Source organism: Opisthocomus hoazin, chromosome 3, assembly GCF_030867145.1.
Source record: "Opisthocomus hoazin isolate bOpiHoa1 chromosome 3, bOpiHoa1.hap1, whole genome shotgun sequence".
Classification (NCBI taxonomy): Eukaryota; Metazoa; Chordata; class Aves; order Opisthocomiformes; family Opisthocomidae; genus Opisthocomus; species Opisthocomus hoazin.
The window spans coordinates 30,153,429-30,225,517 of NC_134416.1; the positions used below are offsets into that span (position 1 = coordinate 30,153,429).

General features: G+C 43.0%; 1 protein-coding gene across 1 annotated transcript; it reads left to right on the top strand.

Annotated features, from left to right (window-relative positions):
• Positions 1-20,824: 20,824 nt before the first annotated feature.
• On the top strand, positions 20,825-33,473 carry TMEM64 (transmembrane protein 64). Its single transcript, XM_075415887.1, has 3 exons — positions 20,825-21,595; positions 27,128-27,283; positions 30,909-33,473. The coding sequence occupies exons 1-3, from the start codon at positions 20,840-20,842 to the stop codon at positions 31,101-31,103; spliced, it is 1,107 nt and encodes a 368-aa protein (XP_075272002.1). The 5' UTR covers positions 20,825-20,839; the 3' UTR covers positions 31,104-33,473.
• Positions 33,474-72,089: the final 38,616 nt, after the last annotated feature.

The following is a 72,089-nucleotide window of genomic DNA, read 5'->3' on the forward strand; positions in this document are numbered from 1 at the left end:
CTAGTCTCCTATTCCCATCTCCATGACATTCAGTAATTTTGTTTAGGCTTTAGAAAGGTGTGGTGCATGGAAAGAGGTTTGCCAGTCATGTCTGGTTTCTATCTTAGATTCTTTTCTTTCCCTCCATTTTGCATTTAAATCTCTACAACTGAAAGGATATAAACAGGTTAGATCAGAGCAGCAGAAATAAAATGCATACATGAACAAACTCCATCTGCACAGAGCATGGCCCACACTAAGCCTTTCTCACAGACAAGAATTTGCGGGTTAACAAGGGTCAGTAGTATTTGTGGTGTATTTGATTAAGCCGTGAAAGCAGTTAACAGGATGATATGATAACCTAAGATACCCACTAACTGACTATCAAGCAATTTCTACAAACCACAAATTAAAGCAGGGAAAGTGGTTGCACTGAGAGCAGTCCCCCCATTGGCCATATGAAGACAAGCATGGGCGCTGTTTGCCAAAGCTGGCACGGGCTGTTGGATGCTCCTCTCTCCTTAGTAGCACTGTGTGTTTAACTGGATCATCCTTGATAACTCAGAGCTGTTGGCTTCTGACTCTGTTTCTCAAGGTAGAAGGTGACTGAATGATCAGAAAAGATTACGATGAGGAAGCTTTAATTCTGGTGAATATAAGGAGAAAGCCTGTGATGGATACAATGCACAAAAATTACAGAAGTGTCAGATTTAATACTTCCTCCATCTGTCTTTAGTCAACACTTAATCTGTCAATGTGAATATTCTTAGGCATTTCCAGTTTCTTGGCTGAGAGGGGATTTAATGTCTGAAACCCTTCTATGGATGAGAAAGTTTATGGAAATGTATGACAGATGTATTTTTGCCCTTTTTTAAAAAAAAAACACCCACATTTACAGGATCCCAGCTGATGTCTCTTGTTTATAACAGCCAAGATCCTCATAGCCCCAGGGCCTTGGTCCAGAGGAGTCTCTTCCTTCAGTTGCCTCTGCAGTCATGTTATCCCCATGCCAGCTTCCTTCCCACAAATCTTGCTTCATACTATGCAAAGCATTGTATGGACCATCCCGGTACTCACCATCCTGCCTGCCAGCTCAGCAGGCGGGTGTGGAAAACAGGAGTCTGCCTGGGAGGTGGCACACACCAGAGGAACATCTATACTGAATTTAAGGATAGTTGGAGGATGAGTTATATAAACTATCTTTTCACATTTTGTAGCTCACACTAAAGCTGTCTGCGCTGTGCTCCTTGGTTCTTGTGTGTGGCAATGAAATGGCCATTTATGTCAGAGACCTTAACTCTCAGCATAGCCTTAATTAACAGCTAAGATTTATTATCCCTTCTTGCTTTATGTTGCCAACAATGAGGAGTGTATGGGCAGTTGAACGGTAAACACAAGTACTCATCAGGTGGATCTCACTTGAAAAGGAAGCAAATTGTATCTAAGACATTTTTAAGCCACTAAAGCAGCCCTTAGTAAAAGAACACCACCACTGTCCGTGGGAGCCTGGGAATAACTCCTCTGCTAACTCTGCACTATCTAAAGGGCAAAGATGCCTCGGCAGAAGATTAAAATCCTGGGCTTGCTGGAGAGACTGTGTCTGGGTCTTACGCATCTCATCAACTTGGTGAGGTGCCAGTGCTGCACAGAGGGTCTGCACCCTCTCCTCCTCCTGAGGACAAGGGGCATGGCTTGCTACGCAGGTGACACGTGTGCAGAATGTGTCAGTCACCACATTGTAATGCCCATGTATTTCAGCCACTGCTTCTTCTGGCGTCCTCCTTTGGTGGGAAAGCCGCGCTGTCTGCAGTGTGCGTGCTCTGTCTAATCATATCTTCTTCCCAAAGGTCAGATTTCCATTTGTGTGCTCGGTAACAAATGTCCGTAATCTCTGGCAAATAAGCCTTGATTCTTGTGCTGGTGTATATTTGTTTCCTTTCTGTCCTTCAGAACAGATGTTGGGTCCGAATGTACCAAAACCAGCCTGGCAAATATTCCCCAATGCTTACCCCTGACAGTTTCCCACCCACAAATCTGCTCCTTTGACCCCCTTGGGCTCCACTGCGTCCTGCCTGCACCTACAGCCAAGCATTATTTCTTAGTTCTTTTCCCTGCCTTTGGGAAAATGGACGTCCAGCTAAAGAAAATCTTCATCCACTTCATTTGTAAGAGCAGACAGGGAAATTACACAACAGGTCTGCAATGCGACTCCATTCTCTCTCTAATTCCCTATTACCCTAAAGAGAATCAAGTAATTTTTTCACCATGCTCCAAGTACATCTGTTCTTTGGAAAGCTTTTTCCTGTTAATTGAGATACTGTCTGTGTATTTTGCAACTTCAAGTCTTATTCCTCCCTCCTAATTTGTTTAGTTAAGCTTCTTTTCCTAATCTACCCATTTCTTTCTGATCACCTCTTGGAAAGCAGAAGGGCCTCATTTAGCTAGCACTCACTTCAAACATACAAAACTAGATTTAAAGCTGGGGTATACTGTAGATTTTCAGCATTTACTGATATAGTTTGCTATCAATATTTAACCCTTACACAATCTCCAAACACATGCTATATACATGGAGCTGTAATGTCTGTGCTGTAATACACTTTTGAACTGGCAGATGGAGTAAGAGACTCATACCTTGAAAAAGTGGTAGTGGTGGTGATACAAGTGTCTGTCTGCAGCATTTGTGTAATTGATTTTCAGATGATCAGAGTATAAAAAAAAAAGGATAAAATTAAAAAACTAAGAAATTTACTGTAGGAAAATTTCTCTCATGGGAAATGAAGCTTCATTAAAAACTGAACCATCTGAAAAATCCATTGCTTTTCATGAAATTCCATGATGAAAGAATTGAAAAGCATTTTAACAATGTCAGTGTGGTTAATTTTGATCCTTTCCAGAATAAATTGTCATATTTGAAACTCAAAGCTCTTTACTAGTTAATTATCTTAGGGTAATGCATTTCAAATCTCCTGAAACAGCATCTCCTCCAGAAAACTATGTTTTAAGAAACTGTAAAAAGTTTATTTTGTTCCCATTCAGAATGAGGACAGTTTTTAATGAATCAGAATTTTCCTACAAATTCTGATTTCTGGGCAGCTGAAAATAATTGGAATGATGCTATAGCAAAAACAATTTGTGACACTCATAATAAAGTTCAGAAATTAATTCTAAAGCTGGTGAATTAGTAGCCACATTCTTCCATCACTTCTGCCAATGTAAAATCTTGTGGGAAAAGTAATATTAATGTTTTTTGTTCTAGGCCTTTCCAGAAAAGACCAAGTGCTCTTGGTCTCTCATTCTCTCGCTGAGGTGAATTTAATACTGATGTTGATCTAGATGTTTACTGTTGTAATTTATAACTGAACTTGACTATGCTGTCTTAATTTGAGTGCTGGCGACCTTCAGGGCATCCCACAGAAATGTGCTGGTTTCAAATGATAAATCTCCACCCGTGGAATACATCATTGGGACATACATCAGAGCTGGTTATTTCATTGTTAATCTTGCAATCCACAAGTCACTTCTGTCCCTTGCATTTGCACCAGTTAAAACTTCTGCACCTGGAAATCTGCTGACTCTGGGAACTTTACTACCAGGTCATGAGGCAGTGTAAAACAGTGGCCAGTTCTGCTGCCTATACAGTTTTAACACATGAAGTTAAAGCTTTGCTTTGTTTCCAGAGTAAGCAAACCTATAGAGAAGAAGGGTGTGATTAGTCTCTGATGATACTTGCACAAATTTCAGTCAGGTTAGCAGATCTCCATTTACGTTACAGCCATAGGGTTAGACAATGAAGTTTTAATTATCAAGATGGTAACCGATTATTCGTTATCACATTTTATATGGCATTTACTAGCATGAGTGGTAACTGCGTTCTCCCTGTTGTTGGAGACTTTCTCCTTCACTCAGTGACCCTTTCCTTCTGCCCATTTTGTCGAATAACTCACTGTCCTGTCCCACTCGGTGGGTAAGGGGAGGTGATCTATTTCAAGTACACTCACGTGAGAAAACATCAGTATAATGGAGAGTACTGCTTAGTGAAAGAGTTTCCCAAGATGGCCTAATTATTTGGCAGCTGTACTGGTTTCAGCCAGTCTTATGGGTCTAAATGCAAGTCTTCGCTTTGGTTTTGTACTTCAGAAATAGCAACCAGAGGTGTCCTTGGTGCTTATGAAGTGGTTTCCACAAATAAACTCTCTCTTCTCTTACCTCCTCTTCCTTCTCCAGGTTCGACCGCTAAGTCTTTTGTGTAACTATAACATCTGTATTAATCTAACTAGTACTAATTAACATCTCCATCTTTAGTTTGAAGGATAGAAGTGGTTCTTTATCAGATAAGGAAGAGAATATGAGGAAGGATCACTACATGCAGAAGATGGGGTCTGAGGTTGGGGCTGGGAGAATTTCTACACCCACACACAAAATGGGCTGCATATACTACTTTGGAAAAGCCAGCTTCAGAACTAGAGGGATGGGACTCCAATTCATCGGCAAAATCCCCTTCAGTTAAGTTGTCGTATTTTTGAAATACCGCAGTTTAGCAGAGTGTGAGTTTGGCAGCTATTGAAACTTAAAAGGCTAGAATAAAAAAAATTATACTTCCTTGTCGTACAGACAATTTTGCCATCAAAGCATGCAAGAGATTTTTATTCCTCTCTTTCCTTTGCTTTTGTGTGTATAATGCAGGAACTACAGATTATAGACTCTCAAACTGTCTGTAAACACTGAAAAAAACATCAGTTGTGTGGTTTGGCAGAGGTTCTGAGAAAAAAGCAGCAGTGGAAAGGCATTTGATGCACATTTGTTGGCACGGCAGTAAATATGAACAGGGCTATGCATGGAAACATCTTCTGTGAGCAGGGAAAGAGCATCAAGACTTCCTATTTCACTTAGAATTTCATGCTTTATGAGTGGCAAAATTACAGCTATATTCATTTTCTCCCTTGCTAAGGATATGACAAGGGGTCAGGCGTCCCCGCCATTTGGCACTCCTGTGAGAGACCTGGTCTGCCCGTCACTTCCAGCTGAGCAGCTCCTGAAGTCTCTCGTGTTGGTCGGTCAGAAATCCTGGTCTCTCGTAGGCTTCAGGTGGATTTAGAAATGCTTACAAATCCATTGCTGAATATTCTGAGTATTTCTCAAAGCCTACTCTCCTGACTTTTTATCCATGGCTTTCCTTTCCAGTGTCCTTTATCACAAAGAATAATGCTTAATTTATTTCTGGCAAGCTGTAAGGAGAACATTCCAGGTGCTGCATGACCTGAACTAATCAGATTTCAAACATAAATGGCAACAGAATCTAAATAAAACACAAGCACGTCTTTTATTGGATGGGCTGTATTTGCACTTCTCTTTCGCTCAGGCTCTCCAGCTCTGAGTATTCTTATTTTCTTTTTCATCAGTCCCCAGAACTAAAGCTGGCTGTATAAAGCTATATAGCCTATACAAAGCTATAATTCTGCTAAATTATGGCTACTTAGAATGGGTAAGCTTTCTAAAAAGTGTCTAGAGATGGGGAAGAGACTAGGGATTTGTATCAAAGTCCCATTCATGATTGTTTTTGCTCACCATGGCCAAAATCTCTCTGGATAATGCAATTAGAGCTGCTAATTCCTGGGGACTTTTCCCAAGAGGGAACGTGGTCTAATTCAGGGAGTGACTGAGCTCCAGAGAGAGAAGTGTGAGCGTGCAGTGTATGCATCCGATTGCATGGCTGAAACTGGCTCAGAGGTGGTCATACAAAAGCCACTGTAATTGGTGTAATTTACTCTTCTTTCTGTACAGTTAATAGCATTTTCTCTCTCCTCCCTCACATATGATAAAGGAAATCACAAAGGACATTTTTTTCAGTCTCAGAAGACCCCACGTTGCTGGGCTGTGGGAGATCCATAGAAGATGAGTCCTTGACAGGATCCTGGGTTCATACTGTACACAATACAGCTAAAAACAACACTTTACAAAGTGAAAAGATTAATAATATGCTGTCTGGGAAAATCTGATTGGCATGCTGATATTCTGAGCATTAGATGATAATTTATTTTTATTGTTAGGCTCTTCTGTTTTAAAATCAGGTTTGTTATTTTACTTTTTAATCACCCTGTTGTAGAAGTATAGGAATAAAAGCAGAACTGCTGCAGTAGTACCACTAATTGTGCTAGCACAGTGTATGTTTACATTTAATTCCAAAAAAACTGAAAATGGAGAATCCTGTTTGTGTGGAAATCTATACCTTAAAGGGTAGGACTTAGCGTGGTACCACCTGTATATGTCAGCAGTGAGAAAGAACCAGAAAGTTTACCCATTTCCCGAGTTTCCCCAAAAGCAAAGGTCTACTAGAGACAGGTTGGTTGGCTTCCCTCCAGCGTGGCTTTCTTCTAACGCTCATGCGTTCTTGTCCTCTTCTCTCTGAGATCTTGATGTGGAGTGTCTTCAACATCCCTTGAGCTCTGAGAAAGAAGAAATCCATTGGCTCTGTAGTGTGTCCCCTCGGTTGACCAGATTTTCCTTCTTTTCCCCTCATGGTAAAGCAGAGATGCTGTTCCAGACCACACAGTGGAGATCTTTGCCACAGAGGCACTGAATCTGCAAGCGTCTCATAACGGCAGGGCAACCTTCTTGCTCTTCTGCAGGGCAGCCGGCACAGCAGACCCTCTTGACACACTGAACACTTCCCTCTTGTTGCGCTGCTTGGAAATCACAGCTTCCCTCTTTGGTTCTGCTTCCGAACCGCAGAGGCTGCTACAGTCTGCGCAAGGGCAGCAAACAGCTGGGGAAATATTTGGGGGCTTTTTACACGCGCTTTGCTCTGAACTAAATGCTGCCATGTAGAGGAGGAGTTTATGGTCCAGTCATTCATAGTACACATCCACCTTCTCCTACTGTGGGTGGCTTGCTCCAGACTTTTCTTAACAGCTTAAAACCAGCTGGTTTTACCTCGTCAGAAGGAAATACAGGCAGAAAATACACACAATACATATGTGATTCTACTTTCTTAGGGTGAACTGTGAAGCCCACAGCTGTTTCCAGGGGTGGCAAGCACAGCCTTTTCACATTCACACAGAATGAAGGGCCTTCTGCTCTCTGAAAATGACCTAGTCAAAGTTGTGCAGATTGAAGTGTATCATGAAGATGTTTGGTGCTTTTGGAAAAAAAAAAAAAAAAAGGAAAAATAGAATGGTTCTTTTTAAAACTCTCCTTTTTCTGGAGTTTTTCTCTGCTATGTGCTTCCCTGGACTTATTATTATTTTCCCACCATCAATCAATCACACTCCCCAGTGAAGCAGCTCATCCACTCTTCTTCAGCTCCCTGCAAATTTCCAACAAGGTTAGCAACAGCAAATTGCTGTAATGTTAAGTAATAAAACCCAACCTTTTTATGACTTGGATGTTATTTATTTTTCTCTAGTGGATACCAATAAAATAGCAAGAGCTCCCTTGAGCAGCACATCTGAGAAGCTGGAATGCTTTTAAGTGTGACAGGTTGGAAGAGGTTTTCAGAGACAATATCCACTACTTTTAAAAAAAACTCCTTGGGGGAAATCCTAAATTATTCTTCATAATTAGCAACTTCATAATTGGTTGCAGCAGAGTTACAAGTACTTTATTGCCTCTGTTGTTGAAGCAGCCCTCTGTTACACTGAAGATTAGGTAAGCCTGACTGCTTTTGTGTTTTCCTGCTTTTCTGCTCATGCAGAACCACTGACGTCAAGGAGGATAACTTGTCCTAGAGCTATTGCAATGCTCTGTTGAATCAGATCAAGTTTTCAGCTGTGTAACTACTCCTTGTGTAGAGCTTTTATTGATCTCCCTCCTCCAGTTTGTTATCTGTTTAGAGAAATAGTTCCTAATGAGAGGACAATACTCTGCAGGTAGGGTTTACTGGAACAGGCAGGGTGGCAGGGAGCGAGGGAAAACCAGTGACAAGGTTCTTAACCTTCTCCTTCTCCCTGTCCATCCTTTAGCCCCTTTCTCTGTGGCAAAGGGACTCAGACACGCGGTGCACAGGCTCACACCCAGCTCAGTCCCCAGATCTGGATCAGGGTTGGATCCAGTCCTGCTTGTGTTTGCTATGCATTGATGTCATTCAGTGCTCATAGTATACATACCGTACCATAAAATAAGTGGTGAGAAATGTGTATCAGCAATAAAAATATATTCTGATTAAATATTTTCTGCATGTGATCTAAAAGATACACAGTGCAAATAAAGTCTTCTGAGAACTTGAAAGAGAAGGTGGTGATTGGGAGCCGTCAGTGTGTGTTGACCAAGGGAAAATCATGCCTGAGTAGCTTGATTACCTTTGATGGACTCCATTTGTGGTTTCTGATATAAAGGAGTAACAACAAAGCTGGGAAAGGGCTACTCAAACTTAGCTAAGCAAAATGCTAATTAAAAATCAGGACTATAAAAAGTAAATAAATGCTTCATGGATTCCAAATGCCAGTGCAATGAGCTGTTCCTGTGTTTGGTATGTCTGTAAAGGATAACTTTGCAAAAAGCTTACTGTATCTCTTGGGAAGCTACTGGGATTGACCTTATCACTACACACCAAGTTTATGATCAGTTGTCTTCATTCTGAAGCCATCTCCAAAGGTATTTCCTAAGAAAAGTAGTCTGATTTCTGCCCAGCAACTTTTGGCCAAACGGGCAAGCAGAGGAGACGTGGATATTGAAGTAACATGAAGCATCTGAAGGGTTGAAAGTTTAAAGTGCTTGACAAATTTTAAAGAAAAGGGCAACGAGGTAAGCAAGAGGGAGAAACCATAAAGATTGAAGATCTCACACAGACCGAAAATACTTGATTTCTACTCTCAGCAGAGGCTCAATACCTCACAAGAAGTTTGCTCGACATTTTTCTGATTTCTTCAAGGATCTGCTTCATGTTACTTCATTTCTACCTCCATGCAAGAAAGAAAAAAAATCCAGGAAAAATAATAAGAGCTACCACACAACAAAGCAAACAAAGAGATAAGCAAACAAAAACTCAAAACTTTTTTAATGCCATGTGTGCAAATAAGACATGATCCTCCTCTGTACTTGTCAACCTCTATCAGCACATTAACCATGCATAAACCAGACAAGTAGTTTGCATTCATAACACAAATTTCCTTGGAATTAAGGAAAATTAAGTGCAAAATAAACAATATTACCCGTATTGAACTTCATAGTTTGGGATACCTGCACATTTGATGTCAGTGCTCCTAAGGATACTACAGTTTCTGAGGGATAGCAAGTACAGTTTGTCCAGGAATTCAGACTAGAGGTAATTTATGTCTTTGTCGTTCCTGGAGTGCTTGTCTATGATGCAATCGATGAAGGCGATCTAGAAGGAAGCAGCTTACAACATCTGATTTGTGAGGAAGTAAAGGCTTTTGCAGGAATCCAGCAGTTCTCTTTTGGCACCTTGGATCAAGGTATGTTGTTATATGTCTGTGTACATACATATATACACACTATATATTTTTTATATATATCTATATATCTGTGTTACAGAAAAAGTCATAGGCCAAGAAAAAAGGCAACACAGCCTCTCTCTTATGATTGCAACAAGCTGTTGTGGAATGGAGAGGCCCATAATAGAATGGAGAGGCCCATAATGGTCTTATTCCAGCCGTAAGTAGCAACCAGCACATTACTTCCTCTAAACCCTGTAGCGTGTTTGAGAGTATCATGAAAGTACATAAACTGGGTTTAGCAGTGTAACTTGGTCTGCTTTTTATACTGAAGGGTAATGTTGCTACCTCACACTGTAACTATTTGCTCAACTTATTAGATATCAAAGTCAACTCCAGAAATATTTTAATGATTTTTGTCTTTTATTCCTTGTCAAATAATTATTTTATAGAAATTTTTGTGCACTTCAGAGAACGTGAGGTAGCCTTAAAATGTAACTATTCCATAGCAAAACATTTTTAATATTCTTGTATATCTTGCTAGATGTCAGACTAATCTGGAAGACCTTGATGCATGAAGAAGAAAATTAGGAATACTTCAGATTCAGGTAAATTTTGTGCTGGAGTGGTGTGGAGCTGCATTCAGAACCCATGAAAGAATCATGCGTACATGTCCACATAATAGCTCTTCAGTATTCCCTTTAGCACAAAACTAGTCCTGCCTTATTGACAATTATTAATACCACACATAAAGAAGAATGAAGCTAGATTCCAATGGAAAATATAGCTGATTATGTTCTCCAGTTTCCAGTGAGGAATTTAACAGCGCTGCTGCTCTAAGGTTGGAATGGCATCTTGGCTGGTCCTGGCTCAGGACTGGTGCCTGCTGCCCATCTAGCAGTGAGGCAACAAAGCAGCAACAGCTGCTAAGGGGCACAGAGAAGTTAATTTGGAGAGATATGCATGCCTGAAGTAACTGGTGTAACTGCTTGAAGAAATAATATGTGCCTGCTGCCCCACGGCCATAGGCAGAATGCCAGGAAGGAGACAGAGGAAGAAGGAAAACAGAGGTGAACCTCCCTCCATTATTGACTGGAAAGAGAAAATGAAGGATGACGTTAAGTGTTACCACGGGGACTGTACATAATGATGGAAGCTAACGTTTTCCTAAAGATAGAGCAGTTTGAGGTGCCTGTATGTTAATAAAGCATGATATTTCATGAAGGAATACCAACTGTTGAAATGGTGATTTCAGACTGAAGGAACTCTGGAAAACATGAAGAAATTTTTGGGAACATTTTCTGCTGCACAAACTTACTTTTCAAGAGAAAATACAATCCCCTTCAAATTTTTAAGAGAAAAATAACTCACAAATTCTGAATTTGTATAGTAGAAACAAAGAACTTCTGATTTCAAATCTCAGATTTGGTACTAATTTTCTTTCTGTCTTACTTAACGCTTATGCTTTATTTCTGATCACCACAAGTAAATAAGCAAGCAAACACACTCCTCCTACATAGAGCTTTTATAAAGACAGGTGGTTCAATGTTGGAGAAAGCTTTTAAGGTGGTCTTCCAATAAAGCAGAAATTCTCTACCTAAGTTAGGACTTGCTACAATGGTTCACATAATCATCTGTGTTGCTTTGGGAGTAATAACGGGGAAAGACTGTATTTTGTGGCTGAGAACATCTTCCTGGGAGATCTTTGATATGCTGCTGATGTGTTTATTTTCTAAGGGGATGGCTGGGTTTGGAGACTGCCTGTTTTGCCTGATGACTTGGAAAGCACTTTACAGCAGATTCATTCAAATGCACAATGTGTTTGATTTAATGTATACATATTTTATAAAGGCAATTTTAAGTGCTTCAAGGGACAGATGAAGGAAATAAATCCAACACAAAATGCTTATATAGTGTTTTGAGGATGCAAAATACAGGAGAGCGTAACAGTTGAAAAAAATTGTTGTAGCCCAGCAAAAACTGTTGAAATCGAAACTGTTGTAATAAAGACCAAGGAGCAACGGCTCAGTGATGGCTCAAAACCCAAGCCAACCACCTTCACAAACTCTAACCCCAAGTGAAGAGGTGAGCTAAAGAAGAGATGAGCTGTAGAGCATAGCAATTGAAACCTCTGGATGCTTTCAGATTTTGTGGATTTCTCTGCCCCAACATGTCTACCAGTGTCATGCATAACTTCTCTGTGTGTTTAATAATGCTGTATGCAACCGTTTACAATGTTCCTTTGGGTTTTATTGGCTGCAGAAAGCACAATTTTGCCCAGCATACAGTCAAAAGAGGGCAGACCAAAGTATCTACTTATATGATTAAAACCCACGTGCTGCTATGTCTTTGCAAGATCAGGTTTGGAAACCTTTTTCTGGTTTTATCTAACAATATCATTGAAACTAGGTTTAATAAATAACTTCAGTTTAAACACATGCTTTTGGGTATCAATGTATGAGCCGTTTAAGTCAGTCTCAAAGTCAATAAATAGTTTCAACAAGTCTAAATGTTTTTTTAACACAGCCATTCTGGCTCTGTTGAACCTGGTGAGAGGTGCAATTTGGGAATGTTTGTTTTCAAAAGTCCAAATTGCCATGCACCTGGATTCCTACTTGCCTAAGCTGTGTGCCCTAGAAAGATCTGCTCCGTACACAGGTTTCATATTTAGCAAACACACTAATCTTAATTACTGTGCACAAGGTTGTCTCTGACAGTGTTAGAGGTTCCTCCTTGTTATGGAAAAGCTACCCTCAAGTGCAGAACAGGGTACATGGAGGTTGCCTTGGACAGAGTGGTTTTAGGGCTGGAGAGAGAGGGCTATTTTATGAACAGACCCTGCCCATCTACCCTGGTTCTTGTAGCCTCTGCTGTCTAAGTCCATTTAAGTAATACTGCAGGGAATTTCTATGTTTATAGAATCTCTTGTGACTTGAGAGACTCGTGACTTTTCACCATCTGAAAAGAACACACAATCCTTTTTCACGTGATTTCCCATCAACACCTGAAGTCCCATCAGCCCTCACTGTCTCTGTCTCTGATCAATCATATGTTTGCCCCTTGTGTCTATCTTTTAAACTGTTGATGTGGAGCACCTCTTAAAGAGTTCCTGAGTGCCTGCTAAGCCTTCTGAAGAGTACCAAATGCTTCAAAAGAAAGAGAGGAACTCCAAGCCCTTGGCGAAGCCGTTATTGCAAACCTAATGGATTGCTGCTCTTGCCACTACATTGTGTCCCTGATCTCAGCTGCTGGACTAGTGGTGCAGACACCAGAGCCTAGAAAAAGCAGGCAAAAAGTGGAGTTTCCATTTTGCAGTCTTAGCACATAAGAGGTGAACATTAAGAAGAGACTGGGAACCGTTTTCCAAACTCGGTCATAATCTGCCTCTCCTTTAAACTACACAGCAGAGGAGTTCCAGGCTGCCTACCGTACTCTGACTTCTGGGTCTTCTAGTTAAGATGCTGATTTGCATGGAGCTAGGGCCATAACAATTAAAATGGGAGGCAAATTAGGCTTCAAATCTTGTTTTCACTGGTGTTTAATGTAAAAAGTGAATGTTCCCTTGGAGGAGGTTTGTAACTCATCAGCTAGTCTGGCTGGAAACTAATAAAAATAAATCATTTAACAGATATACTATAACAAGGATTGTAAACATGTAGACTGATATACTTGGGCTTTGCTGCAGCAACAGTACCTGATATAATGTAGCATTCAGACAAGGGTTCTGCCATCAGTTTTAGAAACTGGGATTTTTTCAAACCTCATCCTTCTTCAGAGGCATAAAATCCTGCTGTGTTGAATGCCTGCCAGCATTTGTCACATTGTGGTTTCTCAGATAAAGGAATAACAACAAGGATGGGAAAGGGCTGCTCAAACTTTGCTAAGTAAAAGCTAATTACCAATCAAGACAACATAGAGAAAATAAATCCATGAGCTTCTTTCTGATCTTAGATTGCTGTAATTGAGATCAGTGGCCTGCTTTACACCTTCAAACTTGAATACATGTTTGTTTATCCAACCTACAAACACATTCAATGTTCTGCTGCAGTGCTGACTTGAAGCTAACCTTAAAGCTGCTTGATAAAGCTTAATAGGAAAACTCTGTGAAATATTACTGTGGTGTTAAAACAGAATCTTTCTATCTTGGGTTAACCTTTAATGTTCAGTACTCTTACAAAAATCACTGATCCAAAAATATTAGGAGAAGCTGACCTCTAATCCACAGCCTGCTAGGACTATACCCTTATTGTGGATAAAACACAGTGAAAATGCAGTCTACTTTGCTCTACAACTTAGTCTCTTGTACTTTAAAAGTATATATATAAAAGGAGATAGATACAGCTTTCACATATGGGATTGGATAAAAAGCGTTGCAGATATATCAAAAGGAACAAGATAGCTTGTTGAAGAACATCAAAGTATATTGCTGGAAAGCCACAGATGTGTGGGAACTGATGAAAACATGACGCTAAGGATTCGCAAGCATTTCCATTTTCCTAAACTCCTCCCACTAGAAGTGCCCTGAGCATGGTATATATTTAGATATACTTCTTCTTTTAGTCACTTTTAAGTGGAGAAGAATCTGTATGTAAACAACCTCACTAAATTACTTTACTAAGGGAGTTTTCTTCAGAAATGCTTAGCTCACTGTACCTTATTTTGTAATACTCCAAATTCATTTTGAAAGCACACCTTCTAAATGCTAGTGCTCTGAAGAACTGCCTTGAGTATTCTGCTGCGTGAAAATGTAGATTCCCAGTTTGCGGCCCTGGTAGAAGCAAGTAATTATACAGTTCACATTCTGAGGTTCATCCAATCCACTGTGCAATTCAGGAGGATGCTACAAATAAACTTGGTCTTTCTTCTACAGCTTACCATTTCCTAGGGCTGCCAATGCTAGTCCAGTCCTTACGAGCAATTCCGTGACTTCCAACCTCTAGCATAACTAGTCTGCATTACACCAACAGCCCCTGACTAATGTGGTCTTTTGGCAACAAAGCACTCATTTCACAGAATGACAAATTGGCGGAAGTTTCTTCTATCGACCTAAGGATATCCTTTTGCAAGGAAGAATCCCATGTGAGTCCTTAAGATGAATTAGCTTAAGTTTTCCATTACCGCGACAGCTGAAAGCAGCTATAGATGTACCAAGTATATAGCTGTATTTTGCCTTATGTATAATGATGCTTAAGGTTTCTCATTTGCTGTTTCTGGGCTAGGACACTCTAAGGAATATCATGCAAGTAATTATAAATCCTCAGTTCTACCGAAACGGACTTGCATTAGGTGTGTCACTATTTATATAATAACTAATACCAGAGCGATGTCTCAGAATCTTCCCTTCAATGTAAATATTTCAACACATTGCTTACTGTATTTAATTTTGCTTCATGCCTTACATATAGTTGTAATAAAATCTGCTGGAAATGTTTTTTGTAAAATCATTGCATTAACTATATTTTTTTATGTACGAACATGTATGAAAATAAACATATTCATTTTCTGAATTACGTGAGTTTATGATAGTACATATATCATTCAATACCTTTAACATGATTGTATGGCTCTTATCTGGGAGACTGGGATTATAAATAAAGTAATAAAATTTCTATTCCTATGTGTAGATGCCTAATCCATCAAGCTGCAAACTAACACAATTGGATTCCCACCCTAAGACTTAAAAAGTCATACTCTTTAATGGATACATTTATTGAGTTTTATAGACATTTCATTTTTTTATGTTTGCAACTTTTTCTAACAATCTTTTCTGATCTATATAGCTCCAGGTGAAAGCAAAGCAAGCTTTTTTACATCTTGATCAATATTTGTTTAAAAAATCAAAACCCTGGGGGATCCTAAGATGCTAATAGTGCCATTTCTGCTCTTACACCTTGTGTTCCTGATGCAGCAACTTTGGAAATATCACCTTTCACTGAGAAGTTAACCAGCCTCTCATAAAGCTACATGTTCCTGGGAACTACAGGCCTGTCAGCCTGACCTTGGTGCCGGGCAAGATTGTGGAGTGATTCATCCTGAGTGCACTCACCGGGCATGTGCAGGACAACCAGGGGATCCTGCCCAGCCAGCATGGGGTCATGAAAGGCAGGTCCTGCTTGACCAACCTGACCTCCTTCTATGGCCAGGTGACCCTCCTAGTGGATGAGGGAAGGGCTGTGGATGTTGTCTACCTGGACTTTAGTAAGGCCTTTGACACTGTTCCCCACAGCATCGTCCTGAAGAAACTGGCTGCCCATGGTTTGGGTGGGTCTACTCTTTGCTGGATAAAGAACTGGCTGAATGGCCAAGCCCAGAGAGTGGTGGCAAATGGAGCTAAATCCAGCTGCCAGTCGGTCACAAGTGGTGTCCCCCAGGGCTCAGTTTTGGGTCTGGTCTTGTTTAACATCTTTACCAATGATCTGGATGAGGGGATTGAATGCTCCCTCAGTAAGTTTGCAGATGACACCAAGGTGGGTGGTAGGGTCAATCAGCTTGAGGGTAGGAAGGCTTTGCAGAGGGATCTGGACTGACTGGATCAATGGGCCGAGGCCAACTGTATGATGTTCAACAAGGCCAAGTGCCGGTTCCTGCACTTCAGTTACAACAACCCCATGCAACGCTACAGGCTTGGGGAGGAGTGGCTGGAAAGCTGCCCAGCGGAAAAGGACCTGGGGGTGTTGGCTGACAGCCAGCTGAACATGAGCCAGGTGGCCAAGAAGGCCAACAGCATCCTGGCTTGTATCAGGAACAGGGTGGCCAGCAGGAGCAGGGAGGTGATTCTCCTCCTGTACTCAGCACTGGTGAGGCCGCACCTGGAGTACTGTGTTCATTTTGGGCCCCTCACTACAAGAAGGACATTGAGGTGCTGGAGCATGTCCAGAGAAGGACAACAAGGCTGGTGAGGGGTCTAGAGAACAAGCCTTATAAGGAGTAGCTGAGGGAGCTGGGGCTGTTTAGTCTGGAGAAGAGGAGGCTGAGGGGGGACCTTATGGCTCTCTACAACTACCTGAAAGGAGGTTGTAAGTGAGGCAGCTGTTGGTCTCTTCTCTCAAGTAACTAGCAATAGGACGCGATAGGACTTGAAATGGCCTCAGGTTCTGTCAGTGGAGGTTTAGATTGGATATTAGGAGAAATTTCTTTACTGAAAGAGTGGTCAGGCATTGGAACAGGCTGTCCAGGGAAGTGATGGAGTCATCATCCCTGGAGGTGTTCAAAAAAAGTGTAGATGTTGCACTTTGGGACATAGTTTAGCAGGCATGATGGTGTTGGATTGATGGTTGGACTTGATAATCTTAGAAGTCTTTTCCAACCTTACTGATTCTATGATTCTACGATTCTCTTTTGTAGCTTGTTTTCCTTCAGCATACTTCTCATTCGCTTTGACAAAACTGTGAATGCACATGTATTTAAAACATAACTACCCAAATCAGTGGTGCCCAGGCTATGGCCTGCAGATGTAATTTGGTCTACCAGAATAATTTCTCTGGTCATGGCTTGCTCCTTGCTAGTATCTTCCCCCAAATTCTTGCAACTCGTCCTCTGTTAAACAGCAAAAAGTGCATTCCCTGCATGAGCAAAGCGTATGCACCTTCCTTCACGTGGGTGAAAAGGAATGTATGAGCATGAAGACTGCAGACAAGATGGAGGGACTTCTAGTGACAGCCTGCTGTGCCCTAAGAATGGTTACTCCTCACATAAATTAGTCCCAGCCAAAGGACATTCAGATTAATGCTGGCAGAATTAAACAGCACAGGCATTTAGAAGTACACTGGAGTTACGGCGTCCCTAACGTCATCTTCTCAAAAACAGTCCCGCTTCTCCCTCTAAAAGAGCAATTCAGAAATAACTATGGCAAGATTTCAGGAGCTTGCAACTCAAAATTAATTTCTTTCCTGACTCGTGGCTTAATGTACCCTACTCTCCAGCTTCAGGACCCCTATTCAGTGTGGACCAGTCGTATGGGCCTAAATGAGTCATGTCTTCCATTTCAGTAAGAGGACTCACATGCTTAGCTGGGTGTGTTTGCATGCTTATATTCCTTGAAACAAAAAATGAGACAGGAGAAGGAGAGTTTCAAAATGCAACACAACATTTCTCAGTTGCTCGTGTCCGATCAGGAAATATCCTGGACCTAAAAACTGGGCCTGGAAAAAACACCCACATGGCAAAAATTCTTCTGTATCTACTACAATCCATGTCATCATGAGAACTTTCTATAGAAACAACTCATCTTGAAGCAGAACAGTCCTCTGGCTGTTACCTTGTGCTTCTCAGATTTAAATTCATTTGCTGACAAATACCGAAAAAATATAAAGAGAGGTAAAAAATCAGCTCAAATGACAGAGGAGTTTAACAAGAATCTCATTAGAAGTAACTCAGCCTGAGGAAGTACAGGAGCAGTTTTCGTTGGTGTAATGTAATCATTTAAACCCATGTGTGCTAAGCCTGAAATTTTAATTCCTGTTACTTCAAATAATTTCTGGAGCTAACCAGGCCAGCAGGGCTTTTTTTAAAGAACAGGTTAGACAACATTTCGTGGAAATTATTCACTAAATCAACTAACTTACTCGGGGGGGGGGGGGGGGGGGGGGCGCTATCTTTTGGAGCACTAAGTGTTTGTCCAGGAGCTGTGTGCTCAAGAGCTTGTCTGTTTTTCTAAGTGTAGTAACTGGTCTGTTAAAAGATAACTGCTTTCCCTTACAGATCCGGCCTTGCTCATACCATCAGACCATTGCAACTGCATCATCCGTAGTATGGGAGTATCTCGGTTCGCTGACTAGCAAGTCTGAAAAGCGGATCATTTCATTCAGCAGTTGGCAAATCTTCAAGGGTGTGTGAGGTTGGCTTTTTTCCCCCTTGAGATGGCAAGAGCACGCCAGGAAACCTCACAGCAGCCAGCTGACGCTGCCTCTCAGCTCTGGAGCTGTATGTGCCCTGCGTGCTGGAGCCGCTCCCAGCTCCGCCGGAGTCCTGCTGAATTCCTGCGGCCAGCTTGGATGTTTATCCAGAGATGCTTCAGCTCCCGCTCCAGGACCGTGCTCTGCGTCACTCAAAATCTGACGGAGTGTTGTCTTTCCTTCCTGAGCTATTGCTCCAAAGATCTGTACAATGCCAGGATTAGCTATTTCGGGGGGGGGGGGGCAGGCAATGAATGAGGTCAAGGAGTTTCAGCCTGTATACTCCTAGAGGCTGGGAAGCAACTCCACTAACCAACCAGTTAAAATATTTTTATAGGCTGGAGTCTAACGTCAGGACTGTCATTTACACCATTATCTTCCTCGTACCCTTTCGTAGTTCCTTTTCAAGTACATTTTCTGTGATTATAAGTACAGAACCCTGTAGCTTTTAGGAGTGGCAGCAGCAGATTGATTCCAGCTCTGAGCACAAGGTTATGCACTTTAGACGCAGAAATGCAGGGGCAGCGTAAAGCGTGTAACTGATAGACATTTTCACTCAGGCTTTTTCATATTCTGTGAATGCAACTGTACTGAACAGAAACATACACAAGCTGGATCTGCATCAAAGACATATGTATGAAACCAGAAATTAATATTTTGTCTTCTTGTTTTTCTACTGAACTTCCAGCCCTTCCCAGTTTGCTGAAATGCCTTACTGAACGTACAAGTATGCCCACCATCCTTCACAGGCCGTAATGCAGGGCTTTCTTGCCATTATGATGATGATGGTGATGATGGATGTATGCCCTGCCTGTGTTTGCACTGGAAGTAAAGAGCACACGCAAAACCAAATGCTCACGTTTGGCAGGAAGGCAGATTATGCTGGAGACACTTCTCTGCAACTTCCCCGTTGTAAATTCTCCCAGGATTGTTTTATTCTGTCGTGGTGCTCCAAGACCTCTGTCATTTTCTTAGGCTGATTTGCTGGATTGCCCAGGTTGTATCATTTCTCACAGCGTATTTTGTGAGTGAACATATTTGCGGTACATTCTTCAAGATACATTCTTCATTTTGAGATTCAGAGGGTTTGGGGTTTTTTTTCCAATCATTCTTTAACCTTCACGACTCCCACACAGTCGTTTTATACACGCTTGCAAATTTCCCAGCAGAGGAATACAACTCCACTGGAGCACACTGTGTATGTTTAAGCACGGTAAAGAAAACATGAGGAGCTACTGGAAAAGAGTCCAGAGGAGGGCTATGAGGATGATGAGGGGCCCGGAGCATCTCTCCTATGAGGAAAGGCTGAAGGAGCTGGGCTTGTTTAGCCTGGAGAAGGCTGAGTGGGGACCTTATAAACGCTTACAAATATCTTAAGGGTGGGTGTCAGGAGGATGGGGCCAGACTCTTTCCAGTGGTGCCCAGTGACAGGAAAAGGGGCAATGGGCACAAACTGAAGCACAGGAAGTTCCATCTGAACATGAGGAAGAACTTCTTCACTCTGAGGGTGACGGAGCACTGGAACAGGCTGCCCAGGGAGGTTGTGGAGTCTCGTTCTCTGGAGATATTCAAGACCCACCTGGACAAGGTCCTGTGCAGCCTGCTCTAGGTGACCCTGCTTCAGCAGGGGGGTTGGACTAGATGACCCAGAGGTCCTTTCCAACCCCGACCATTCTGTGAAAACCCTTTCTGCACTGTATGGCTGGAGAGGAGACGAGAGGAGAGGAGAGGAGAGGGCCGGTGTGTTGGTGACACAGAGCCTCCACCTCCGGGAGGGAGTGCGGCCAACGGGCCCCGGGAGGAGCCGCCGGAGCCAGCGACGCCTCAGCCCCGCGCCGCTCCGCCCGCAAACCGCCGGCGCTGCGGCGCGGCCGCCCCGCACCCCGCCCGGTCACGGCTCCGCCGCAGGTGGGCAGGAAAACGGCCGGGGGCTGCCGGCGGGGAGCCTGCCGGCGGGGAGCCTGCCGGCGGGGAAGAGGCGAGCGGCGGCGGGCGGGCCGCGGCGCTCCCGGGGCGGAGCAGAGCAGCGCGGGGGGCGGGCCTGGCCGCGGCGGTGCCGCCGAGCCCGGCAGCGGGGCCGGGCTCTGCCGCCGCCGGAGCCTCCCCCCGCGCTGCCACATCGGCGCCACGGCTCCGAGAAGGCGCGTCCCGGAGCGGAGCGGGAGCCCAGCGCGCCGGGAGATGGATCCTCGCTGCCGCGGTTGCTGCCGCCGCTGCCGCCCCCCGGGACTCTCGCTGCGCCAGGGCCGCCGCTGCCACCGCCGGGACGGAGAGCGCGGCGCCGCCGCCGCCGCCTAACGCCGCAGCCCCGGCGGCGCGGCCGAAGCGGGGAGGCAGCGCGGAGGCCGCCGCGGCCCCTCCGCCCGCCGGGCCCCCCCCGCCCCCTCCTCCCCGCCCTCCCCGCTGCCTCTTCCCCGCCCCCGCCCGGCCCTCGGCCGGGCTCCGCCGCCGGCAGCCGGGCCATGGCGGGGCGATGAGGGAGCGGCCGCCCCTGCCCGCAGGCTGCGTGGGGAGGCGGGGAGCGACGGGGCCGGGCGGCCGGGTGGCGGCAGAGCCGGGCGGCGGGGCGGGGGGATGCGGGGCGCGGGCGCCGCGGCGCTGCAGCTGCTCTCCCGAGCCGTGAAGCAGGCGGCGGCGCAGGGGGCCCGGCAGGACCTGGGCCGCTGGCTGTCCCGGGCCGCCGGCTCGGAGGCGGGAGGCGGCGGCGGGGACCCCGTCGGCTTCGTCCCGGCGGGGGCCGGCGGGCTGCTGCTGGGGCCGTACGCGCAGCAGGGCGGGCTGCCGGCGGCGGAGCTGCTGCTCTGCCAGCTGCCCGAGGCGGGCGGCGGCGGGCCCGGGCCGGCCGAGGCGCGGGGCTGGCGCTGCTCCTGCTGCCTCCTGGGCACCTGCTGGTGCAGGAGCTGCCTCAGCGTCTGCGTGCTGGCGGCCCTCTGCTTCGCCTCGCTGGCCCTGGTGCGCCAGTACCTGCGGGACCTGCTGCTCTGGGCCGAGAGCCTGGACAGCCTGGCCGGCGTGCTGCTCTTCACCCTGGGCTTCATCGTCGTCTCCTTCCCCTGCGGCTGGGGCTACATCCTGCTCAACGTGGCCGCCGGCTACCTCTACGGCTTCGTGCTGGGCATGGGGCTGATGGTGCTTGGCGTCCTGGTCGGCACCTTCGTCGCCCACGCAGCCTGCAAGCGGCTGCTGGGCCGCTGGGCGCGGGCCAGGGTGCAGGGCAGCGAGGCGCTCAGCGCCGTCGTCCGCGTCGTGGAGGGCGGCAGCGGGCTCAAGGTGGTGGCCCTGGCGCGGCTGACGCCGATCCCCTTCGGGCTGCAGAACGCCGTCTTCGCGGTGAGTCCCGGCCCGGGCCAGGGAAGGAGCTCTGGCTGGAGGGATGTCTGGGGCAGCACAGCGGCCGGCGTCGCTGGTGGTGGTTGCCTCCTTTCCCGGGAAGAAACCTTGGTTTCTCGCTGTTCCGACAGCAGTAAAAGCAACCCAACCTGCTGTTGCTGGTGGCTCTTGGTGCTGGTGGCGGGACGGCAGGCAGGTTCTCGAGGTGCCTTCTTCAGTGGCATTGCGGCAGCATTGCTCTCTGGCTTTTGAGACTATGTTCTGGTGTCAGAAAGAAGCAGCAAGGAGCTGTGTAGCAAAATCTGCCGAAAACTCAGCAGTTTTAAAGTGCTTGTGTTTTTGAAGCCATGAGTGGGAAGAAAGGTATTTTTAAACAGTCTTGCCACATCTCCCTCAGCTACTTAATATAAATAACCATATTGGAAAGACAGAAGTGGACAGATTCAATTCTTGCTCAGTTGGGTTGGTGTGTGTAGCGTACATCTAGCAAATCCGTAGAGGGTGTGAAGTCTGTGCACACCAGAGAGGCCGCGCGCATTTTGGGCAAAGCATCAAGATGTAGGCTCAGCTGGCAGGGGGCTTGGTACAGACTGGAGTGGTACTGAAAGCTAATTTAAACTTGAGTTTGGAGAAGGGTTGGACTTGCTTTTCTTTCTACTTTTAGATGACGATCGGTACATTCTTTAAGAATAATTATTTGAAACTTACAGTCTTACTGTTCTCTGTGATCATCTTAGAAAGCAAAGAAGAACGTAGAGGCTACCGCTTTTGAGTACCGTCATGCTGGTGATGACAATTTCAGACACTTTCTGAGTGCCTTGTCTGAAGGATCTGGTTTTGGCTGTGTGTTATGCCTCAGTTGTGTCTGCTAACGTGGTGAAATCAAAACAAACAAGACTGTGAAATATTTTAAATGTTTAACAGTAACTCGTGTGTTCTTTAATGTAAGAGACCCTGTAAACAAGTGTTTTAGTCTGCCACTTACCTGTAGCATGCTTTCCACTCCCCATCAGCAGTCCTGATCCTGTCCCCTTCTGAAGTGCTTGCTTACTTTTGACAGAATCTTGTAGTTGAAATGAGTAGGTCATTGAATACCAAATTTGTTGTTTAGGAAAAAATTAATCTGCGCAATTTGTAGGGGTTAACACCCACGTCAAATATTTAAAATTGCGGTGTATAAAACTGCGTGCTGGAGTGTTCGTCTCGGGAGATGCAGTCTGTGCCCATAAAAGCTGTAGCAACTTGTTTGATCCTTTGACCGTTTCCTTATTAAGAATGAGAGGAACCTCAGCTGTTTCATTTGTTTGTCTATATTACCACAGGACTGAGGAAGCTTAGACCTGTGCTGCCGGGAGCAGAGTCCTCCCGGAGCCCAAGGTCCCAGTGCAGCAGTTGAAGCTTTTGCTGTATGTGACCCTCCTGAAGTGGGGAGACCTGTGGTGCTTCGATTGTTTGCAGCTTCTGGGTGTCACTTCAAGGAGTCAGCAGATGCTGTAGAGCAGTATTGGATCTGAAAAACTGACCAGAAAATTACCGAGTTAAAACGATTTCCTCCCTGGCATGACTGTTCTGTTGGAAACACGATTCAGCAGAGTATGCAGGCCAGTGCAATATTAAAATGGTGCCGTAAATCAGTGTTTTGTATTCTCTAAGTACTGCAAGCTAAATAATTTTCTTTCCAAGTGGAAGGTTTTGGTGTTAAAATAACAGACAGGAGATGAGATGAAACCAGATTCTGGAGTATGCCTAGTAACTTGGATGTTGACTGCTAAAATTAGTTTGGGTTGCATTTGTTGCTCTGCATATATTTCTTTGCAGCATAGGCATAGGTGTGTTCAATTTTTAACTGAGAACATTTAATATGAACTGCTAGATTACTGAAAAATAAAAATGTTGTGTGCAAATCTGGGAATTCAAGACAGTTTCTCACTGTGAGTCAAGTTTAAGTTACATATAGAATACAGAATTATACGTACACAGACCGAGCTGTTATTTCTTTGAAATCTGACTTATTTGAAAACTTGATGCTCTGCTTACATTTAAACTGCAAGGGGATTTGGGGTGCCCTAACCATCTACCCATTCCCCGTACTGGCAACTTCAGCAAGAATTTGAAAAGTAGAGGCAAGAACAGTGAACTGAAGAAAACCTGTGCATCTTTGTTTTTCCAGCGGTCTGGTCTATGCGTGATTTCTGTGTGCGTACTTATAAGTAAACCGGACATGCTGAGAATACTTAAATGAGAGGGAAGGGAGGAAGTGACACATGAGGTCCAGGACAAGGCGTAACCTTGATGTGAGAGGGGTCATCTGCAAGGCTGGGGCTAATGGGTTTCTACAAGCACTTGTTCAGTGCCGTGTGCCATCTGCTGAGGGTTTTGGGGAGGTGGAATTACAGGCAAAGGTGCAGAAGGAAGGAAGAGCTTCCTAGCATTTGATTAGCGATGGGATCATGCCATTTGAAATGGCACAAGAAGAAAATTGACACAAATTTCTTGGTTTCTCATCAGCCAGACATGAACATCTTGCTTCTTAAGGTCATGCTGCTGCTCTTTGGGTAAGCGCCCATAGTAGGAGCACTGGGCTGAGGCATTTACTTGCTTTTCTGGAAGACCTTCTGGAAGAACTTCTTCACTGAAAGCATGGCTGTATTTCTCTTTGAGTGGATTTGGCTTGATTGACACTCCTGTGGTGCCAGGGTGGTCTGGGCTGCTGGGGTGGGCTGTAGCTCTCGGTGAAGCGTTTGCCCAGCCCCAGACCTCTTCCTGTGGCAGCTCCGAGCATTCTGAAGGCAAGTCTGTAAGGGGGTCTGCTACACAGGGCATCACCTCCTTCCCACTGCTGGGCGCTGGAGTGAGGTTTGTACAAACTGATTGTTTCTAGCGCCCAGTGTAGCTTAGATCAGAAATCATATTTTTTCTTTCTCCTCTGAGAGGAGTGTTGCATGGAAGGAATAATGCGTCCAAGTGTGCACCTCTGGTTCGAGAAACGCACGCGGTGAAATGAAAGTTCAAGAAATGGTACCTGCTTGGCAGGAACGTGCGGGCCGCTTACTCTGCTTGTTGGAAAGTTGCGAGTTGCTTTTTGTTTTGTTTTTTATACTCTACCTGTTTGGGGGTATTTTTTGGAGAAAGAGCATCAGAATAGTCCTTTGCTCTCGGTCGCTAAGCCTAGCTGATCTGAAACACGGGATTTCGTAAGTTGAGGGGAGAGAAATCTGCTGCAATCCCCAAAGGCATGTGAGCCCCCAATGAAGTCCTGACACAAGCGTTTGTTCTTTGACAGGGGCGAACCAAAGGTGTCAGCTGCAGAGTACACAAAAGTTTTACTGGACAAAGCCTGTCCAAGGCTTAGTGGGAGAATTTCTGGGTAATACTCTTGTTACCAGAACAGTTAGGTAGATCTCAATTTTATTTTAATACATCGCTATGGCCTATAACAATTGCATCCATGTTTGCATTGGGATTTCACCATTAGTTTTTGCTGGCTTGAGCTTTCCGTAGAAGCAGAGTCCTGGTAGCCTGTTTGGCAGCTTGGCCACACAGATCCCAGTCTGGCAGGTTACTAGAACAAGTAAAGTTCATAGAAGGAAAGATATGGAAAGCTGGAAGTTTTATGGAAATTTTGTAGAGGTGCTGTCTGCTTGCTGTGATAGCACTGCAGGTCTAAACCTTGCAAACCACGAGTTAAAAAGGCACCTGCAAAATTCCGCCCCCCCCCCCCCCCGCCTCCACTTAGCTTACCTTTTAGTGGGAAGCACAAGTTGCAGTCCAGCATATCCACTGGCAGCCTCCCCTTCTCTTGGAAACAGTCTCTCTCATGGCTTAGGAGGTCCAGTTGCTTCAGGGCAGACCCAGACATGCAGACGTGTTGTTCTGCAACCAAAGTGTCCTTAATACATATACACAAATGAAAGAGGTGCCCAGGAGTGTTAAAACAATCTTTGGGAAGTTTCCCAGCTCCATTAGATTTAATGGCAGTGTCCTACTTAGCAAATCATGCCTCAGCGTTAGTATTTCAGAGATTTTTAATAGCAGCTCCTTCATTCCCTTGGCAATATGGGAAGTTTTGGTTGTGCATTCTTATTACATGGCCCAGATTACGGTAATGTTTAGGGGGAAAAAAAAAAAAAGTCTTTTCAAAGCATCAGTCAAAAGTGAAGTTCTGACATAATTATGTAGTGCTTTTTCATTACAAGTCTAAATTAATCTTGTATGGAGAGGGCCATGTATTATTTGTGTTGCTGGTATGTATTTCAGTCTACAGGAAGTATGATTTGCAGTGTGAAGTTTGGAACTGGCTTATTGGATCTTGTTCCAGTGAATTAATCTTTATGCTTTATTGCATTCTCCTCCTCCATTGGCCTTACTTCCTCCCAAAAACTTTCCACTGATGGTGCGTAGAGCTCTGAGAATCCAGCACTGTGACTTTCGTAGTAACCAAAGTTTATTTTAAGAATAGCATGATGAAATGAGTAACTTTGCTGCTATTCTCTTGTCTTCGACACTGTACAAAACTGTCAAGGACAATAATTTCCGTGTAGGCTCCCAGTGTTAGGGGCTATTCTTAGTTAAAACTTGTTTTATTACCATGTGATCAACAGAATTGTCTGGAAAATTCCTTATACTGCTTGTTTCAAAATAACCCTTTTCATACTCATTTTTAACCCATAGTTTCCTCTCGTTTTCATTTTTCTTGTGTAAATATCTTTTGGCCTTTTGGCTCTTGCATTTAATATTTCCCAGTGGCTGCTGATACTAATTTAGCTAGTACTGTGTACTTTGTTCCCATGTAAACTGTCCACATATTGACTCAGAACAGAAATTTCATAGCACAGAGGGGAAGATATCTTGAAATATTATTAGTGTTTTTTTCCAGAGAAACTAGCAAAAGCTGTGGCCGTGTGCACTGTTTTGTTCGCTAATAAAGGTGGGATGTAAAATTTCGTAAAGATACCCATGCATATCAGTATAAATATAGATAGGTATCACTGATAGAGATCATTGATAGGTATATGTGCCTTAATGACCTATATAACTTCCCTTGCAGAGGCAAATTGTGTCTGCCGTTCTGTTTACCTAGATGATATCTAACACAGTGACATTTTGAAGAATTACCTTTTATTAGTTGCCATACATGTAAAATGCAAATCAAATAGACTTTTGCTTTAGATCTTCACATTTCTTCCTGCGAGCAAATTCTCATAAATTGTAGGACGCCGCTCACCGTGAAGAAATAAACATCTTCGATGAACGGTGTAATTGCATCCTTAGTTAATGACTTTTTTGCAGAGATGTTGCATAATGTAAGATGAAATGAAATAAAACCTAGTAAATTTAAAAAGGCCAGATGAAAACTAGCCACATACTGGTTTATTGTGTTATCTTATGTTCACACACAGTGGAAAGTTTCAGTGAAGGAATGTAAGGAATTCTTTCATTATTTTGCACGGATGGTTGTGGGAGCAGCAGTCTGGTTGCACAAGTAGATTGTATTGGAGCTATGCGCGATTTCTTATGCTGTTTTTTACTCAGATTACAGATTTGTCGCTACCCAACTACCTGATGGCTTCTTCAGTTGGACTGCTTCCCACTCAGCTCCTGAACTCATACTTGGGCACTACCTTGCGCACCATGGAGGATGTGATTGCAGAACAAAGCGTTAGTGGCTATTTTATATTCAGTTTACAGGTAAGTTGAAATAATTGCTTTCGTAGACCTTGGTAACAGTAATGTCAGTCTCTTTATGATTGCCCAAGCAATTACTCTTGGAAACAGTCATCTTGTATTTGAGTTTATTTCTGTATCCCCCTACTTTCTTGCTCATCTACTGTATCAGTGGGATTCAAGACAGAATTTTTCTTCTGGAGACAGTAGACAAATTTCCTTCCAGTAGCTTTGTCTCCTCAAGTCATTGAGTCTTTGCTTTGGAAACTGCGTGCCCGTAGGAATGTGTGTGAGACAGAGGTTCAGTATTGCGGGTTTGTCTTTCAGGCTGTGCAGCCTCGTGTGTAAAAGGGGTGGGCTGCGGGAGGTTTGCAGGAGCGTGCGTCTCGGGGGAGTTAAGAGCTGCTCTCTGTTGGCATAACAGCTCCCTAGTCTGAGGCTGCTGACCTCGTACAGACCGAGAGCCGAGCAAGTGTGGCATGTGCTATTGAAAAGTAGCAGGATTTGAAAAGTGTTTAATTGGTATTTTCAGTAGATTGTATAAAACTGAGCTGATGTTTCTTTTTCACAGGCTTATTGACTGCTAGATACCCAGCGAAATGGGTTTCCAGCGTACTGTTTTCTCTTGATTTTGTTTTCTTCTGTTAGAAAAGTTTAATTCTCTCAAACCTCACAGGACTTACTCAGTGTTCTCTTTTTCTCCTTCTGCCACGGTTTTGTCAGGTTGTCTTCTCTTGCCCTCTGTAGTAATCTCCTGCTGAATTTCAGACCACCTCTGCACAAAAGCCCTTGTGCCACCAGCTGGGAAGTAGTGTGCTTAGGGTGCGTAGACCTTGCACCTCTGCAGCATTCGCTGTTAGCACTGAACACTCCTGATTTTGCATAGGTATTCAGGATGAAAAGTGCTGTAGAAGTACCATTTTGCTAATGCCTAAATCAGAATATCCTAATTTTGCAAGTGAGTAAATTCGTAGGAAGTGTGTAGTACATTTACATGAGCTTAACTGATGAAATAATTTGTCAGTAAGTCTTGGGGAGTAAGCCTTAAGTCTGAGACCATTACGAGCATAGAGGTCATGAGTATTTTGGAACCAGATTGTATACTGAAATCTCCTCCGACAGCGTCGGTATTTCAGGCTGTGTTTGAACAGCAGTTACCACGGTTTGCAGACTTTCAGCTGGTAATGCAGTCATTTATGTTCCTCGTTTTTTAGAGTCATAAAGCTGATGGTTAACAATGCTAAGATAGAAAGCTAAATCTAGGACTATTTTAACACCCCCACCCCCAACTTGTGTGCTCTTACATGGAAAATATAATTTATAGGCTTCATAGAACAGGGTTATGAGAATTGAAAACGCCTTTGTAAATGTGGGGCAAATAGCCTCGATGGACCAAAGAGAAAATAAATGGCTACTTGATCAGCTGTCATTTCAGGAATGTTATTTCCAGGGTGGTATTTTTTAGTGGTCTTTTCCTTTTCTAAAAAAAATTAATGGTTTTTTTTAGATGACATTGACTCTCCTTTGTAGGTTATAGAGGTTGTAACGTAAGTGTTGTTCAGGTAAGCACTAGCTGGAGAGGCTGAATGTTTGAATAGGAGCGCGCACCTCCTTGAGAGCAATCCTTGGGACCTGACTGAGTAAGTGAAGGGGAGCCTGCTGGTGGAGGAGTTACTGATGTTCTGCCACTTTCTTTCAGGCATCTGCCTGGTGCTTTGCCTAGCTGGGCTTTGGTGGGACTTTAATTTAGTAAATAGCTCTAAAAATCCGTCATATTTCATGGTTATCTGTGTGTATATATTTTTTAAGTTATTCATCTAGGGAGCTAGGCTATTGGTAGTAATATTTCTAAAACCAGTCAACTTTAAATATTTGGGTAAGCTTTTAGAATAAGTTTTCTCCTATATATTCAGAACTTGGTGTCCATAGTCCTTTTTCAACTCTTACATTGGCCAGCCTTTGAAAGGAGTAGCTTGAATTAGCGAGGAACATCTTTTTCACCACAAGGATGGTCAAGCAGTGGAGCAGGTTGCCTGGAGGGGTGGTGAGATCTCTGTCCTTGAATGTTTACAAGATCTGACTGGACAGAAGTTCTGAGCAACCTGGTCTGATCTTATAGCCAGCGCTGCTCTGAACAGCAGGTTGAGGTAGGGACCGCCAGGATGCCTGCCAGATGCATTTATCCGGTGACCTTACTTGTCAGTCATCTCACTTGGTGATATTCTAGCATCTTTTATGCCATGCTGACATGTTGTAAGTGATAGTCCTTAACGTTAAAGAAAACATAGCCCTACCAATTAATAATTAATTTCAAAAGACTCAAAACTTTAGCTTCCATTGTAAACAGTGTAACCTTTTGGTTTTTTGAAAGGAAGTTGCAGATTCAAGCTGGTTTCATAAAACGTTCTTAAAAAACACAGTGGCATTTACTTCTTTCAAAGGGACTCTCGCTATGACACAACTTGATTTTTATGTGAAGGTTTTATTTTTTTAAGGAGGATCTCAGCTGAAAACTTAACTGAAGTTTTACTGAAACCAAAGGCCGCCTCTGGGGAGTGCAGTACATGCCAATGTCATTGAATGAGTAATTTCTAAGCAAAAATTGTCTAGGTTTATTCCTGATAAATTTTGTGGTGAAAGTTTAAAAATTCTTAGCAGTAGCATCCAGAGCAAAAACCCGAACTAAACCCCTAGTTTTAGACAATATTTCCTCCTTAAAACAAACAAATAACCCTCCCCCACGCAGCACCAACATCCTCCCCGAGCCATCCTCCAGAAACCACATTCTTCCCGTACAGAGTACTCTAAGTCTCTCAGAAGGTCTGATTCTGTCCTGTTTAGTCCTGATATCAGAGAAGCGCAGTGACACTGCTGCTGTCTGCCATCTTCCGCACCAGAGGGGCAAGGACAAGAAGTTTTATTTCCTTTACTCTGCATCATCCTCTATCTCAGCTGCTTTGCAAGTTGCAGATGCCCAGTACAATTTCAAACTATTATTCACTTGGTACATGGAAAACAGCCTTTTTGACTAACACAAATACACCATGTCGTTTCTTTGTGGAAACATTTTGGCTGAGAAAGTGACGGGATTGCTTTCTAACAAGTATGTGGAAGTCAATGGAAAGAAAGAAAGACAGTATCTTTTCAATTCGTATCAATATTTAATTTCTGTGTAATGTCTGTGTTCTGATGAACACATCACACATCATGGCCTCATGCTGCACCAGGGGAGGTTTAGATTGGATATCAGGAAAAATTTCTTTGCTGAAAGAGTGGTCAGGTATTGGAACAGGCTGCCCAGGGAAGTGGTGGAGTCCCCATCCGTGGAGGTGTTCAAAAAACATGTAGATGTGGCACTTGGGGACATTGTTCAGCAGGCATGGTGGTGTTGTGGTGACAGTTGGGCTTGATGATCTTAGAGGTCTTTTCCAACCTTAATAATTCTATGCTAGTTGTTAGCATATGCAGGTTCACAGCCACTCAGTGGTCAAGTTCATCTTCTTTCTAATGTCTTGCCTGTGAAGCATTGAGTCAACAGATGCCTCCGTAAATCTCTGCATTGACAACTTTTTGTTTTGTTCAGAACAGTTGCTTTGTATTCATAGTTACAGTTTATATAGCCTACAACGCTCTTTTTTTTTATTTGCAGATTGTCATAAGCATAGGACTCATGTTTTATGTCGTTCACCGAGCTCAAGTGGAACTGAATGCAGCTATTGTAGCGTGTGAAATGGAAATGAAGACGTCACTTGTTAAAGACAGTCAACCGAGCATCAGTGGTTCAACCACATACTGCAACAAAAGGACAGTAGCATTCTCTGGAGGAGGTGTCAATATTGTGTGATTTCAAGTATTAATAAAGTAAGGTTTTGTGAACCTAAGCTATTGTCTAGAAATGTCTATGGACAATTCAACTAGTTTTAAGAAGATTACAAGTGGTTACAGGTTGTACTGTGGCACAAAAACCAACTGACCAGCTCTTCAATTGCACATGGAGTGACTTCTAACAAGAAGAGAAAGGTGGTGAAGTAACTTAAGATGTAAATGCAAATTTGGCTGCACCTTTGGTCATTTATTACGCCTGTCATGGCCTGTAGTCTGCACTTTAGGTTTTTTTTCTTTGCTTCTATAAACTGAGAAATGCTTCTATAAACTGAGAAAAGTAGCACAGAGGTAAATATTTTTCTGCTTAGCATTATTTATAAGGCTGAATAATTATATGCAGTAGAATTTTATTGCTGATAAAGATGAACAAGAAAGTATGCAATTCGATGTATGTTATTCTTGGATGTGCTTTTGCTTTGGAATTGCTTCCAGAACTTGGACTGTATTATTTAGCTAATGATGGGGCCGTTTGGCTTTTCCTTCAGTTTTGATTTTAAAAAAAAGAGAACCCTATGTAAAGTTTTGGTTGAATGTATTTTTGTAAGTCATTAAAAGTGTTGCAGAGCCATGCGTATGTATTCACACAAGCTTAAATCCTACATTGTGGGACTGAAGTGCTCTTAAATAACATTTTAAGTTACACTGTGTAATATGCAAAGTAAAAGGGAAAATATAGAAGTTATAATAGATTGCAGTGACTGTTTGAAGGAGACTTCATGACCTAACTGTTGCATTGGTTTTGCCACCTTGGCGATTGTAACAAAGGGCTGTTCCACGTTAGTCCTATTTATAGTATTTTTAATTGTTAAAAGGATGGAGTTTTTCAAGTCACGTGACTGCATGTAATAAGGCTTCCAGAACAGGGAGCTAAATCTGTCCTTTAAACAGCGTGATGGGGTACTGGCAGTACTGATTTTACATGAAGGTGGCCTTTATTTTGTAAGTGAATCCTCCCTCCTTTTAAAAAGCTTTAAAAATTCACTTTGGTTGGCATGTTTTTTTCTAAAAGTTTTATGTTTTCTTAAAAGACGCAATCTATTATAAATTTCATCAGAGCGAAGAAATGAGAACTAGAGGTTCTCCTTGGAAAAATAAATAATCCAGTAATGGGGGAGGACAGTAATGTCTCTGAGACTCAGGAATTCTGACTCCATTTTTGCAAGACAACACTGTATTGGATGATGCTCCTTTTACCCATGCTGTGGGCTGGTTTTCGCTGCGTTTGAGTAGACTGGATCACCCGATAGTAGCTTGTGTGTGTGTAAAAGGAAAACAACAGTAATGCCTGAACGTGATGTCTTGTATGTGTGAGTTTCATGTAGATATATGTACCAATGTTCAGTTGCTCAAACACGCGCAAGTCATCTGATACAAAAATGATGTAATGTATTGCTTATTTTGTAGTTATTTTGTTTAAGTTTTGAAGGATGCTTTCACTCTTGAAGATTTTGTGTTATTTTCTAACGGTATGACTGCACCTCCTTTCTGTAAGGCTGTTTGTTGGGTTCAAGCATTTTTGTGTTGTTGAGAATAGCAGGTCTTCAAGGTCGCCGTTGGGAAGCAGAGATTTGGTAGCCTCTGACAGCCTTACTGCGAGGACGTACGGTACTCGCGTAACGTGACATCTATGCATTCCTTGGTAGGGGAAGTTCAGTTTCGTTCTGAAGTGTGTATCCATTGCAGAGCGCTGTTGCTGGGTCTTGTCACCTAAGGAACTGAACTAGTTAAATGAAACATCAAAGTTCAGATTGTCTCCTTTTTGTTCTTCTGGCTTTTTGTTTTGATTGGTTGGCTTTTGAAACGGCAATCTGTATATACCTGGAAGTGTTCATTTACACATCTCTGCCTCTGACAGCTCCTGTGTGAAAACAAGAGAGCCAGATAACTTTTTGATGGCGTTATTTGTCATCATAGTATAACCAAGCCCTTTCTTAACTAAAGGTTTTTTATTTTTTTTTTGTTTCTTAGAAAGAACAATCCTTCAATAAATGAACTGATCTGAACTTTTCTCCATCTTGCCAAATCAATAATAGTATTTTGAAGAGGGTATCTCTTTCTTTGCATTTTTTAACTAACTTAAGGTTGTGTTGATTATTCAAGAACATTTCCCAAATATGTATTTTGAAGTGCTTTTATTTCCATGACATTTTGTAACCAGAGTAACTTCACTATGTGAACACTTTTGTAGTATGGAATTAGTTCTTAAGACTTTTGCATTTTGCTTGATACTTGTAATATTTGTGTACAAGTTAATGGGAAACATGCATTAAAAGGAACTTTTCTGTACCATGCCAATCATAATTTTATACAATAAATTCACTCAAATTTCTTTAAAGTAATATGTATTAAATGTTTAGGTTGCTATGAAGTAGTTGGAAAGAAGGTGCAGTGGAGTGTTGCCTTTACATATGCATGCAGATATAGTTGTCTGTGTTAAAGGAGTGACAAGTTAGGATTTAAGGATGAATTCCATGGGTGGGGAGTTACTAACAAGGGAAGGACATTTGATTTTTATTTTTTTAAAAAAGAAATACATCTTAATTCTGTTAAATACTTTGAAGGTTAGGTATTTGTAGCTGCCTTCTTGACAGAAGAATAAGCATGCGTATGCTTACAAGAAATGTGCTTCAACTGAAAGAGGACTGATATTTTTTAATGTAAAAGTAGTAAAAGTGATGTGATTTTTGAAATTATTTTTATTTAGATAGTCTCCCTACCCAGTGCAATTAAAAAATATAAGGGTGTAAATCCAGTTTAAATAATATGTGGCAAGTCACCTTCATCAATATTTTCTGAGTTGCCATGATGGTGAAACTTCGGCACTTTGTATATGAAATGTACCTAAACTTCAGGTCATAGAGAAACAATCTTGCTCAGCTGCATGGCACCAGTTTTCCTTGCTCCTCCTTGTGGTAAGTACAACTGTGTAATAAATTTGTCAAAATTTAACTTTATACTAAGCACCTGTGAGGAAAACCCTTTTTTATCTAAGAGCTTTATACACTTTTTTCATACTGATTTTTGCACAACAAGAAGCGTTGCCGAGGTCATGTTTGAAGAATGGAAAAACCACTCCTACGTGGTGTGTGGCTGGCGTTGCGTACCGGATCCTTTGCATTCCGTTTCAGCTTTTCTCCCGGGGCTGGTGTGATTTGGATTTTGACTGACCAAGATTACTGGAGTCGTCAGTGGCTTTGCATATGGTCTAGGATATGATGCTTAAGATGAAATCCAAATGTGTTCCCGTTCAGTCTGTGGTCATTCTTAATGACAGCAGCAAGTAGTTCGAGTAGCTCTGTGACAGGCTTCCTCACTATAATAAATTTGAAGTTGGCACCAGTGCTGTCTACATAAGAAGACAGTTTGGGCACGAGGGAATAGAAGTTGAGTGCAGAGGGCACAAGGGAACAGAAGTCGAGTGCAGAGGGGAAACTGATGCAAATCCTGCCCCTCCTGGCAGCTCGTCCCTGTCCTCTCCTGTCCTGCAGAATTACAGCGATATGCCTGGCAGCACGGGGATGATGGGTCTAACGTGTCCTCTCTTCAGGGACAGTAGCATTTGCCTCACGCTGTCCTGCTGTATTGATTTTTAATTTGTATTAATTTGTTAGCAGTAAGTAGCAAGAAGTAAATGAGTCTGCAGTTTCAATCCTGTCCCTTTCCTCCTTCAATAGACTATTCTGTCGTATTGCTAAACTTAAAACTGCATTTTAATGAAGTCTTGTGTTCATTAATGTAAGTTAAGTCCTCCTTGCTAGCCAAGTGACTAAAGTGTAGTTGGTTGGATCTGGATTCTCGATTCATTTGGAAAATTAGCTGGGCAAGATTCGCGTTGTGAGAATGCAAAGTCCTCTAACTTACCTTCTAATTACTTGGGGCTTTAGATAAAATTTGAAAGAAATTAGCAGATTATTAGGTTTATTATACTGAGTTTTTTGTTTCTTTTGCTTTGTTTTAGAAAAAAGGTTGCTAGCAAGGTAGCGGAAGAAGGGTTTGTTATGACCTGATCCTGGGACGTGGATACTGGGTGTCATCCTTTTTCGGAGATGAGGATGTTGCTGAGATGTAGAACACGTAAGCTTAGGCGAGTCAATTAGGTGCCTGCTTTGGTGAAAGGGATGTAAAACCTGTATCTTCGGGTTAGTATGGCAAGTCTTTTTCTATCATACAATCTCCAGAGCAGCACAGTTTGGCGTTGGTGGCTGCAGTGCACTGCTTCACATCCCTCCTCATCTGCAGGAGGGGCGTCTAGAGACCCACAAGTCTTTCAAGCTGAAGCGAAAGAAATAGTCTGTGCACAGCGGGCACAGTTTGAGGAGGTTAAATTAACCTTAATGTTGCCAGAACTGTGAATACATGCAAGTGCCTTGTTTTCTGAACTGCCGAGTCCTTTGGCAGCTTCCGCTTCTTACCATGGGAGAGTGGCTGAGCGACCTCACCTCAAGGTAGGTCAGCATTTTCTCTTCCAGGGAATTTTAGCATGCTTTGACTTTAGGATCTCTTAACTTCTGAAATAGCCTTTTGACGAACATTCCTCTAAATAGAATGGTTTAGTTTGTCCCAGTAACAGGGCAAGATCAGCTGTGGTGCAAAGATACCAAGTGGTGTTCATGGCCCAAGTAGGAACTGCTGTAGGGAAATGTGTGTAGGGCAGCATGCATGAGCTCAATTTGCTCAGTATGTGAGGTGTTTCCCTCTGTTCCCAGTGAGCTGTAACTGTTTCCCTTAAAGGCTGTGGGTGGGAGGGAGGAAGGAAGGAAAGGCCTGTGGTGATGGACTATTCTAATAGCAAATTTTTGCTCTCTGCCTCAGAAACTTGATTGCTCCAGATCACAAATATTCTCCATTTAATGTGAGAAATGGTAGGTGGTGAGGGAATAGACTAATGAATTCTCTGATTGTGATTATTGTGAGGGAGTAACATTTTGCTTCAGTACGCGATGAAGCACCCAGATGGTAGAAGGGTGGTTTTTTTGTTGGATTTTTGGGGGCGGGGGTGGTACTACTGGAAGCAAATAATGCTGAAATGGCAATGATATGAAGTTACTGCTGGTTCTTTTGATCCTTGGCTTATTATGACTGTTTCAGATGTCTTTTACAGCTATGGGAATAGCGTCTCAGAAGTGGCTAGAGTAAGAGCTATAAGTAAGAGCATCTCGGATTCTGGAGGGCTTCTGAGTATGTACCTCTGCCTCCGGGGTGTGCTTTTATGACCTGGGCTAGCAAAGTCCAAACCAGAAGCAGTGGAAGGCTCTCGTCAGAAGACAAACATTCGTTGCTGCCCTTTTAATCTCTTATGCAGCAGAAGTATATGGCAGATGGTTTACCTGTCTGAAAGGCTTCCTACCCAATAAAACACCCAACAAAAACCGCCAACACCACCCAAAAAAGCTTCAGGATTGGTAAAATTCAGACCAGTAAATGAATATCCTACATATTCTCTTGCAGATGTAAACTGAGGTAGAATTGTTCTGTTTTCAGCCAGCTGTAGTAATCTCTTCCACGCTCATGGATTTTGTGGGAAGGCTGCACTGGTCGTAACGTGATGTGTGTCTTGTCCTGGTTTTGGCAAGAGTACGGTTGTTTGGGTTTTTTGTGCAGTGAGTTGAACTGTATTTCACTGGCTATAGCGTGCCTCTTTCCCCTCGCCCCCACACCAGCCACAGTGGTTTACCAGATGTTGTGTGGTTATCGCTTGATTTGCAGTCAAACAGAAGATGCTGAAATGCATACATGCTGCTCCAGCATCGAACAAGTCTTTTTCTGCAGCTGGCTCCTTTCAGCTGAGGAATCTGTCTTTCTTCCAGCTACATCAGTCAGTCTAATGAAAGACATTCTCTCTCCTTGCAAATGATGTTTCATGTCGTAAATGATGAAGGTGTTTATGACAGTGCTACTGTTTCTTTCAAACAAACTCTGAGGTGGCAAAATGACAGGGTCTGGAGGAAGAGCCCTGGACTCCCCAGAGCCTCTGGCATCTGTGCTGGGGAAAAGAGACTTGTGGTAATGAGTTTTAAAAATGTTTCCATAAAGAAGCAGTTTGAGACTGGATTTGAAAACTTAAAGGAGGAGGGGAAAGTTGCAATTAGTGCAAGAGTATTAGTATACTTACCAGGAGGTAAAAATCCTGGCAGTTATAATTAGGCGAGGTTATTCTCCCCTTTTCAATTAGTCATTCCTTAGAGAATGGATTAAATGTTGGGCTTTTTTGGTTTTATTTTTTTTTAATCCTTTTCACTTGTTAAAAGTCAAGTAGAAAAAGGAGAGGGAGTCACAGAAGAAAGTATTAACAATTCAGAAAATGCAAACTCATAAAGATTACTGAATGTTAGCCTTGAGGCAAGGCAGAAATCTGCTTTTATAAGTGGCAGGTATGTTGGTACAAATCTGCTTTTCTTCATTACACCCGCTCCAATAAACAGTAAAGGAAAGGTAGCCACGTAGTGAAGCACAGATAGATTTGTATCATGGGGATTATATTCTCTTGGGGAAACATCCTTGGGGACTTAGCCTTTGAGGGTTGCGTGTAGTGCAGAAGTAGCTAGTGTCCTCTTCCTGCTCTGCACATGGACTACGTAGGAGCCACTTCTGTATCTCAGAACTGGCCGAACATATAACTGCAATAGCATGGCATGAGCCTGAGCAAATAATCCCTCCCTCTTACCAGCTCCTCTTACCAGCTTGAAATTGGAATAAAGGAAAGTTGGGAGATGCAACTGTATTTTCTGACGATGGATATCATTAACCTTAATGATATTTACAGTGTTTCAGGTACCTTTGATGGAAGCCCTGTGCAGGTGGAATACGTGATTGAATTTGCCTAAGGAAGCTGAATTTTTTCCTAAAAAAATCCCGACTATTTCACATAATATTTAAGCATAGTCTTACCCAAGTTGGGATCTTCTGTCTCAAACAGGTGAGATCATACTGATCAGATGAAGCTCCTCTGAAAAGCAGCCTGTCTACAGGCTGTAGCATTATAAAGTAATGTAGATTGGAAGGGACCCTGGAGGTCATCCAGTCCAGGCCCTGCTCAGATTACGTCCAGTTAGATCAGGTTGCCCAAGGGCTACATCTAGTAGAGGTCTGAATATCTTCCAGGGTGGAGGACTCACAAGCCTGGGAGACCTGGTCCAGTCTTTGGCCACTTTCACGGTGAAAGAATTTTTCCTCATGCTTGGTCAGAATTTTTCATGTCACAGTTTGCATCCATTGCCTCCCCTCCTGCCACTGAGCACCCCTGAGAAGAGTCTGGCTTTGTCTTCTCCTGGACTGCCTGGTAGGTGGTCAGAGACGGCAGCTGAATGGGAGCTGGGAGCCCTGGCTCCCTCAGAAGTACTTCTGCTGGTCTGCTCCTGCCGTGCCCGGGCCTGCAACAGCCTGGCTGGAACGAGCAGAAGATGCTGGCATGAGGGCTAGTCCTGGGAAGGTCACTACCACAGTGGGGAAGCTTGGCTGGGCAGACAGCAGAAGTGCAAAAGGTCATGGTCATGCACACAGCCCTGCAGGTCAAAGAAATGCACAGTTCTGCAGATTTGTTGTCCCTCTGCAGTTGTAATGAAGTGCACGCGCTTCGCCTGTTTGCCTTGCAGAACGGTTATTTGTCCAAGAAGGTCATGGATGAGGAGAAAGGCATCTCCAAACGCCGACTTGGCTAAGTTACAACTAGAGAACAAAGAAAAATATGAAATCCCAAGTGAAATCTCAGACTAGTTTTTTTTTATCCTGCTGTTGAGTATGCATTTTTGCCATTTTATGGAGTAACTGCTTAGACACGTCCCAAAAACTTGAATTTTTGTATTATTGTATTTAGTTGCTTAAATGAAGCAACTACATCATAAATTATTTAATTTCAAAATTTTCTTGTAAATGCCATTGGAATTATTAAACTGTTCCTTCTGAAGTATCAGCTTAAAGTAATATCAGGTAAAAATAATACCAAAATATCAGCTATTCAGTGCAGAATGTTTTTCTTTGTAGAGGTATCTACAATAATGACACTTAATGCAAATGTTTAAACACTTGCAAATACATCTTTTAAGTATTGAGAAATTACTGTGAGGCTTTTGCAGCCTGTGCAGTCCCAGTAGCTGCTTTAGCTTTTCTGTTGTTTAAGGACAGTGGGTATTTAGCAGTAGCAGGACAACAGTAATGTTACCAACATAAGAGAAGAAAATAATTAGTTTGAACTTCTCAAAGGACACTGGAAGTCCTGTTGTGTGTAGTAAGTATTAGATACCCAGAGAGCAGTTATCTAGAAGTGCTTGGATGCCTAGAGGGTGTGTGAAGTCATGTCACAAGGCTCTACAAACCCCTTCAGTGCCCAGCAGCACTGAACATTTCTGGGTGACGTTTACCTGTGCTTCTGAGGGTGATCCATATCTTTGCCTGCTGAGCCCTTAGCAGCTGTATCACTCTGTCTTGCCCAGCGTTCAGGGAGGCACAGGAGGATCAGAATGGGAGTGCTCTGGTATCTTCTGCAAAGCAGCAATTCCCTGATGCTGATTCCCACTGATTTCTAAGCTTGGCAGCTCTCGGGAATCTTCACTCATGCTGAATCAACATCCTGTGATAAAGGGGTCACGGCTCTTGGAGAGGGACTGTCTCTTGCTGAGTTGCCTCAGGCATGCAGTTCGGAACAAAAGAATTAAAATGTTATACACTTCTCTTGAAATCTTGCCAACCCCTAATCTACCTAGATGTCATAATTTAAGTGCAGACTGCAGAACAAGCTCAGAAGCACGCTGAATTTAACATAAATCACAAGTGAAAGCTGTGGTTTTGAAACACTGGATGGCGAACCAGATTTGCTCCCTAGTAACATCTTCAATTGCCCAACCTATATCATGTGGGGCGTGTGAGCTGGAGCTGCAATGTAATGCAAAGCAGAAGTGCTGCTTGCTATATATGGTCTTGCTTTGCTCTAGAGATCTCTCAGCATATGTCTGAGATGATCCTGAAGAAAGCAGTGCTGACACATTTTGCTTGTACTCTTTGTACTACATACAGGAAGAGAGAGGAGGCGTGGAACAAAGAGGTTAGGAAATCAGTTGTTCATATACATATATATATGTGTATATGAGGCTGAAAAATAAGTAGGCTCATAGCCTTGTGATCTCAAGCACGCAGGCATTATGGGCTTCAAAATACATTTCTTCTTGATCTGACCAAAGAAACTTAGCAGCAGTGCAATTTAAATCTGTAAAACGATTTTGTACAAGGGGTTTTATGGGACGCTGTGTCTGTGTACACAGCTTACAAGTTAAAAATCTCTGTCTGGATTCTTGTCCTTGCAAAATCAGCCTGAAAGTCTGGCCCCTGGGAGTGCTTCTGTGAAACAAGCTCTGAGATGCTGCACTTGTGTCTTTGCAGGGAGGAACATCAGGAAGAAATACTGCCAAATCAGGCTTGCAATTACATTCAGTAGCATCCTAGTTTTAACCCTCAAGACATTTGTTATTCTAAGGATGTTTCTGATTCACAGCAGGTGAAGGGAAGTATTCATTGTTGAAGGCAATGCCATTAGTTGCCAAAGACTGGCTTCTGCGTTGGCTTGCGATGAAGTTTTGTTCCATTTGGATATAATTCCTTTCAGAGGTCTGTAGCATGCACCATCAGTCTTCAGCTGCTATTTGGAAAGGCTGAAATTTTGCAGTATGAAAGTAGTAGCAATAAAAAATAAGAAAGCTTTATTATCTTATGTCAATATTCTTACAATATTAATGTCACATGGATTCCAAGAACTCTGTGTTATATTTAGATTTGTGTCCTCTGATGTATACTTAACATTTTGGGGATTTAATAATAAAATAAAATACAGATGGTGCCCACTCTGGAACTAGCTGGATTATCTCATTGTAAGAGAGTGGAACTGGAGCAGATAAAAGCAAACCCAATTGTATGTCGTAATTTAAGCATTGTTTAGTGTTATATAAATTTAAGGTTATTTTATCAGTATGTTCATATATAGATGCATTAAATCTCTAGCTCCTACTTTAAAGGTTTAAGAAAATGCTTGGATGAAAAAGGAGTATGCTAAATATTTAAAACTGGAGGGATGAGAGAGAACTCCGCCATTTATCTGACATCCTCCCCTTGCCCTGGGTAACAAAAATACCCCCTTATTTTCCAAGTGTTTTCATGTGTTCAAGGGTTCTAGATCTTACAAATCTAGTAGGATGCATGAACATTGCTTAAAACTTTCTCTTTACATTCATCTTCAGAGACAGCAAATAAATTCAACAAATATTTAGTCAATATTAACAATTAATAAAAAAGAATAATAGAAAAGAACCAGCTGTCTTTCCCTCCATTCTTCCTGCCCTTTGACTATATGCATGAAGTTCCAAGCAGCATTTCTGGAAAATGTCAAAGTTTGGAACTTCACATAAATTAAGGTCTGAACCCAGCAGAGAGGTTTGTACAGTAAGGTAAGTTCATGCATCTTTGCAGAACAATGGCTTAATGAAGTAGTGTAATATCCCCCAAAGAAAAGTAGCATGTTAAATGCTACATTAAATGAAATATTTTCAATGGTTTTGCTATCTAAATACCATTCCTTTAACAATCAGGATAATATTCAGTGGAGGAAAATTGCCTAAGAAATAATAAATAGGTACATTGATTCATTGTGAGCTGCAGAAGGTGCATCCCTCTATCCACCTCTTGTAGAACAGTGTCTGACAGTCTAGGTCAGAATGAAAAGAAACACTGTTCATTAAAAACATAAGGAAATTTTTAGGTAGGTAGGCTACGCGGAGGCAGACATGCAGCTTTTTCTACAGGGCTCATTTTGAGCATCTTTCTCCCTTCCCTCATTTCCTATGCTCAAAATGGATTCTTAGTATTTACAAGGTCCATATCTATTAAAGACTTTTTTATTTTTGTTTTTTGAAAGGAGAGGGGATTTCTGAGGATTAGGAATCTTTTAAACTCCCATGGCAGCAGGACTGGTTCCTGTCTTTTCAGTGGAGCTGCTTTTCCTTCTGCAGTTTGTTTTGCCTTTGTAATGGTGTTTGCCTGGCTTTTCACTTCAGCAGAAGAGAAGTCAAAGATCTGGCCAGCTGCCACATGCACCCCAGTACCGCCTGGAATAAGAAAACAGATTGAGGCAAGACTGACCGTGGTTTTTCTTCAGGAGGCATGCTTTGGGATAGAAAACTACTTTATATTCTATCTGCTAGCTTGAGCTATTTGTGTGCACATCAGTAATCATCTCTCTTTAGAATTTAAAAAAACCTCGGGGTCTTATTAGGTGCTTCCTCATGTTGATAACCAAGTCTGGCTAATTAATGAGAGAGATCTATCAGTGTGGTCAGGAGGGGGAGTTCTGGTCCACAGTTTGTAATCTCCCAGACCACCTCTTCCCAAACAGGGATTTGTGCAGGAAAACAAATGACTATCAATCTTAGCAACCTTGTGGTCTGTGGTGGATGCAAGAAGCAAGGGGAATCACAGCAAAAGTTTCTTTTCTTCTCTCCCCCTAATGATTAATTTCCACCGGAGCTGTCTGAAGAGGAGCTGTACAGTTTGGCAAGTAGGTTGACAGGCCATAATTAACAAGCAAGCTAAGGTGCGACTGTACTAATAAATTATGTCTGTTCACTGGTGCTGAGACATGGCATTGTGAACAGTTTGTGTCCATACAGATAAAACCTCTTGTCCTCTTAAACAGGGTGGAGATGCCCAAACTGGATTAATTCCTCAGCCACACTAACTCCCAGACCCAACATGGAGGCTTTTTAGGAGGGTGCTGGTTAGCCCGGGGACCCTGCTGGGGACTGTTTGAGTAATTCAGCAACGCGGTTTGAGAGAGTAAATGCTCGAGGTCACTCCCTGTCACTTAACTTTTGTATTTTGAAAATCTGTGTATCACTTGCTTTAAGGAGGTGAAGGGCTATTCCTAGTAGGACAGTTTCTATTACTGCATGACACGTGAGCCTGCAGACCTCTGTCAAGTTGTCACTGATGAATCTAAAATGTGGGAAACATCTGCCAGGCAAAGAGATCCTTACCCAGCTGTGGAGTGGTAGAGAGAAAACTCTCCTCCTCTGGAGAGCTACCAGGTTTTCCTTGCCAGGTATCACAGTCACTTCTCCCTTGAAGCTGAAGGTCTCAGTGCCAGCCTTTAGCCACCTTGCGTGCCCACGGTTGTCCTGCTGGAATATAGACCCCTTCCTCAGGGAACAAAGAGCACACCGAGAAAATGCTTGAAAAAAGGCAGATTCAAATCGAAGCCTGGTCACGTTGCCTACCAAAGAGCTTACGGCATATGTGTTGCCTGGTAGAGCGTGCTAGATGAGAAACAACCACAGTTTCCTCCTGCTGCAGTGGTGGGCTGCAGCAATGCCGCTGTAAGTAATCATCGCAGCCGAGTGGTACCACCACCCCTGTGGTAACTCTCACCTTAAAGCCACATGCTGATGCTCTTTCTCCTGCTGACTAACTCTTTCTGTCTCAGTCTCATGGCTTTTTAGGCTTACAAAATTCGGGTCCCCACGAAACTGAGATGTATTTATTTATAAGCAAAGAAGCCCGTTCTACTGGGGAAAGAAGGACAGACCCGCAGTAATAACGCTGCACTGACAGCAGGAACTCTGAGGTTGAGTCTCCCGTGCCTCGGAGGAAGTGTCTCTCAGCTTTTGTTCCTCATCTGTAAATAGAGGTTGTTTCCATTTTCTTATGGGCTTATGTTGTGTGCTTGTGACAGCGTGGGCTTGCTCACAGCGCAAGAAGCTACAGACCTGCTACGGGGGAGTCCTGCAGCTGCGGGAGGACTCTAGGCACTACTAGAACTATGAAAAGTAATTACCGGGTATATGTAGTGCTCGAGATGATGGGGATTTGGGGATCTTCAGTTCCTTAGAATATATAGAAAACTCTTCCTGGAAGAATAAGTATGATGTTTATGTTTCATTCCTTCAGTGTGCAAGGAACCTTCTCTGTTTTCAAGTAGGGAAGGGATTGATGCTAGAAGTTATCATGTGACAAAATTGCTTGCAACAGCAGGGGACTGAACTCCAGTAGCAGGATGGGGGAAACCATGTATAGTCCAGCATGACTGTGATTTGGCCGTGTGTTTGTGTGTTGAATGTAATCACTTGTCTACAGCTACGCAGCACTGAAATCTTGCAGAAATATGGTGTTTGTATCACCTTGAAAAGGAGATGCCAGCTATGAACCTGTGCTATGAAATGTTCAGCACACCTTCCTACCGCAGAGAGTTTGAAAGACGTGCTGCTAGTGTTGGTGTAGCAGTGTCTTATTTGATTTCACACCCAATACGATTTGTGCTAGACGAAGATGCCACACGGACAGCTGATGTCTGTCAGTAGCAGGCTTGGGGACTAAGGGTGGTGCATAAAGGTAATTAAAGAGTAATTAGATTCCAATTAGTAGCTGTTAAGGCATCTGTCTTCTGTAGCTTGTTTTCTCTTGCAGTATTATGCAGTCTGCCTGGGTGACAGCCCACAAACAGATTTAATAAGTGCTGTGTGTTTGAGATGACTTGAAGCTTCACGCTTCCACATTTTGTTGACTTTTTGCAAACTGAAGTATTCAGAGTTTTGGCTATGACACAAGAAGAACATAATGAATAATGTCAGATGTGTGTAAAGCAGAATGCACATATATTGATAGCACCATCGCCTTCACGTTGTGCTATTGTCCTTAATAGCCACAGGAATGCAAACGGAGAATGTAAACAGCTGCCCCAGCCTCCGTGCTTTCCTGCAATCAGAGCTTAGGATGCATGCTCATGGGCACAAGATATATTTGTTACTACCTGCAGGCAGAGTCCTATCTTATCTCTCCAGCACTTTTCTGATCTTTCTATGCATGCCATGGCAGTATCTGGCTGACCATGGCATGAACTAGGGATTCCTGAAAGACATCATTTGGTTTCAGCCATGCTTAGAGTCAATGGGGAGTAAGGCGACTGTTCTTGGGGGATCAGCTCCGCGGTTACAGTATTACCTAAGCATGTGTGTGTAGTTCCATTGCACACCCCATAGCCTGAAAGGGCATGTCTTTGTGCTCGTATGTGAGAAATCCCTGATATTTAACACATACCCTTCATAAAGCTGTGAATATTTTTTTTTCAAAATGTCTGAAACTGCTTTACGTTCCTGCACCTTCCAGTGCCCACACCGGTCAATAGGGTACCCTGAAGCCCTCAGGATTATCAACCTACCAGTCAAATACTTTTTCTGACAGCAGGTTAGGACCTTTAGGCTAGTACCAGTTAAACCAGGTCTGTGCTAAGCAGGGATCTGCCTAACCCTTATGTTGCTTCTGGGCAGTACAAAACATGCTCTGGTATCTGACCTGTTGCACTGAATGCGGTTGTGGTCATGTGTATGTGTATGCCTTCTGTGAGCATTCCCTGCAGTGACCCTCAAACCAGTTATTCCGGTTGAGTTCACCTAGCTTCAAGTGTCTGGCTGTTTTGGCACCCAGCAGCGTCAGCGGAAATGAAAATACATTTCATTTGATTGTATAAAAGCTGTCTTCTTCGGGATGAAATGATGAACTGTTGTTGCTGTTCCTGCCCAGCTCCCTGCTCTCTGCAGGACTACGGAAGGATACTCTGGTGACTTGGCTGAGATGTATGCTGGGCATCACCTACACCTGATTCAGTGAATCCCACTCCTTGCAGTCTGGAGCTCTGAAATCAGGGAAGTAACCTTTCTAATCAATATCAATGGCACAAGATCATGTTTCTGGGCTCACCTGATGACAGCACAGGATAAATCATGGAATCATAGAATCATAGATTGGAAAAGACCTCTAAGATCATGAAGTCCAACCATCAACCCAACACCACCATGCCTACTAAACCATATCCCCAAGTGCCACATCTACATGTTTTTTTGAACGCCTCCAGGGATGATGACTCCATCACTTCCCTGGACAGCCTGTTCCAATGTCTGACCACTCTTTCAGTAAAGAAATTTCTCCTAATATCCAATCCAAACCTCCCCTGATGCAACTTGAGGCCATTGCCTCTTGTTCTATTGCTAGTTACTTGAGAGAAGAGACCAACAGCTGCTTCACTACAACCTCCTTTCAGGTAGTTGTAGAGAGCAAGAACTTCCCCCCTCAGCCTCCTCTTCTCCAGACTAAACAGCCCCAGCTCTCTCAGCCGCCCCTTATAAGACTTGTTATCTAGACACCAGCCTCGTCGCCCTTCTCTGGACATGCTCCAGCACCTCAATGTCCTTCTTGTAGTGAGGGGCCCAAAATGAACGCAGCGCTCCAGGTGCGGCCTCACCAGTGCTGAGTACAGGGGCACGATCACCTCCCTACTCCTGCTGGCCACCCTGTTCCTGATACAAGCCAGGATGCTGTTGGCCTTCTTGGCCACCTGGGCACACTGCTGGCTCATGTTCATCTGGCTGTCAACCAACACATCAATGTCCTTTTCTGCCGGGCAGCTTTCCAGCCACTCCTCCCCAGGCCTGTAGCGTTGCATGGGGTTGTTGTGACCCAAGTGCAGGACCTGGCACTTGGCCTTGTTGAACATCATACAGTTGACTTTGGCCCGTTGATACAGTCTGTCCAGATCCCTCTGCAAAGCCTTCCTACCCTCAAGCTGATTGGCCCTACCACCCAACTTGGTGTCATCTGCAAACTCACTGAGAGAGCACTCAATCCCTTCATTCAGATCATTGGTAAAGATGTTAAACAAGACCAGACCCAAAACTAAGCCCTGGAGGACACCACTCATAACCGACTGCCAACTGGATTTAACTCCATTCGCCACCACTCTCTGGGCTCGGCCATTCAGCCAGTTCTTTATCCAGTGAAGCATATACCCATCCAATACTTGGGCAGCCCGTTTCTTCAGGACGATGCTGTGGGGAACAGTGTCAAAGGCCTTACTAAAGTCCAGGTAGACAACATCCACAGCCCTTCCCTCATCCACTAGGAGGGTCACCTGGCCATAGAAGGAGGTCAGGTTGGTCAAGCAGGACCTGCCTTTCATGAACCCATGCTGGCTGAGCGGGATCCCCTGGTTGTTCTGCACATGCCCGGTGAGTGCACTCAGGATGAATCACTCCATAATCTTGCCCGGCACCGAGGTCAGGCTGACAGGCCTGTAGTTCCCGGGATCCTCTTTCCGGCCCTTCCTGTAGATGGGTGTTACATTGGCGATCCTCTAGTCATCTGGGACGTCCCCTGTTAGCCAGGACTGCTGCTAGATGATGGAGAGTGGCTTGGCCAGCTCCTCTGCCAGTTCCCTCAGCACTCTTGGGTGGATCCCATCCAGCCCCATAGACTTGTAAGTGTCCAGGTGGCATAGCAGGTCATTAACTGCTTCCTCCTGGATTATGGGAGGTTTATTCTACTCTCTATAAATGTACCACTGGAAGTAGAACCGGTCCTGTTTCCCCTTGAATCTGACCGATTCAACTGAATTTCTACCTACATTCCCGAACCCTGTCTTTTCTGTTAGTAGCTTTCAGCGTGCCAGAAGAAAATATTAGGCTCTGCCATCATCACAAGCAGAAAGTCTTTAACATTTTAAGTAAATGCATTGTGCTATTTATGTTTTACCAGTCTTTACTCTGAACAGGTGTGTGACCCTAACACAGCAAGCTGTCCCAAAACTTTGCTAATGCAGACATATTGCTGGCTTGGCAACCAGCTGTTTTGTGTACTTAGACTTACCATTTGCTCAGGGGTAGAAATCGCACAGGAGTGAAGCACACATGGATCAAAAGCTCTCAGATGTTGTGAGAAGAGTAGCAATAATAACATAATTATTTAACAAAAAAATGTATTTTCCTAGGCACTTTCAAGAGGATTTTAATGCTTTTCCTCCATGTGATAAGTACTAAACTTCTGATCATTAGGAGACTTTTATTTTTCCCTTTTATTTCCAACAGTGCAGTCTTAGTCTGTTGCCTTTTAGCTGGAGTTACAAAATAAATATTATAGCTAAATGTGTGGTTTGCAAGGAAGTTGTTCTTGCAGGAGAAAACACTTTGTAGAGTCTCTCAGGACTCCTCCACCACTTGGACAGCTTATCAGTTCGTATGCTACTTCGTTTATCAACTGCTTCTAAAGCTCTGCAGGTCACATTCTTGAAATAATTTTAGCTTCAGGTGCCTACAGCCTGGAATATTTGGCTATGTTGGCATTCATAAACTAAACATGCCTGGGAATGTTCTTCAGCACTAAGACCAACTGGCACAGAATAGCCCATGTCCAACTGTTAAACTAATTCAGCCTCCAAAGAAGGATGATTGCATCCAATCTGCCTGCAGGGAATAGTCATGATGGGCGCTAACTCCTGACACGTGCCCGTAAATTGTTTGTGAAGGTGCTAGGTGGTCCAGGCCAAAATAATGTTAGGGACTTTTCTAATAGTTAAACGTACAGAAAACTGAATTGTAGTGCCTGGGAATTTTTCTTGGCGCTGTTTAATATTTACCAGTAGTCATATAACTTTTGTTACTGTCAGCTTCACTGTTGTTTTTTTTTCAAAATTACAGCATTTTTTCTGTCCACTAGCAAGGTAGTACTCAATCTGAACTTGCGATTTCTGTTCACTTGCAGACCTAGGTTTGCCTGGACTTTATTTTTTTGTTTCAATCTTAACTGTAGATTGTATACTGTTTTGGACTGTGTTGTGGGAGCCTTTCCCAGTGAGGTCAACAATATTTCTGGGTCTGTTTTTTTGTTGTTGTTGCATGGGGGCTTTTAGGGGGTTTTGGAGTCACTTTTAGCACTTCTGATTCAAACTGGTGTAGGTTAAATCAACATCAAGCATCTTTGTTGTCTTTTGTTTACATATGACTTACATTTACTACTTCTAAAAGCATGAGATAACTTTCACTGTAGGTTAAATCAGTGTATCATATCTCAATTTCAAGCTCGTGAGACTTACTCCCTCAGAAATCTTGCCCATGAATATTTTTACACACTGCAGAAATCCAGTGCCCTGCTTTGGACATTTCACATTTTCTCCACGTCAGTGATTTACCTTTTTCTCAAATTTAGTTTTTAGGCATGTGACTTTGGTCTTTTACTTCAGGATACAACATTGTAATTGCTGTTTCCTGCTCTGAATGTCTGCTCGAGCAAAGGAGGCAGGAGAAATCGAGCAAAGGAGGCAGGAGACCTGCATGGTTAAACAAGGAGCTTCTGCGGAGATCAGGCAGAAGAGAAAGGTCCATGGAATGTGGAAAGAGGGACAGGCCACTTGGGAAGAGTACAGAAACGTGGTGCGAGCATGCAGGGATGTGACGAGGAAGGCCAAGGCCCACCTGGAATTGAAGCTGGCAAGGGATGTCAAAAACAACAAGAAGGGCTTCTTCAACTACATCAGCAGCAAAAGGAAGGCTAGGGACAATGTGGGGCCGCTGCTGAATGAGGTGGGTGTCCTGGTGATGGAGGATGCGGAGAAGGCAGAGCTACTGAATGCCTTCTTTGCTTCAGTCTTCAGTGCTAAGACTGGCCCTCAGAAATCCCAGGCCCTGGAGGTAAGAGAAGAAGCCTACAGAGAGGACGACTTTCCCTTGGTCGAGGAGGACTGCGTGAGGGATCGCTTAAGTGATCTGGACGTCCACAAATCCATGGGCCCCGATGGAATGCACCCACGAGTGCTGAGGGAGCTGGCGGATGTCATTGCTGAGCCACTCTCCATCATCTTTGAGAGGTCCTGGAGCACAGGAGAGGTGCCCGAGGACTGGAGAAAGGCCAATGTCACTCCAATCTTCAAAAAGGGCAAGAAGGAGGACCCAGGGAACTACAGGCCGGTCAGCCTCACCTCCATCCCAGGAAAGGTGATGGAGCAGCTCTTCCTGGAGGCCATCATCAAACAAGTGGAAGAAAAGAAGGTTATCAGGAGTAGTCAGCATGGATTCACCAAGGGGAAATCATGCCTGACCAATCTAATAGCTTTCTACGATGACATGACTGGCTGGGTAGACAAAGGGAGAGCCGTGGATGTTGTCTACCTTGACTTCAGCAAGGCTTTCGACACAGTCTCCCATGATATCCTCCTAGGGAAGCTGAGGAAGTGTGGGCTGGATGAGTGGTCGGTGAAGTGGATAGAGAGCTGGCTGAATGGCAGAACTCAGAGGGCTGTCATCAGCGGCGCTGAGTCTAGTTGGAGGCTGGTAACAAGTGGTGTCCCCCAGGGGTCAGTACTGGGCCCAGTCTTGTTTACCTTCTTCATCAACGACTTGGATGAAGAGTTAGAATGTACCCTCAGCAAGTTTGCTGATGACACCAAACTGGGAGGTGTGGTAGATGCACCAGAAGGCTGTGCTGCCATTCAGCGTGACCTGGATAGGCTGGAAAGCTGGGCAGAGAGGAACCTGATGAGGTTCAACAAAGGCAAGTGCAGGGTCCTGCACCTGGGGAAGAACAACCTCATGCATCAATACAGGCTTGGGGTGGACCTGCTGGAGAGCAGCTCTGCGGAGAGGGACCTGGGTGTCCTGGTGGACGACAGGTTAACCATGAGCCAGCAGTGTGCCCTGGCTGCCAAGAAAGCCAATGGGATCCTGGGGTGCATCAAGAAGAGTGTGGCCAGCAGGTCGAGGGAGGTTCTCCTTCCCCTCTACACTGCCCTAGTGAGGCCTCATCTAGAGTACTGTGTCCAGTTCTGGGCTCCCCAGTTCAAGAAAGATGAAGAGCTACTGGAGAGAGTCCAGCGGAGGGCTACAAGGATGATGAGGGGACTGGAACATCTCCTCTACGAGGAGAGGCTGAGGGAGCTGGGCTTGTTCAGCCTGAAGAAGAGAATGCTGTGAGGGGACCTAATAAATGCTTATAAATATCTCAAGGGTGGGTGTCAGGAGGATGGGGCCAAGCTCTTTTCAGTGGTGCCCAGTGACAGGACAAGGGGCAATGGGCACAAACTGAGGCACAGGAAGTTCCGTCTGAACATGAGGAAGAACTTCTTCCCTCTGAGGGTGACGGAGCACTGGAACAGGCTGCCCAGGGAGGTTGTGGAGTCTCCTTCTCTGGAGATATTCAAGACCCGCCTGGACAAGATCCTGTGCAGCCTACTGTAGGTGACCCTGCTTCGGCAGGAGGGTTGGACTAGATGACCCACAGAGGTCCCTTCCAACCCCTGCTATTCTGTGATTCTGTGATTCTGTGTTAGGCTGTTGTGAGGCTCCAGCAAGTACAGCTTCACTGTTAGCATTCTCCAGCCACCATGATTTCGGCAAGGCTGTTACAATGCTTTTACGATAAATGTCAAAGATTGTCTGGAAAGGAGTAGTGAAACAACGTACTGTTTCTGTGTTTGGGTGGCCTTAAAGTAAAAATATCTGTGAGTACTTTTCAGTATGGATATTTTAAATGCTTGGGAGTGGAGCAGTTTTCTTAAATTGTTGCACTTGACGTTCAAAATAAGTGTTTCCTTCTTGCTGGTATTAATTTAAAATATTTAAAAACCAAAATGCCAGTTAAGAACATAATCTGGTGTGCTCAGTAGATTTTCTTGTTTTGGGTATAAAATGGTAAGAGCCCAAGGGTCAGATCTTAAAAGGTATCTAGTTTCCTACATCTGACTCAACTGTACCGTGAGTCTGGAGCTGGAATGCCTAGAAGTATACAGGAAGGAGTATGTTTTTGTAACCAGGAAGAGGAAGAAAGAGCTCGAGAGTTACTGCAGCATGAATATTTGTCATGGCTTAACGCTAGTAGGCAACCAAGCCCCACACAGCTGCTTGCTCACTCCCCACGCAGTGGGATGGAGTGAGAATCAGAAGAGTAAAAGTGTGAAAACTCATGGGCTGAGATAAAGACAGTTTAACAGGTAAAGCAAAAACGGTGCACATAAGCAAAGCAAAAGAGGAATTCATTCACTGCTTCCCACTGGCCTGCAGGTGCTCAGCCATTTCCAGGAAAGCAGGGCTCCACCACATGTAACGGTTGCTTGGGAAGACAAACACCATAACTCCAAATGTCCCCCTTTCCTTCTCTTTCTCCCAGCTTTTATTGCTGAACACAACATCACATATGGTATGAGATATACTTTTGGTCAGTTGGGGTCAACTGTCCTGGCTTGTGTCCTCTCCCGGTCTCTTGCCCACCCCAGCCTGCTCGCTGGAGGGGTCAGCGTGAGAAGCAGAAGGGGCCCTGATACTGAGTAAGCACTGCTCAGCAATAGCTAAAACATTGGTGTGCTGTCAACACTGGTTTTATCACAAATCTAAATTATAGACTAATGCAAGCTACTATGAAGCAAATTTACTCCATCCCAGGCAAAACCAGTACAATCTTTCTTAATATTCTGCATGGGTACAAGTTTGATTGCTCATAATGTGTTCTATAAATCCGTGACAATGCAGGGACAAAAGGAATCACAAAGTTTGTTTTATTTAGTTTTCAACTCTGCCTACAGATCAAAGCAATCTGGTGTTACACAGTTTTCTCAATGCCACAACGTAACAGTCATCATCTAGGGGACAATTAAGGGCAAGTAATATGACAGGATCTTCTGTTATCTCTTAGAATAACCCTTCGGAAGCCTGAATCAAGAAGGCTCAAGAGAAAACCATGATAGATTTAAGCAGACAGGGGATTAGGCAGCTCAATGACAAATAGATTTGTATCTATGTAAGTCAGGCAAGCTAAGAGAAAAATTTATTCATAAATGGACACTGGTTTGACTTTTGGAAGTCTAAGGCAAAACATGAACTTTTTTCATGTAGTGATTCAGAGATCCACTGTTTCTGTCAAACTCTGAATCTGTAATTGATACATATTTTCCTGGAGATTTTCAGACTAGCAACTTCCAGTGTTTTGATTTTCAGACTGAAAATTTTTGCACCTCCATGTAGTGAATTTAAACATAAATTACCTTCTCTTAATTAAAGGTCATTCGTCCTTTAGAACAGTTCTTGAATGTTGCAGAGTGAAAAACATTGTTCTAGCTCTTTGCCTCCTGGCATTTCTGGAATCAGGATATTAGTACAGCCGTATTTTTATCTGATCATTCTGGTCCAATTTCTTTAAACTAAAGACCATGCAACTTGTCAAAGCAGTTCCAGTCTGTAAGAGAACTTTTCCGATGTGTTATACATTTTCCTCATGGTTTGTGGTATATTGGTCAATTTAGGGCATCCAAAGAAACAGGGGACCTGAGAGCTTCTTTTCTCATCTTCTGAAAGAAGTCTTTTGGGGAGTCTAAAATGGGAGTATGAGTTGAGTGTTTTTCAGTGTACTTTAGCTTTTACTCAGGAGAGCAAGTCTTTTCTTCCTCTAACTCCAGTGGGAATGTGCTGACTTTAAGCTGCATTGCACATGGTTTTGTCCCATCTCAGTATCAAAGCCTGAGAGAATGGTAAGATGAGCGCTGTGCAAGATGGATTTCCCATTGTGCAATTTCATCATACACAGAACTAAATTAACTAATCAATGGGACATAGCACCTGACCAAAATTAAACATATTGCAAGAGTTTGCAGAATCAGAACCTAATACAGATTTCTGGAATGCATTATTTGATCAAAGAGTGGAAAACAACAGGCAACATGAAAGAGTACCTTCCTCTTAAGGCTCCTTGTATTTTTTTTTTAAATATCTTGTCTCTGCTGATTTATATTTGTGCAGGTAACTGCATTCTCTTTGCTGCTGCATGAATTAATAGGACAATGTTACACTTTAAACTACTCATTGACATCTTCCCTGACTGAATAACTGCATATTTGTGCTGCCTACGTATTCTGTGGAATTAAAGCTTACAGTTGTTTTCTAAATATTAATCCCCACAAAATGGAAAAATAGGCCTAAAATGAGCAGAGAATCAGGAGAGATAGGAAGCTGTCAGTAAGAATTATTTTGTCATTTTGTCATTTCCTCTGCACTTGCCATTGTTTCAGAACTGTAATAGACATTTGTTGTTTCCAGAAAGAGATAGTGAATTAAATTTATTGGTGTGAATGTTTTTAAGCAAAATTTCAAGGTTTGCTTTCGAACTAGATTCACAGTCCAAAGAGTTGAAGAAGAACATATACAATGCATGGCGCTTAACACTGATGCTGGAAAAATGTGCTGAAGCAATACTTGGTTGGCATTTCTATGAATTTCATTCCTATTGATTTTTCCGGGTACAGCTACCTGCTGTCAGCTCAGAGAAATAAGGAAAAATGGGAACTGTATGATGACAAACATGTCTTCTTGCCTTGCAGTCAAACTCTTTTGATGATCAACAAAAACGAGAATCTGAAGGTCGCTGTCTAGTAGTCTGTTGGATCATACAAATTGGCAGTAATTAGCACAATAAAACTACAATTGGGCTGTAAGATAGGACTAATTATTGCTTTGCTTAATCCCTATATTCATTCTGACCTGTCTGATGGAACATATTCTACAATAAGTTAAATCTTATCTGGAATGACATCTGCAGCTTAGTTTAGGACATCTCTGATTCTGTTCACGTGTTACATGAATATCTGTAGCAGAGAAGGTCTTAGAATTACACCTCAAAGCCAGTTCTGGTGCTGAAAGAGCTCAGACAGTTTGAAATACTGGAGTATCAGTGAAATAGGCTAGATGACCTCTTAGTCTTCCATCTTTACTTTCCAACTGTCTGTTAATAATTAATAATGTCTCCATGACTTAAATTTTTTTTGAGCAAATTTCTTCAAGAAGTCTTGTCATTTTTTTTTCTCGCAGAATACTATTATTTTTTTTTTGTATAATTTGCTCTTTTCTAGAACTGCTGTCTGATTTAATTTTTTTCCAACAGTCCTATATACTTCCTTTGTCAGGTTTTTCTCCTGTTCCTACGTTGCAATTCATTTTGTGTTGCCTATAGAGTTGCTGGCTGCATAAATCCTGTGATGTTTTTGCTGACTGCCTGGAGAGTAGCTCATAGGAAAATGTTAGAAGGCAGAAGTCAGAAGATAGGATTGTGCAGGTATTACTGAAAGCTTACCTTCATATTCTTGCTAACAAAATAAATTACTTTTTTTGGGAAAAAATTATCCCACATATACCGTTAAAAATGAACTCTGAGAAAGAATATTAACTTCTTTGCCCAGCTGCTGGAGTTTAGCTACTGTTTTTCTACAGGTGCGTGTTTACAGTTCAAGGGGTAGAACCAGGAGATTTGCCAAGGAAATTGGGGGAACACAATCAAACTCTAAGTGTTAAGATGAATGTGTTTTGCTTTCCCTTTCCTGAACCACCCGTATGAGTCATTTTTCAAAACGGTTACAGCAAGGTTAATCTATTTCACTGTGTTGTGTCCTTTACTTCTTTTTATGGTCAGTAAACTCCTTGGACAAGATTTTCATCACCACTTCTTTAATCTTTTAAGATCACAGAAAAAAAAAAAAACCTGACAAAAAACATAAAGGTGCTCCAGAAACATTGGTTCCAGCTCTGAGAGGTCGGGGGGTGAGAGAGAGGTGTTTCCCCTAAAATAACTGCTACAGAGGGCAGCTTTCTAGCTTGCCTTCCAGGCATCCCCTTGCAAGCCCTGTGTCTGTGGGAAGCAGGTCCCACCAGCACAACTCCCAGTGCTGTCTGCCTTCTGGGTTACACTTGCTATGTCTCTTTGTAGGTAATTTAACTCCCTGTCCATGAGAGCTGAAATAGCAGCAGCTGTTCTAACTTTTCCACATGAACAGAGTGTGATCAAAAGTTGTATTTGTCATCCCTGAACTAGTCTGGGGCGTGCCAAGATTACCGTTTTGAATATTCATCCTCTCTATATAGTTATGAATACTGGAGGGTATTAGTGGAAGTACTACTTCTGGAGACTTGTCCATTTGGATGCCAGGTGGATTAGGCTGTTTTTGTAGTGAATGGACAGACATTAGGGCAATGTAATGCATCGAGCAAGTAGGCAATGCTGTTATAAGAAAGGCTTGCTATAACAAGGGCCTCATTTCATTCCCACAAAAGGCCAGTGTCCCCTCAGAATGACTCAGTGTTACCTCAGACATGAAGATGCTAGTGAAGGTAAAATACTGTAGACTTCTCTACAAAGTGAACCGCTGGCAGGGACATGTGCATTTTTATGCATTTAATTTTGGCTTCTCTTCTGAACTGCATTCTGGAAAGGTTTGCCTCTCTTTTTGCTAAAAGTAGCAGGCCAGCCTCTAGACTGGGTACCTATCTGACTCACCTAAATTTGGGCTCGTTCTCGCTTGTGTTGACAGTATCTATCAACCTGCAAAAAGACTGTAGTGCCCTTGGTGCCAATGGGACTTTGCAGCAGTCTGGCTACTGCACAGTAATTATCCTGCTGTCAGAATGAAATTCGACCCCTTTCCATGCTGAAGGTGGAGTTTTAAGGTCTAGGGCAAAACAACTTCAGAGAGGGAAACCAGAAGGTACTGAGCATCACCTGGACAACATGCCCTGGTCACCACCTCTCAGACAGGTACAGAAAGACTGTCACTTACAATGTTCACCAAATCTTTGTGTAGCTTATCATGGAAGCGTTAGTGTTGAAACTGGCTCTGCTCCACGAAGGACAAAGCAAGAAGTGTGTCTGTGCTCTGCACTGGCATGGAAAGCACTCCAGGAGCACCCTGAGGCTGGGAATTGCCAGGTGACAGCATCAGTGCCGTCCTATCATCAGAGCTGCTGTCCTTAGTGACTATGATCAGAAGTGAAATAGGTCACTGTAAATCACAGAGACACCGTAACATTATTGCTCGAATTGCTGGCTATGTTTCTATTCACTGAATTCATTCAGCTTACAGAAATTCCCCTTGCAGCTGTCACTAAGTAAGGTCCTTTGCATCTTGATACATACCGCTGTGTAACTTAGTCACTCTCTGTAAATGACTGCTGTGACTGTCTCTTAGCTGAGTGACTTGACAATGGAAATAGAAGGAAGCCAGAATCCCCATTAGCACAACAATGGATAATGCTCAGTAAACGCTGAGTTATATAGCTGAGTTCATGTATGCATATTATAATTCTGATAAATTATTCTTTATGTCAAATTCCATAACAGAAATAATCCTAGCAACAGGAGAAGCTAGATTTGTAGTAAATTTGAAGAATGGCTGGGAAATGGTGTTTTCACATCTATAATTTCCCTATATTTTCTTAATGCTCAGGAGAGTTTTTGCACTTTGTCTGTGCTACACTCTAAGCACCAGAGATACTATGGTAGTACAGGTTAGTAAGATGCTGGTGCTGCAGCAGACCACATTCCTCTTTGGTGTAACTCCATGGGGCTGCTCTCTGAATTGCTGTGCAGGTACTGCACTGAGTATTCAGCAGTGGGATGCAGTGGGGTCATTCAGTGGTTTTGCTTTTGAATTATTTGTATGGAAGTACATTATCCTATCTTCTAGGCAAAAACATAGATTGTATGAGTAATGAGAAAAGTTGGCTTCTCTAACTTCTTGCAGGTACATAAATGTGCAATGGTAGACCAGTTTTACCATGTAGAGTGCCTGACTTACATAAACCAAAGCAAGTCATCAGCAGCTTTTTATTGTTTGCCCACGGTTTGTGGGCTGCAAATGGAACTCTGTGTTCCCTGTAAATTGCTTTTCTTTCAGTGGAGATGTATGAAAAGTCTCATATCTGAGTATTCCTTCAAATGTCTTCATGAGTGCAGAGACAGCTTCAGGTGTATGTAGGCCATAGCTGCAGGGAGTAATGTCTTCATCAATGACATAGAGAGATCAAGCGCACCCTCAGCAAGTTTGCAGATGACATCAAGCTGAGTGGTGCAGTTGACACACCTGAGGGACAAGATGCCATCCATATGGACCTGGACAGCTCCAGAAGTGGGCCTGTGTGAACACCATGAGGTTCAACAAGGCCAAGTTCATGGTCCTGCAACTGGGTTGGGGCAACACCTGCCATCAATACAGGCTGGGGGATGAAGGGGTATATAGCAGTCTTGCCGAGAAGGACTTGGGGGTGTTGGTTGACAAGAAGCTCAACATGACCCAGCAATGTGCACTCACAGCCCAGAAGGCCAACCGTATCCTGGGCTGCATCAGAAGAAAAATGTCCAGCTGTTCGAGGGAGGTGATTCTGCCCCTCTACTCTGTTCTGGTGACACCCCACCTGGAGTTCTGCATCCAGTGCTGGAGCCGTCAGCACAGGAGAGGCATGGAGCTGTTGGAGCAAGTCCAGAGGAGGCCACAACAATGATCTGAGGGCTGGAACACCTCTCCTATGAGGAAAGGCTGAGAGAGTTGGGGCTGTTCAGCCTGGAGAAGGGAAGGCTCCAGGGAGACCATATACCAGCCTTCCAGTACCTGAAGGGGGCTTATAAGAACAATGGAGAAAGAATTGTTACCAAGGCCTGTGGTGACAGGACAAGAGGTAATGGTTTTACACTGAGGGAGGGTAGATTTAGACTGGATATAAGGAAGAAATTTTTTATGATGAGGGTGTTGAAACACTGGCACAGGTTGCCCAGAGAGGTGGTAGATGCCCCATCCCTGGAAACATTCAAGGTCAGGTTGGATGGGGCTCTGAGCGACCTGATCTGGTTGAAGACGTCCCTGATCACTGCAGGGGGGTTGGACTAGATGACATTTAAAAGTCCTTTGCAACCCGAACTCATCTCTGATTCTGATTCTAATCACCTTGTCACTAATAAGGCTTTACAGCTTGTGGGCATCTGGCACAACTATCTTTGATTCTCAAGAATTCACACTCTGCAAGTATTCCCTTCCCTGTCTACTTCCCAACCCCCTGAGTCTCAAAAGTGTGTTGTACTCCAAAAAAGGAATAAAAAACTTATTAATGCAGAAAGTGTGAAGTGCTGCGGGATTATCTCTTGTATATCTATTATTATGTATTATATTTTATGTATGTTATCTCACAAAATGGCATCTCTCTGGAGCAAAGGATAAATCGCAACAAAGCTAATCTGTCATCTTGCAAAAGCAACAAATATTAATGTGTATTCCAAAGCCGCAGTAATTGCATGTGAAATAATAGCTTCACATTTCAGCTTAAATTCTGAATTTTCAGGTGACTTTTTTTCTGTGTTGTCACTCAGGATTAAAATCCAAATACCTGGATGTTTTTCAATTGGCTGAAATTTAGCAGTATTTTGCAGTTCACGCAGTAAGGATGTGTCGGTGTAGACAGAATAAAAGTTGCTCATGTTGTTGCCACGCTCACTGGAAGCACTTGAAAGATTGGGGTTGAAGCAGCTGACTCTGGGCAGGTAGAAGCCATGGCACTGAGTCTGGTTTCCTGACAGATATTTGAAAATTTCCAGCAAAATGGAAATAAAATTTCCCTTCAAACTATTTTCTCAGTCTTGGATCATGCCTGTGGGAAATTCTCTTCCAATTCTTTAGCAGACATCAAGAGAAAGGTCAAAGCTGTAGACTTTTTTATTGGGATGGGTTAATGTTCTCCAAGGCTTCCAGACTAATCTCAGGTGATTTTGATGTTTGTTGGAAGAAAGCTCTGTTTCCCTTGTGAATGTAGTTCACCCCGTTACCCACAGTCAGTTACAGCATGATTGCACAGCATGTTAGCATGCTGGGAACCGTGAAGGATATTGAACTATGCCACGCTCTGGACTACTGAATGCCATAGAGATGCAAATCTGCACCATTCTGAGTGCTTTGGAGGGTCCTTGGAGATGTGAAGTTAGAAATGATGTTGCTCAGTACTGGTGCTCTGCTACAGTTCAGAGAGTAAGCGCTGATGGCAGGTGTTAAGGCTGGGTCAGCATCTACTGATGCAGAGGATAAGCTCTTCTTTGGAAGCTGTTCTCTTTCTTAGCTGTTCTTTTTGCTGGAGATTTGACAGAAGACATTACTGCTGAATGGTGGTGTGGGAACACTGCATTCTTTTCAGGTGTGTGTTTTCCTAGAAAAGGCCCTTTCACTGAATATCAGTTATCTTCAGCCAAAGGGTTTTCTCACTCAGTGGCTGCAAACTTCCCACTACACTTGCTTCCCTCTACTAGCTCAGATAATATCCTTCTTCAGATTTAATTAACTATTAATCATGTATGAATTGATCTTTTCCAGCCAACTCAATGTTTTAAGTGGTGAAGGTTGCGAAGGACAAGGACAAGTTTGCAAACATTGGTATTTGCATGCATGATGCTTCTCTATTTCTTCTGTTGCCTTCATCTACATACGGCGTGAGAATGGCCTGGATCTGTTGGTATAGCTGTGACTTCCCACCACAGTTCTCCAGGACCCCTTTGAGGAAGACTTCAATGCCTTCCATTTCCACACTGAATGCATTTTAAAGTATTGCCTGAGCCCCCTTCCCACTCTCTTGAGCAGTAACACACTACAGTCAGCGGTACTTGGAACAGGCTGCCCAGGGAGGTTATGGAGTCTCCTTCTCTGGAGGTATTCAAGACCCGCCTGGACAAGGTCCTCTACAGCCTACTGTAGGTGACCCTGCTTTGGCAGGAGGGCTGGACTAGATGACCCACAGAGGTCCCTTCCAACCCCTACCATTCTGTGATTCTGTGATTCTGTGATTCTGTGATTCTGTATTAAATGCTCTTAGAGAAGGCCAGGGTTGAGCATGGATATTCTACCATGTCTTGGCCTGAAGCCAGGCTGTGCTCAGTCCGGAACACTGGCTACAGCTCAATAAGTTTGTGACTTTTGTTGACTGGATCTGCTTGGGACCTGTTTGGGGACAGGGTTCGTACAGAGTGTCCAGATGTGTATTTTTTCTCTTGTTTTGGTTGCGTGATGGGAAGTTTCAGAGAGGATGGGGGAATTCTGCTGAATAAGTTAGGGCCATTACTCCAAGGCCAGCCGATAAAACAGGAGGTGTGTTCAGCTTACTTAGAGCTAGCCCCTCTGTAACAGATGCATCTTGAAGGAAGTTTGTTGAATCCTCTCAATTTGATTCTGTGATTCTGTAATACAGGGCCAGGGACTGGGCTAACAGATAAGCTGTGTGGTCCAACACTTCAGCTTGCTCCTCTGACCACTCTGCACAAACAGTGTGCACAAGCACGCTGTTTCACAGAATCACAGAGTCACAGAATCACAAAATCACAAAATCACAGAATGTTCGGGGTTGGAAGGGACCTCTGTGGGTCATCTAGTCCAACCTCCCTGCCAAAGCAGGGTCACCTACAGCAGGCTGCATAGCACCACGTCCAGGCGGGTTTTGAATATCTCCAAAGAAGGAGAATCCCCAGCCTCTCTGGGCAGCCTGTTCCAGTGCTCCGTCACCCTCAAAGTGAAGAAGTTCTTCCTCATGTTCAGGTGAATACATGTGAATGCTTAAGCGAGGCTTTTGGACAATGTTAGTTCTAAAGATGAAAGAAGACAATGACACTTGATGTGTGCTCCAACAGTGAGGCACTGCACAGTGTAAGGGTCTCCACTCATAGGCACTGTGAGAGCCTTTCTGCTGAATGCAAAGAATTTGATGCAGAATTGTTGAGAATAGAAATGTACCCATGAAATGCTTTCAAATAAGGGGCAACACTACACATCTTATGAATTCAATGGTAATACACCGAAGCAGAACACAGAGAAGACATAAACAGCCAATAAAGTTGCAGACATTTTTCAGGCAGTACAAAATAACTCCTGAAAATAAGAAAGTAAGAACAATGAAGCACTGAATTGTTTTTGTGGAATGATGCATAGTCCCTATCACTAGTGAAATTTTTTGAGAACAAGCTTGACAAACAACTGGTAGGATGGATGTCATCTAAAACCTGTATCCATGTAACTGACCCTGCTTTGGGCAGAAGAAGAGACTAGACCAGATGACCTCTTGAGATCTCTGCCTGTCTCATTTTTCAAACCTGTAAGAGTTCTCACTTTACCACCCACCTTGTTATCAGCACTATAATCAAGTCATGACTCAGATTTATTGGTATAGCTAATGTCTGTGAGCAAAGCTGGTTGGTTGTGTAACAGCCTACTGAGTCATTTTTGGTTCAGCACAGATGCTTTACCTAAACAGACCCAAATGCACTGCTGTAGAGAGGAGGTGGTAGCACCGTTGAGCCCTGTGAGCAGCACAGACTGCGGGGCAGATCAGACACGAGTGCTGGGTTGCCTTTTTTCCTCTCATCTGTCCTGCAAAATCCTGTTATGCCCTTGTCATTGTATCAAGTTACTCCATGCTCTGATACATGAATACAGGAAAACTTCTCATTATTTATTTGGATATTGCTTAAATCTAATGGCCTGAGGTAGGAGAGAGCCCTCCTGTGCCGCATGGTAGTGGAAAGCTCATCACAGGTGGCAGCTCCTGTCGTAAAATGGACATCGGGGTATGGGGGGAAAATTTGCAGCATCCAAACACAATAACCTGTGGCAGGAAGCAATGCTGAGCTAATTACATGTGTTTGGTACTATTCTGAGACTAGGAGACTCAGGTATCTCTGCTGCCACAAATTAAACAAGAGGGTTAAACTAGCCTGCCAGGTCCCGTTAGCCTGAGCCCAGAAGCATAGTCCTTAGTCCTTAGTACTTGGTTTCAATCAGTCCATGAATTTCCTTGAAGTAAAACACAAGGAGATAAAATGGTAGAGGTAAAATGCTTTTGAAGAGTGAATTTGCTAGCCCTTGCAGAGGAGACAGGCAGCTTAGTAGCCTTGTAAAACCACTGGACTTTTGCACTGAAAGTCTAATTGCGTTCATTTCTCATCAGCTGCTTGAGCAGCTGAGGAAAGGCTGTACCATGTGCATAGTAGAAGGAGGGCATTCTGCAAACCGGTGGAAGTTATTTCCACTGCAATCAGTGGAACTATTTGTGTGAATAACTGTTTACAGGATTAGGTCTTTGGTGTGTGTGCAATGGTAGATGGCAACAGATGTAAAACATTTTATCAGCCCAAGCAATATTAAGTTGCTCTGCTCTGGAGGCAGCATAGCTTCCCACTTCTGAGTTATCTTACTGGATAAGGTTATACATGGATAGTTAACAGTTACGACTCACCTCAGCTGGAGCAGGGATATTTCAGGTTCCTTGTGGAGATTTTAAATAACTTTTTAGTGAATGTTTTGCTTCATCTGAAACAGCTGGCTAGAGAGTTTCAGTGATTTGTTTTCAATCACACCTTCTCAGTTTGAGGTTTTATGGGAGTTCTGAATGCATTCTTCCCAGGGGTCCTGAGCTATTTCAGCCATTTCGATTCTTTAAAATTTTACATCATTAAACTGATACACTCAGTGGCTCAGGAGTACAGATCAGTGCTGCGTGAATTCACTTTCATGTTGACCAGCAGGAAATGTATTTTCTCTCTCTTTCAGCCTTACATTTACACAGCAAACTGGCATCTGTCAGCCAGGGGGGTTAGGAGGGTGAAGCAAACTCAACACAGGCTAGCACTAAACAAGTGGATGTGAAAGGAGGCTGCTGCCTCCGCATTTATGTGGCTTGAAAGGCTTTTGATCAGTGTTTCAACCTGAAGGCTGGAACAGAAGCTGAGGGGTTGTTACTTCAAACAGATGAGATCCTACAGCTGTTCAGTAGTACAAAAGGAAAAAAAAAACGAACCCACATTGTGTCTATGCATACTTACTGGGATTTAAGGTTATGTGCTTGGGGATCTCCCTGTGGAAGAGGAGGGAGAGGTTGGTGCATGCCAGATATTGCACTGACACGGAGCTGGGAGCTGGCTGGGTATGCACTCAGACACTGAAAGTGATTTTGGTTTCTGTAGCCTAAATAGAACAAAAAGAAGATTTCCCTCTTTTTTACCATCTTGTGCAGTCTGCCGAGACTGAGTAATTGGATGCAGTATGCCTAAATAATACAGCTGATTTCGTACAGCAATGGGGTGCAAGGTGAGTGATTTTCTACACAGTCTGGAACTGAATGAGACTGGGACAAAGGAGAAAAGCCCAAGACTGAAAATACTGATTTTTCTTCAAGTAAAGAGTTAATGTTACCAATGTCATCAAGTTAGCTGTCGGTTTCCCAACTGGTTTACATTATAGATCATTGGCTCTGAAGTAAAACAACTCAAACCAGTCATCGCATCACACTTCTATATGTGCATTAATCATGCTCATTCAGCATCATATCATATTAATAATGACAAGTGATTAAAACCTGATGTTTATATTGCAACTTGTATTTTTCTAATGAGAGAAATGTCCAGGTTTAAAATTGAGTCATACAGTCAGAGGCTTTGTGAGCAGTACCTCAAATTGGCACACGGTGGCAGGATGATGACATTTTAAAGGAGGTATCTTTGAGCGTGTTGTGGTAGTCATAGCAACTAGTTTGAAATGTTGTCTTTAAAGCATATTTTGCAGAGGAAAATATTTTTCATTTTGCATTTGGAGGTGCAAATGCTATCACCCTTTTTTTTTTTTTTTAGTGAACATTGAAGTCAGTCATACAGGACTGACTTTCCAAAGTTTGATTGGAAAAAAAAATCCAGTTAAGAATATGGGACATGACATGGAGTTCTTGCCACAAGCCTTTAAAAGCATTAAACACAAATCATTGAATGTTTGGGGCTTTTTGGTGTTGTGGTGTTTTTTTCCCGTGTGGTGTTTTTTTTTTTTTTTTTTGTAGGTCCTTCTTTTCAGGAAGCCTTTTCCTTATTATATTACAGAGGATCTTTACTTCTTCCCAGGAAACCAGAGAGCCTGAGTTCTTCATCAGTGAAGAGGAGCTGGGGGAAGTGGGGGAAAGTACTTTTCATCTGTTTCTACTGAAACTGTCTTCTGCCTAGTGGACAGAGGGAAGGCGGTGGATGTAATTTTTCTGGATTTTAGTAAGGCTTTTGATAATGTCCCTCATAGCATCCTTCTGGACAAGTTGTCCAGCTGTGGGATGAGCAGGTTCACAGTGCGCTGGGTAAAGAACTGGCTGAAGGGCAGTGCACAAAGGCTTGTAGTGAATGGGGCTTGTAGTGAATGGGGCTACATCTGGTTGGTGACTGGCCACAAACAGTGGTCCTCAGTGTTCAGTTCTAAGGCCTGTTCTGTTTGACATATTCATCAGCGATCTGGATGCAGGAGTTGAAGGCACCATTATCAAGTTTGCTGATGGTACCAAACTGGGAGGTGCTGTTGACTCTCTTGAGGGTCAAGAGGCCTTGCAGAGGGATCTAGACAGATTGGAGCATTGGGCTGGGATGAAACTAAACAAGTCGAAATGCCAGATCCTGCACCTAGGATGGAGTAGTGCTAGGCACAAGTCTAAATTGGGAGAAGAGTGGCTGGAGAGCAGCCCTGCAGAAAGGAATCTGGGGGGTGCTGGTTGGCAGCAGCCCAATACGAGTCAGCAACGTGCCCTGCAACTGGGAGGGCAAACCACATCCTGGGCTGCATGAAACACGGCATAATCAGACAGTCAAAAGAGGTGATTATCCCTCTGTATTCAGCATTGGTGCAGCCTCGCCTCAAGTACTGTGTGCAGTTCTGTGCCCCACAAATTAAGAAGGAAGTTCAGGTCCTTGAATGTGTCCAGAGGAGGGCAACAAAGCTGGTGAATGGGCTGGAAGGAATATCCTATGAAGAGTGGCTAAGGACTTTAAGTTTGTCTAGTTTAGAGAAAAGGAGGCTGAGGGGTGACCTCATTGCTCTCTACAGCTTCCTGAGGAAGTGAAGTGGAGAGGGAGGTGCTGATCTCTTCTCCCTGGTATCCAGGGATAGGACACGTGGGAATGGTTGAAAACTGAGCCAGGGGAGGTTTAGACCGGACATTAGGAAGCATTTCTTTACGAAGAGGGTGGTCAAACACTGGAACAGGCTTCGTAGAGAGGTGCTCAATGTCCCAAGCCTGTCAGTGTTGAAGAGGCATTTGGACAATGCCCTTAACAACATGCTTTAACTTTTGGTCAGCCCTGAATTGGTCAGGTAGTTGGACTAGATAATCACTGTAGGTCCCTTCCAACTGAAATGGTCTAGTCTGTTCTGTTCTGTTCTGTTCTGTTCTGTTCTGTTCTGTTCTATCCTATCCAAAAAGTCTTTGGCTAAACGTCAGTCAAAAGGCAACAGTTTTATGCCAATTACAGCCCCACTGAAAGACGTGTAGATTTCTTACTGTGAACATGAAAACAATTAACAAAACCTAACGTGGATTTGATGATAATTTTGAAATAACCATGCTGAATTTAGTATGCAAAGTCTTTGGTGTTTTTGAGTATTCAGGTAATGGCCGATTACTTTCAGATGTTAGTTCTTGAAACAGTCCAAGAATTGGGTACAAACCTTTATATTATGATGTTTGGTTTTCCTCCACTCAAACATCTATTTGACAGAAAAGTGATCCAGATATTCTATTATCACAGCACAAAGTGAAGAACACCACTTATATCCTCCTCCATCTCCCTTTGCCCAGCTGCACTAGACTTCACCACATAGGACTGTTATGTCAAATATTTATGCACAGAGACAGATTATCCTCTCCCACATTGTCACGTTGACACTATTTTCAACAAAACCACACATTTTCTGAAGATGATTTTTGAGATTAAAAGGTTGTGATTTTGGGTCTAAATCTAACAAAAGAAGAAAACCAAACCAAAAAACCCCAGCCAGTGTGCTCAGAATGGCTGCAGAGGAATGATGCATCTGGCTTTTTAATGGATATCTTCAATTCTGTGTATCCAGAACAAGCTGTAACCACTTTACAGTAAAGTTGTTTTGAGGTCTTTTTTTGAAGTTTACTACTCTCAATTTTCATTTATTCAATCATACATATGCATAAAACATTTTTATTATTCAGATAGTAATTTGCATGAACACCAGGGCTTTATCTCAAATGCTTATGAAGAAGGCTGTTCTTATGTTGGGTCAACTGGAAATTATTCTCCTTTACTGTAGGGCTTTCAGTTAGTTAAATTCAAAGAATCTGTTTGACTGCTATTGCCTGTTGTACTCCAGATAAGAAAAAAAATACATTCTTCATCAGTTTGTGGAGAGAGACACTGCTAATGCAACTCCTGAGCTTCAGCCACAATACACACTATAACTTAGGAAGCATGGCCTGCCCAAAGGTTGACTTAATATTCTGGTAGAGTGTACCCATCTGTGATGAATGCAGAATGGCTTTTCTGATGTATTTGTTATACAAAATGAACCATGTTTCTGAACTTTTTGTGCAATGGAAGTTTGTCTGGAATATTATGCTCTGCATGTGATTTAATTAATGTAGGATGAAAAGGAGTGAGCCACGGTTGCAACAGAAGGGGCCTTTACCTAAATTCTAATTCCAGAAAATTGGCTGTCCTTACAAGAATCAGGAAGAAATTAAGAAAAATTTGTTCTTTTTTTTTTTTATTTGAGTTCCACTTTCTCACTGCAGCTTTGGTTTTGCTAACTGAAGGAGAAACCCTAGTGGCCACTTTCTGACTGTATTTGTACTAGTATAGGAATTCAGAAACTAAGCGAAATTCAGGTAACAGTTGACCCAGGCATGTGAAATCGGTATTAGCCAGGAATCCCTAAATGTCTGACAGGTCTATGCAAATCACAGCTGATAAATGGGGACACACAAGCTTAATAACACTGGAGATGCTTTTATTCTATACTATTGCTGCTATACAAATCAATGGTCCACATTTTCTCACACACATCTTCCATAAATCCTTTTGCAAGACTCACCAAAAGGGGCTAAGCTATACTTTCAAAGACAAGTCGGCTACCCAGTTTAAGAAAGGAAGGAAAAGAAACCACATTCTTTAAGCTGTTTAATAGTGTTCACTGCGCTAATTTTTCTCAGCTTTATTGGCATTCAGATTTTGAATTGCTTTAGACATTCCACCAAAATATACTAATATTTACCATTAAAACCAATTTTTATATATCTTTAAATCTTTTACAAAGTGACTTGATAACTCAAAAGGCAGCCAGGATTAGGGAGTGAATTTGGACAGATTTTTATAGACCTGAGAACTTGAAAAAACATGAGTCTGTCTTTGTTTCAAAAAGAGTATTTAAGTCATTGGGTAGGTGGAAGAAAAGGGATTGACGGGCATAAATAGAGTAAAGGAGAAATGAGCTTAAAAGCCTGAGGAGGAGATAAAATTTGAAGAGAAAGAATATGATACAATCTGACTGAGCAGAAAGAGAGAACAAAAAATCATCAAGAGACTTCCCTTAAAAGTAATGGTAGAATGGAGACATATTTTATAGGCTGCTATATTGGATTAAAGAAGACCTGAAATGAAAAGCTGTAAGGAACAAAGGCATGAGATGGATCATTTATCCTCTTCTTTTTCATGGCTGAGGTCTTCCAGCCCTGTTCGTGTTTGGTTGATTGCAAAGTATGACATCTCAGAGGATCACAGCCATATTTGGCTTTTGTTGGTGAGAGGTAAAGAGCAGACCCCATTGCATGTTGTTCTTGTTATAATAAAACAACTTTTCCTCAGCAGGAGTAGGCGGAAAGCTAGATAGATTCCTTTTATCCAAATACATGGTAGAAATAAAAAAGCCAGCTTGTAGACCACTACCTATCCAGTAGTCCAAATGCGCCCTCGAGTCACTGAAGTTAGTGGAGTTATACTGAAGATTTTAGCCAATATATAATGTTTGATGCAATCTTGATGCCCCTTATTTTCTCTGTTATTTCATGTTTGCCTTTGGCAAACTTCAACTTTTCTCTCTCCGCTTTTCTATGACATCACTAGGCCTGGTCTTTTTAAATTTTACAATATCGAGTGCCTTACATCTAAATGATGCTCCAGGCATAGGTGTAGCATGACCCTTTAGAAAGCCAAGCCCACTGGGCGACCTGACCTGACTGATTTGCCCTCAGTCAGTCAGACAGATAGATCCTCACTGGGTGGCTGCTGCCTGACATGGGTAACGATGCGCTGGGGCTCCTGCTGAGGAGGCACCACATGGAGAGCCTGGGCTGTGGTCAAGGCAAGGAATAAGGTATAGAAACTATTCCAAATCAGTTCTGCCAATAACATGAGACTGTAAATTAAAATAAAAACAACCAGATTTTCCCTGCATCAGGAGTCAGCTTTGTGCAGGGGCTGGTGGATCCAGCACTCAGAAGTTCATGTTTAAGGGCTCCACTGGGGAAAGCCGTGTCGCTAGCAAAATGTAAACAGCTTTAGGTTTTTAAGCCCATCCTATGAAAAGTGAAGGTCCCTGTATGTTGAAGGAAGCCTGGAATCTGGGCCAATATATCTGCAACCTTTCTGAGTTTACTTCTAAAATCTTTGTGCTCCTTTCATCCTCTCAGTTTAATTATTGTAACCATCTCTTTACCCTGGTTTCTAGCTCGGCACTTCCCTCTCACCAGCAATCTGCCCAGATGCTGCTCTGTCTACAGTGAGTGCCTCTTTGGACAATCAGTTGGAGCTTGATTGAGCTGTACTTCACCTCCATCTCACTTCTGCTTTTCTGTCTCTCCCCTGGCCCACCAGTCACTGTGTTTTTGCACGTTGTAGGGATGCTCAATGCTTTTTTCAATGTCTCTGTCCTCATTCTTTTTCATGACCTCTTTTGTGTTGCTCTGTGCTCCAGGACTGCTGAGACGAAAAGGCTGGGACAGAGCACATTTCCTTCACTCTCTCCCTAGGAGATCATTTATTCCAGGAAGCCTCTTCTATTGGTCTCACCTACCTTTATTCAGTTGTGTAATATTAAGCACTTACCCAAGAGCATGAGTTGCAATTAACATGATTATATGACATGACAATTTCTGCTCTGGTTTTCTCTTATTTGCATAAGTGCTAAGTTGCAAGCACTTTTTGTATTCCAAACACTCCCCAAGCTTAAAGGCAGATGATTTGAAAGCCTTCGATGACTAAGGACACCAGACTCTTGGAGAGAGATATCAGTGCATTAATAAAATTTACAGATTTTTGATATCGAGGCCTTACTTCATGACCATTCACTATCTCCCACTGTAGCTCAGGTTTGGGTTAGAAAGGGGCTTGGAAAAGGTCTGAGTAGTTAAAGATGAGCATATGGAGCATTCTGGTTCACAAAGTTGAAACCCTGGTGCAACTGTGATTTTTCTTTCTGCTTGTATTATGCGAGCCAACTTTTAGTAAATGCAAATATGTCAGGACATGTAGCTTATCTGAGTTGGGAAACATGCCTCTGTCTAAGTATGACATCCTTTAGCATGCCGTTCATTACCACATCCCCTGTAAAACATTCTTCAAGCAATTTAAGTCCATTATTTCAAATTCATTTTCAAACAGACATTTTCAAATCCTAAGGTTGGGTCAGTATTTTCCTTTCTGTCTTTAGGTGGCACAAATTTTATCTTTCCCTTTTCTCTACTTAATAAAGCACACATTGCACTTCAAAAAGTCTCAAAATTGGTTCCTACAAAGCTGAGATGGTGATGCTGTTCATGCCACCCTTGGTCCCAAAAGTCACTACTGATGTAAGAAATAAGCTCAGCCCTGGCCTATGTTATGCTGCTATTTCTTCTGGAGGCATCCTTCTCTCCAAGCCATATTAACCCAGTGCTCTTATGCGATGCTCTCTTCAGCCTTTAGCTGACTGCCTAACACTTAACAGTGAAATGTGTTTTGTCTGTCATCTGTGAAACTAGTTTGTGCAGCAATTGGTCTCCTTTCAGAAGAAGAGTGCTATATAAATGTAAGTCATTAATGTTGTCTTTACCCAAGGACAGAAAGGATGAAAATGTGCGTATATATTTTTTAGTGCTGGTGTATCCACAGCATTGTGTAAGACTATTTAAATATTATTTGCTTGGCATAATGCTTGCTATTTAGTTTTAAGCAAGAAGAAATGTAGATGGTTTATGTTTCTTTTAGTTCTGTTTTAACTCAGTGCTATTAAACTAAGGAAATTTCAGATTGGAGGGAGTGAAATGATAGGATGATTTTAAAAAGAGCAATGACATAGAGTAAGAATGAGAACAAAGATCACTGGCTACTTAGAGATAATACTTGCTTACAGTAACAATAAAACTATACCTGTTTCTGCCTTTTTCATCTGCTTCTACTTTTTTCATCCTGAGATCTCAAAATCTTGAAAACACAATAGAAAAAACTTATGAAAAAACTGTGAAGTCCATCTGCTTCTACAATAGGATTATTCACCACCATGTGTTTTCCCCATCTGGCAGTAAATGGCCAAAATGTTGAGACCGTCATCGTCTCACTTGCAAATTGTTCCACAGTCTAACCAGTCATGCTATTGAGAAGATAAACCTGCAGTTCAATCCAAATTGTCTGCAATCACATTGCTTCCTTTCCCTTGTTATCCAGAGTAGTTCCTCCCCACCCACGTGTTTAACCTCTCTGAAACATTTGTAGATGGCAATCAGATCCCTCTGAGTCACTGCTTAGCTAAGCTGTATGCATTTTGAGCTTCGTTCTTTTCCCATATAAATATGTTCAGACTTTTAACCATTTTTCTCCACTTTCCTGTGAAATTCTCAGCATTCGCTGAAGTCATTAGTAGAACTGCCACTGGATGAGCCTGAGAATCAATGGCAAGCCTTACACAGACGATCTCTTTAGTGGCCTGCGTGTGGCTGGAGCTAAGCTATGAAGCTAGCATTTTAGCCACACAAAGACCTAAAGTCCCAGCTCTGTTAAAAACCAATGTCCACATTCTTACTAGCTGCACCATGCCCCAGTTTAATCACCCAAGATAGCAGAAACAATGTGCAGGAGATAATGTATCTTCCAGACCTCAGTGGCAGAACCAGCCTTTTATTAGATTACTGCTCGGACGAACCATGTGTACGTGAACAAGATGCACAGGGAAGCTTTTCCATTTTCAACTTATTTACCATTTTGATTTGGAAATGTGAAATATTCGGTGGAATGGAAAGTTATTAGAACTTTTCCTTAGGAGAACTAAAGTAAAATGTAAAAATATTGTGGCCAGGAAACTGAATCTAGGCCAGAGAAGGAGCCCAGGAAACCAGGCAGCCTGGTGACCAAAACGCCATCCCTTCTGAGAGCTAAGAAACCTGGAAGGCAAGGCAGGTTGCACTGGCCTCCCCGCCTGCTTTCCATCAACAATTCTGACAGGTCCCCACAGAATGTTGTTAAACAAAATCAGTATTTATAGCCAGAACATGTCTGTCAATGTATTTTTAACAAGTGAACT

Coding starts and splice junctions, on each gene's coding strand:
- TMEM64 (XM_075415887.1), top strand. CDS start 20,840: ATGCGGGGCGCGGGCGCCGCGGCGCTGCAGCTGCTCTCCCGAGCCGTG. Junction 21,596..27,127: donor TGCAGAACGCCGTCTTCGCG/GTGAGTCCCGGC, acceptor TTTTTTACTCAG/ATTACAGATTTGTCGCTACC. Junction 27,284..30,908: donor ATTTTATATTCAGTTTACAG/GTAAGTTGAAAT, acceptor TTTTATTTGCAG/ATTGTCATAAGCATAGGACT.